The sequence below is a fragment of the Mesocricetus auratus genome, unplaced genomic scaffold (assembly GCF_017639785.1).
Source record: "Mesocricetus auratus isolate SY011 unplaced genomic scaffold, BCM_Maur_2.0 Super-Scaffold_100019, whole genome shotgun sequence".
NCBI classification, from domain to species: domain Eukaryota; kingdom Metazoa; phylum Chordata; class Mammalia; order Rodentia; family Cricetidae; genus Mesocricetus; species Mesocricetus auratus.
The window spans coordinates 23,606,150-23,678,238 of NW_024429200.1; the positions used below are offsets into that span (position 1 = coordinate 23,606,150).

The 72,089-nt window shown below is 41.8% G+C and overlaps 1 protein-coding gene and 1 long non-coding RNA gene across 3 annotated transcripts; one reads left to right on the forward strand and one right to left on the reverse strand.

Moving 5' to 3' along the window:
* Window positions 1-8,823: 8,823 nt before the first annotated feature.
* On the reverse strand, window positions 8,824-48,537 carry Tes (testin LIM domain protein). Of its 2 annotated transcripts, none has more exons than XM_005080937.4 (7): window positions 48,382-48,537; window positions 29,268-29,353; window positions 17,577-17,829; window positions 16,415-16,729; window positions 13,997-14,212; window positions 13,494-13,652; window positions 8,824-10,019 (listed from the first exon to the last, which is right to left on the reverse strand). In XM_005080937.4, the coding sequence occupies exons 1-7, from the start codon at window positions 48,406-48,408 to the stop codon at window positions 9,831-9,833; spliced, it is 1,245 nt and encodes a 414-aa protein (XP_005080994.1). In that variant the 5' UTR covers window positions 48,409-48,537; the 3' UTR covers window positions 8,824-9,830. The 2 variants fall into 2 exon arrangements, with proteins under 2 accessions (XP_005080994.1, XP_040584498.1); XM_040728564.1 differs by lacking the exon at window positions 48,382-48,537 and adding an exon at window positions 40,993-41,011.
* Window positions 48,538-48,650: 113 nt separating this feature from the next.
* Window positions 48,651-52,682, forward strand: LOC110342918. The gene is made up of 2 exons (XR_005869710.1): window positions 48,651-49,083; window positions 49,337-52,682. It is a non-coding gene; the product is annotated as an uncharacterized LOC110342918 (long non-coding RNA).
* Window positions 52,683-72,089: the final 19,407 nt, after the last annotated feature.

Below are 72,089 nucleotides of genomic sequence, written 5' to 3' on the forward strand. Positions count from 1 at the left end.
TGAGGTAACCTAGATACAGAAGGACATAAAAGATATGTATTCACTTATAAATAGATATTAGGTGTGAAGTAAAGGAGACCCAGAGAAGCTAAGTAACAAGGATGGCTCAAGCAGGGGAATCATGAATCTCACAGGGAAGGGAAATAGAACAGATGTTGCTAGTGTATGGGGCGTCGAGAAGTGGAGGTCAGGAATGGGGTGGTGTAGGAATAGGAACAAGAGAGATTAGGTGTTGGGAGGATGGAGGCAGATAGTACTGGGAAAGATACCTGGAATCTGGGGGTATCTCCAGAAGGAGTTAGAAACCTAATGCATTGGAAACTCCCAGGAATCTATGAGGGTGACCTTAACTAAGACTTCTGGCAATAGGGATTATGGAGCCTGAACTGGCTGTCTCCTGTAACCAGGCAAGACTTCCAGGTGAGGGACTGGGAAAGCAACCAAGCCACAGTCTCTTCGACTTACAATTTGTCCTGTCTGTAAGATGTGCTGTAAGATGTGCTGGTACAGAAACTGTGTGAGTGACCAATAGTGATTGCCACAGCTGGAGACTTGCCCTAAGAGGGAGTTCACCCCTGAAGGCGAGGACCCAGTGTTGGGATATCCCAGAGACTTAGATAGGTCTGACAAAAAAAAAGTCAATGAAATGATTAGTACTGATATTCTGCTATACTCATAGATTGGTGCCTAGCCCAGTTGTCATCAGAGAGGCTTTATCCAGCAACTGATGGAAACAGATGCAGAGAGCCACAGTCCAACATTAGGCTAGGCTCATGAAATCCTGCTGAAGAGAGGCAATATGGATGGTAGGAGCCAGAGTGGTCAAGGACACCACAAGAAAACCCAAAAAATCAATTAAATTGGGCTCACAGAGACTGAACCGACAGCCAGGGAGCCTGCCTGGGCCCTCTGCATACATGTTACAGTTGTGTAGCGTGCTCTTCTTGTGAGACTCCTAACAGTGGAAGAAAGGGCTGTCTCTGACTCTATTGCCTGTACAACAGGGAGAAAATGACATGGACAAAAATAAGCAAAATACAATAATGTATGTGTAAGAAAATATCATAATAACAAGAAATGGCACTACTAAAACTTGCAAAGGGTCTTCGGTGATGATGGCCAGTGCTGTTGCAGGGCTCCTTGGTGAATGCAGAATGGAGACCACATCAGAATGAAGTCCCAGATTCTGCAGCAGCTCGGTGCTGTCTGCCAGCTTCCCTTTTCCCTGTCCCCATTTGACACCCAGTAACAGAACTTGGATTGAAAAGGTTTGTGTGTGTGTGTGTGTGTGTGTATGTGTGTGTGTGTGTGAAACGGCAATATATTTGCTAGACAGAACTGCCAGTACTCACTAACTTTCTTAGAATGAAGACGTTGAAAGTCTTATCATTTACAATTAGACAGAAGTAGTTCATTTTAAAATTTGAAATAATGTAAATTGCCGCTTATGACTGCTATCACATGTCGAGTACTGACAAACAACTTTTTCTCTGCTGAGGATTGCCACCAATTGCTAGTGGGTTTGAATACCTGATTTGTATTTCCGTGCTCAAGTGGGGTCATGACATAAAAAAAACTCTTGGTGTAGGTTGAGGTCTTTGTGAGCGTATAATAGCCGTCCCAAACGTGGTGAGTGAAGACGTGTCATGGATTACCTTTCCAAAAGTACCAAGGGTTACAAGGTCATGGAGATATGAGGGATGTAAGCGTTTAGGAATGTAGATGACACTGGGTATGTACTGAGAGGTTGGAAGGGCTAGATTTCTGCATGATGCTCTCAGTAGGGGTGTAGAAAGATTAGATCAGAACAAGAGATCCTAAACTGTGGGTTCATATCATCAGCATGAGCGTCTCCCAGAAACTTGCTAGGATGTGAAGTCTTGGGCCACACACAGGATTTACTGAATCAGAAAGTCTGAGAAATGGGGTTCATGATGCATATTTTATGAATCCTCTGGGTGGTTCTGATGTATACTCCTGTTAGATGGCTCTTATTCTGAAGTCACATGTTTGCTGTCTATTAAAGTGAATTCTTGCCTAAGAATTGTGGTCCCAAATGATGTTGTTGCCTCATCCTACAAACCAACACAATCCCCAAACTTTAGAAACGTGCGTGCAAGCACACCTTTTAGATGAAGACTGAATCTAATAATTACCATAACCACCTCTGTGGACTGAAAATGCAACAGTCGGGCCCTACCCTTCAAGGCGTGGCCTTACCCCTTGTTTGCTGCTGCACAGGGCAAGGGGAGGCCCAGCAGATACTGGGCTGACCAGCTTCCCTACTACCCAGGCTCAGATCCAGAGCCTTGTGTTGGCGCACCCCAGCTCCTACCCACAGTGCTGCTGGAGCACTGTGAAGGGGTCAGCCTTGTGAAACCATAGCCACAGGATCGCCATGACTCAGGACAACAGCAGGGTATCCAAGGGGAGTGTCAGTGAGGGTCTAGCATCGATGCTGTAGCAAAATCCAGAGGCCCTGAACCAGACTAATGATTCATTGCAATGAAAGCTTTTTGGGCCAAAGAGTATCCCGCGTGGTGACGCACCCACGCCACAGCACCCGACGCAACGCCACTAAGACAAATAAATACATGATGGGCTGCAGGAAAAATCGTGGAGCGGAGCGGGACAAGTACAGCGACTGCTGAGACTAGTATGCGAGAAGGCTAAGAGCGACAGAGGAGTGGGTTGATGCCCAGAGGGGCCGGCGAGGTGTAATTTTTTTCTATCTTAATTTTTATTTATATTTATTTTTGTTTTCTTTTTGGGGGGAGGTTCAAGCGTGGAGGCTGGATATGGAAGGGCTGGGAAATGGGTGGTATTGGGGTGCATAATGTGAAATTCCCAAAGAATCAATAAGAAATTATGTTAAAGAAAAAGAATAAATAAAAAAAATGCAAGTCATTTCTCCTCTTCCTGGTTCAGAAAACTACTTTTGTTTTGGTTGACTATAGACCTAGCTCTCCGGTTATAAATCACAACTGAGTTAGTCACAGATACTCCATTTATTTTTGCCTGAGATGGGATAAACAGGAGACTTACTTGTAAGCAGTGAGGCAGCAAGGTAGGCAAGCCTGCTGGGGAATTCTGGGAGCAATTTTTCCCCCGCCGAGAGTGAACAACATTCATTTTCCACGTCTCACCCTTATCGCTTACGCTGGTGTCAGGGGAGTGGGCTAGAGAAGTGACAAATCCTAAGAGGAAGGCGGCGTGGACCGCGGCAGAGTAGACAGATTAACACAAACTTGTCATTAGCTGACAGTCTCGACTACAGATGACTCAGTTGTTTTCAGTCGCCTAAGTCATTCCCGGCTACTCACCTTTCTCTAGGAAACCACTGGGGAGAACGTCAGCAGACCTCTAGGCCTTTTACCCCAGGCATCTAGAGCTTTCGGGCTCCTTTGGAAAGTAGACACACATTCTGCTTTGTGAGTCTCCTTATCAGACCCTCTCCCTTTCTGAACTCGTTCCTCTGCATATTCTGAAATCTAACTGCTCTGACCTGGAGACTCCCTTCTATTCAATACGGCTTCAGTTCATGGCTGAAATGGACTCCTACTTATATGTGAGTGCCTCTGTGTTTTGCATTTAAATTTTACTTTTATAGGACTTTCAAGTAGAGACTACTTTTTCCACCCATGTAGGTGGGTTGACTGCAGTGCCTGTGAGGTAGGTAGGTACATGCCTTCCTCATGCATTCTCTCGTATTTGTACTAATTGTCACAGTTTTTGAAAGTGTGACACAGAGCCCATGGACTTTACCACCTATTTTTTTCTAACCATTCAATTCCATTTTGTTTTGAAATTTTGTTTAAAAATTAATTATTGTTGCTTGCCAGTGGTGGTGCACGCCTTGAATCCCTGCACTAGGGAGGCAGAGACAGGTGTATCTCTGTGAGTCTGAAGCCAGCCTGGTCTACAGAGTGAGTTCCAGGACAACTAGGGTTACACAGAGAAACTCTGTCTTTCAGGAGGGGGATAATTTTGTGTTAAGTAGGAGCTTCAATGTTATGTTCTCAGTGAAAGGGCGAACTAATTAGACAAAACTATTTAAGTATCGTATAAGAACATGAGAGAGAAAAAGATACATCAAGCTAGAATGTTTGTTAGGCTGTGTGATAAAAAAAAAACTCCATATAATAGAGACAGGTGGTTCTTGGCATATATGTGTTCCAGAACATTCCTTCATATTCTTTGATAACATTAGTCCCTGGCTCATTCTTTCTTGCTTTTTTTGTTGTTGTCATTGCTGATGACCTCAACATACTTACAGATATTCAAACAACACTTGTGCCTGTTTTTTTCTGTCTTCCTAAAATCCAGTACTCCTGCCCTCCATCTGATCCAGCTGTAACTGGAGAGGAGAGTCAACGGGTTTTGGCCAGATGTCTGTTTTGAATCCTACACCCAGATTTCTTTTAAACTACACCAGTTCTCAGTCAAATGGTATTTATGGAGAATTGACTCCAACATGTCTACATGCAATAGTGGCTGACTCTAGCAACGGTAACTGCACACAAGGTGCTTTTGTTATTGGTGAAGGTCAAGATATCCTAGGGAAATGCAGCATTGAGGAAAAATCAATAGCAGCCTTTATAAATGTCATTTAAAATGCCATTCAAAACAAGTATAAAGGTTAATGATATTTTGTTTTGATTGTTTCAAAATATATAATTAGATTAAATAGAAGCTACAATGACATGCTCCCCATGAAAGGACAGAACAATTAGCCACAGGCATTTAAGCATCTAGTAAACATATGAAGAAGAAAAAAAAGATTCCATTAATCAAACCAGAATGCCTTTGTCAGGTTGTATGTTAAAACCCCTATCTATATAACTCAGGAAAATGGGCCTTTTTCATATATGTGAGATTCAGTGTAGGCAAGAATTAACATTGAACACTTGAGTCAACAGTGGTTAGGACAGACAGATGGTGACAGATAAGAAATGACTACTAAGTGACTTTTTTTAATGGAGCCAGTGACAGCCATAAGTTTTCTAAAGAGTTAAGGACAAACTCAGAAGACAAGTTCAGATATGCCAGGGCATTTTGAAACAAGGGCTTAAAAACTGTACTTGGGTGGCGGTGTCTCTTTGGTAACCATGGTGAAGTTGGAAGAGCTCAAACACTACGTGTCACAAATTGCTTAAGAATGACTCAATACTGAACCTCTTGCCTTTGGTGAAATTCATCTTGAAACACATGAGCCAATTTGGAAATATATGCTTAGAGACTTCAGTCACTGTGGTTCAGTTAGAGCTTTTTAAGACAAGACAATCTCTAGAGTTAAAAAAGAAAGATAAAAGATAACAATGACATGTAACAATGTGAAGGCCATCATGCTACTAGTGAAACTTGGATGTCTTAAGTGGGATTGAATAACAAAATTCCATCAATTTCTCCAAATCATAATTGTATCCAAGGCTATGTGTATGTGTGGACTCCATGAAGGAGTTCATGCTCAACCACTTTTGGGTGGTCTGAGCCTCTAGGGAGGGTGTTATATGTGTCACTTGAACATCCTACAGAAATTGATGTTGACACTGTCTCAGCATCTTCTTTTGAATTTCCTGGACCTCAAGAAGTTTCTCCCTTTTCTTTCCTCATTGAACCCTCTGCTCTTGAGTTCCCACAGCTGTTTAGGGGACAAGAAAACAAAGGTCACTGTCATGTCTTTTAATAACCAAGATAGTGGCTTCTAAAAGGTCACTGTCATGTCTTTTAATAACCAAGATAGTGGCTTCTGTGGAAAATGAGGACGTCTCTCTGGCCTTGTGCTAAATACCAGCAATGATTCTATGCTGTCTTCTAGTAAGGGTTTTGCTACTGTTAACTACAGTGATGTTGTTGTTAAATTCCTGCCATACCAGAAATAAAACAGTCTGAGTTCTGTGTCTGAGAAATGGACTCACATGAGGTTCTAATGAAAAAATTGTATTATTTTAGTAATACATATGTAATTAGAATAAAAATATTCTATGTTGTTCATATTTGGGAAAAGAAATGCATACAGATATAACTACTTTTTCAACTTCCAGGAAAGGTCTTAGTGTTAGTGTTTGTAGCAAGGTAACTATTAATGTTTTACTGCTCCAACAGTGATCTTAGGTGGCCCCTGTGAAGGGGTCCTTCAACTCTCCAATAGGCCCAAGCATGGCAAATCTGGTAGGCTTTGCCCTTCTCCCCCATCCACTAGTCCTTGCTAAAAACTGTTAGATTACATTCTGAAAGCTAGCCACCAAGGCCTAGTCCCTTATTTGGCTACTTCCTCCACTGAGGCTGACTACCAAGGTCCAGCTATCAAAATATTGAAGTCCATCATTCACAAGTCCCCTTGTGACTACCCTAATGAACGTGTCCAATCAAAATAAACCAACTTATCATAACACAGCTTTCCCCTTTTACCTTCACAAATGGTCATTTGCCTATGGGCCATGTCTGTCTCCTCTCTATGCAGAGGCAGTTCTTCATCCGTTGGGGAAACTATCCCTTCTTTTCAATTGTCCCTTTCTCCTTCTCCCTAATCCTCTGTCTTCTATCTTTGTCTCTGACTCCCTTCCCTTTGCCCCCCCCAGGGCAAATAAATCCCTTTTGTGCTGAGAAATTGATCTGGGGTGTCTTATGTCGATACCAAATACAGGTCCTTTCAGGGGTTGGGATCCACAGGTTGAGAACCACTGTTCTAGAACATTCAGCAGAGGCCCTGACTTGTGAAATTTGTTCACTTCTTGAGTCTTAAGGGTCTTTTCCTATTCAGAGAAAATGGCTATGCAACTGGAAGGGAGCTATATCCTCAGCACTAGAGGAAAAACAAGCCCATAGAATTAGCCTCTCACTTTCTTATAGGATAAAGAATGGCTATTTCTTATAATCACCTAGGAAGAAAGAACAATTGAAAAATAGCCTTTATGGAATTGGCCAGTGGGCATGTCTCTGAGGCATTTTATCATTCCTGTTTTTCTTTTTTCTTTGTGTGTGAGACATTTCCTTATTTGCTAATTGATGTAGTGGGGCCCAGTCCACTGTGGGCAGTGTCATTCCTAGGCAAGTGTGCCTGAGCTGTGTACAAGAGCTAACCCAGCAAGCCAAAGCGAGCAAGCCACTAGGAAGCATTCCTCCAAAGTCTGGTTCAATTTCTGACTCTAGGTTCCGGTCTTTCTTTCCCTCAGTACGAGATTTCAACCTATAACCCAAATGACTCACAGAAGCTGATTTTGGCAATGGTGTTCCATAGCAACAGAGGTAAACTAGGGCACCAACTAGCAAGAACTTCCAGGCACCTTGAGAACCTCTTAGCCAAGGAGTCCATGACCTTGTATTGCAAGGGCAAACTACAACTATTCAGGGTAGAGCCAGACCTAGTGGGTCTATGCCACCCCTACTCATTAGTTCCATGAAAGGTACAGGTGTCATTCTCTCAGTGAATGGCATGCTTAGTGGCAGCCTTATTCTGTCTTAGCTGGAGGCATAGGGTCAGCGAGGGTAGATTTGGGAAGAGTCTGCTATGGTAGTGCTAAGGGGGTACCATTCAACTTTATTCTCACTCTGCCAATGTCTGGGACAAGTATTAAACGTTACAGACAAAATGGACTGCGAAATATCTGTTACTACTGAGACAAGACAAGGCAGAGTTAAGTGTAAAGTGGTAGTTATAGGGTATCGAATGTAGGATTGGATTATTCCTTTCAACACTGTCCTATGTGTTTCAACTCTTTGCATTGTTGGAGATGGCACAATGCAGGGGGAATAGAGCAGACCTGTTAAGTGTTTATGTAAATACTCTGTGTGTACATGTAACACACGGAGCTGTGTTATTCAACAGAAAAACAGCAACTCAAAACAAAACAAAACTCAACAAATAAAGAAAACCCCAAACCAACTGTCTTGAGTAAGTGTCAGGAAAATTAAAACTACTAAGATAGAAATATTTCAGACCTGGGGAGGTGGGGGAGGGAGGCAGAATGTATTTGCCCAGCATGCACAAAAATCCTGAGTTTGGACAAGAGTACAGAGGAAACCAGGTTCAAGGTACACTGCTATATAATCCTAGTATGAGGAGAAAGAGGCAAGAAGATCAGAAGTTCAAGGTCATCTTTGGCTACATAATGATTTTGAGATCATCCTAAGATATATGAGACCCTATCTCAAAACAAAACAAAATGAGTTTCAGACTGAAGAAACACACACACAGTCTGTTAATAATCTAGACTCTAGAAAAAAAACCCTAGGGAATTTTATGAGACCGTATTTATAGCTAGGCATAAGGAATCATCCTTGAAATCTTAACACTTGGGAGGCCAATGCAGGAGAACTGAGAGTCTGAGTCAGGTTAGTGGAGCTACCTAGTGAGAGTTCATCTAATATATATATATATATATATATATATATATATATATGTATATTCATATGTATATATGTATATGTATATGTATATATGTGTGTGTATACATATATACAAAAATATATTATACACAAATTGTATTATACACGAAAAACAAAAAAGAAAAAGTAAATGTTCTCTCAAAATAGCTAAAAATGCAATACTTGATTCTCTTTCTAAAGTTTAACTAAAATAATGACACCTTTAGAAAAGAAAAAAGAAAAAAAAACTCCCGCATGACCCAAGGATTATGATTAGGAACAAGTCCTTATTCAAGGCTTCCTGAAACTCACTCTTTCTCTGCACTGAAAAACCTCTGAATGTTCTGTCATCAGAAGAGACCTTTATTTTTGTCAGGGTTATTTTTACTCTTGGAGACATCGCCCCCTGCTGTACTAGATACTGAACTGCAAAAAGGACGTGGAAAAAGACAATTATTAAAATGAAAGAGACTTTATTTTGGATAACATATATAATAGGCATTCCATTTAATATTTATAGTGCATAGTTATGTATAAAAGCATACAAGGGGAAACATTAGAAACACCCCCGACAGGAGTGGACAGGCAATCAGCAAGCTCAGAGGTAGCGAGAGAGAAAGTTTCCATCAGATAAGACTAAAGATCATGCAAAAACCGATGTCATGGCAGGCAAGTGACATCAGCGCAAGTTATAATTCCCTGGGTATAAAATCTATGCATATTCTTTGGATTTCAAAAAGAAATAAATGAGCAGTCTTGTTTTATGTTCTAGACAAAAAAAATCTCCAAGCGCAATGTTCGCATATTGTTCTGCCACATACATATAAAACAGTCAAGGCCATAAATGGAGGTCACTAGACGACAAGAGAGAATACTGAGAGGTAAAGTAAATACAAGGAAATGCAATAAGAAAAAGGCCCCTTTGTCTCAAGAAGGCGATGCAAAGGCTTAGGCACTGGGACACCCACCAGGCACCACCACGGGTGTCTGCCAGAAGGAACTCATTGAGTATCACCACAGTTCATGAGACAGTCTAAGTGCGGAGTGTCACATCAGGAAACTTCGAATTTCCTTTACGTTTTCCATGTGAGTCAAAGCACAGGAGCCAAAATGTTCATCTTTCCCAGGGCACTAACTTTTGTTACTATAAGGACATATAAGGACATACAGGGCACTAACTTCTAAGTGATACATATTATTTGGCACTAGGGGTATTCCATTATAAAGATTGATTAAATTCAAGCTTCTGACTCAAAGACTTCATGTGTGGAAAGGCTTAAAGCAGTAATTTAAAAATTACAACAGACAAAATCCAGAAGGTAAAAACAAAGAAAAATGTTGGACAAAATCTTCTGGTTTGCTATATATTTTTTTTCCTTTTATTATTTTTTCAAATTGCATTCTATCATGAAATGCAGGCCACTGTGGACAGCTATGGCTGGATCCTGCTCAGTGCTCTCCTCCTAGGACATCATCTTCTTACATTCCACGGAACAGAAAACCATCCCTTCTACAGGCATGAACTTCTGCCCGATAAGACACTTGCTGCAGCAGGAGCACAGGAAGCAGTCTGTGGATGCATGCCAGCTGAAGTTGTTGTAGGTCACTCTCTGCACTTCCGGGTCGATGGCATTGTGGCATCCTTGACACACCTGTTAGGGAATAGAGCAAGTAGAAGAGGGTTAGGAAGCGACCGTGTCAGCCACGCCGGCGCCAGAGGGCAAACTGATGTTAACGTTGAAAATGATATTAAAAAATACACAAATGATAGTGACGTCATCGGGCATCATTTGAGCCAGCAGGGACCTATAAATTCTGAGCAAGGTGACAAACAGCAGGTAAAGGGCAAACAGGAGGAAGATGCTTCTAAGGTGGACCTAGGGTGACATAAACAGGGAGTTCTGACAGCAGATCCAGAAGCACTGCATTTGGTTCCAGTTCACGTTGTTGGATTTTATAGAAATAACTAAAAGGAAACTTATAAGACTATTTTTCCTCACTCCCTGAGGCTCTGAAGTGGTAATATCGTACCTATAACATGGACACATCATACCTGTGACATGGACACCTGATTATTAATGCCACTAATTTCTAGAGAGTAGTAAATTAAAATCATTTTCAAAGTGATTAAGGATTCAATTAAACATACTGACAGTGCTTCAGAATGATGAGTTCTCACTATCAGTGTAACTTCGAGTAATTCTAGCTTGCATTCGGCCAGAAGATCAGTCATTGTTTATCTGCCATCTATGCCATGCACCTTAATACTGTCATCCCCTACACCACTCAGCATGTGTCTTATGCACAAGGTCTCAAGCTGGCCCCAAATTCCCCACACTTCTCCCTCCACCTCACAAGTGCTGTGACAATGGGTGGCACCACCATGCCTGATCTATGCAGGGCCAGGGCTTTGTGAATACTATGCAAGTACTGGACTAACTGAACTCTATTCCCAGGTCACCATTCAGTGCCCTATGTATGTTATACTCAAATATACAAATGATGCAAACACATGCACACATACATAGCACAGCAGTCTTCTTGACATACATATAAAGAGAACGAACAATCTATATTGTAGCAGGAAACTTATTTAAAAAGTTCAAAGCTACATGTGCACCAAGAGCTTTCGAGGGGGTGATGCCCTTTACCACAGAGTGCCTGGCAGTGCATTTCCTGTGTTCACAAAACTCACACAGCTCAAAGAGCTATTTCTTCCATCCGTTTTGCTCCTTTTATTTGAGCACAAGATGTGTGGTAGCTAATTCTATTTGTTGTATAGGCTCTCTGGCAGGTGGGCCCTGTGAGCATCCCAGATGTGGCCATGGGATTCCAGTAAACACATGGGGACAAACTAGGTATCTGGGCCATCTCATGCCTCCTTCCAATGAACATTTAGCTCCAAAATCCCTGTTTACACTGAGGACATTTCTACAGGTCTAAAACTAACTTTTCTCTGTCACTTTTTAAAAATATTAAAATATCTACACAAATTAGCTGAGTTAAATGATCTCCAAAGATTACATCATGAAGCATGTAGCATGCTGTGTGTATAACCACCTTTCTTGTTCGGATGAGATAAAGATACTTTGTTTTAATATTAGGTAAAGCCAATGATTTACTTTACTGACAATGTAACTCTTCTAAAAGAAGCAATAGTGTATTATAAAATTAAATGATTCTGTTTCAAAACTGTTTCTTTTTCAAACATATTTACTGTGTTCACTGATTAGACACAATAATATGAAGGAGTTTCAACAGCTGAAAAAAAGTTTCCTTTGCTTAAACCTTGACTAAGAAAATAATTATGGGTATCTGTGATGTTGCTCAACAGTTGGGAGCAGAGAAAAAAAATCCTTGCCCTCATGGATTTATATTTCATTCTTTAAAAAAAAAAGAAGCTCACACATCCTACAAAAACTGCATATTATGATATCTTTCTTGTGTACAGAAGGCTACCAACATTTTAGGTGATATAATGTATTAGCACATTAGTACATGTTATTTAATAACATGTTTCTAAGAGAAGGAAAGTCCAGGGTTAGCCTCAAACAGATGAGAAGAGAAAAAGAAGTTAGGTATACTAGTATTTCCCAAGTGAAGATACTGAAGATAAAGAGATAAAAAGGTAAGCTCTACTTTCCAGCTACTACACACACACACACACACACACACACACACACACACACACATGCACCAGCACACACACACAGCAACATGGAGAGGCTAGTCAGAGGGAAAGAGGAGGAGTAGGGAACCATAGAAGGAGTTGTGAAAAACTCTGGGGCAGCAGATAGGTATGTATATAAAACAAGTTCTAGGTTAGGATGAGCAAAGGACAGTCAATGTGAGAACTAAAACAGGAAGTGACACACCCTGGGAATGTGTGATTTGGGCTAGATAACTACAATAAGCAGCGTGCTAGTCAAGAGAGGCGTGTGCTGGGGTCACGTCTGCAATTGGGTAAGATCATCTATCGTTGTCCCGAAGACGGCTGTCACACAAGATGACTGTGGGAAGCAGGGGCTGGTTCCTGATGGCACCACCTAAATTTACAAACCAGGAAGCCTGAAGCGGTGCTGTCGTCAGGATCTGAGGCGGACTGGCAAGGGGAAGTGGAGAGAAAATGCTTGAGGCAATGAGTCAAGGCTGAAGATGGGCAGACTTCCAAACTTGCCTTTTTGTCAAAGAACCATACTTTTAGAACGACATATAGATACACTTTTCCCTTACCCAGTAGTTTCCCCTATATACTAGCTTAGGGGGACCTTGAGCTTAAAAGAAAAAAAGAAATAATAGGAGCCTACCGTTCTGATATTCCTGGCTTAAGAGCCCAACTATATATGGTCATCTTTTCACCCTGTATCTACATCACCATCTCTTGGCCAGCAACAGCTGTGTGTAACAGGATGGATGCAATAAAAATTACACTCTCCCGTCAAGCACCTGAATGGCCCACACAATAAATCTAAAAATACAGGCCATTTTTGGTTGCACTAAATCAATTCCATGAGAGTTTAGGAAAAGAGTCACTGAATCATTTCCAGGTAGCAAAACAAGTGAGTAAGTTAGTAATGTACACAGAAACTACTTTTTAAAATTTTTTTCGATGTATTCAATTTAGAATTTTATGTGCATTAGTGTTTTGCCTGGTCTGTGTACTATGTGTGTACCTAGTGTCTGAAGAGGTCAGAGAGGACATCAGAATCCCTGGGACTGGAGGTAAAGATGACCTTGAGCTGCCATGTGGGTGCTTAGAGTCAAACCTGAGTCCTCTGGAAGAGCAGCAAGCTCTTAACTGCGTAACTGTCTTCATTGCTGAGCCACCTCTAAAGCCCCAGAAACCATTTTAAATGGAATCAGATCTGTAGTGGTAAGAATAAATTAATTCCTATTAAGGATTTTTTTTAAGTTAGGAATTTACTGGCAGGCATCCTATATAATCTACATGGCAGGCAGTGCATTTACAGCTCTTGAACTTCCCGGTTTTAAATCGCCCATGAAGGAAACACATGCTTTCTCTACACGCGGTTGGCTCTTGACTTCCCACTTCTAGGAGACCTAAGGGGAGGCGGGAACTGAGGCCACCGCACGGGCTGAGGCAACCGTGTCCCTGGGCTTCTCACCACAGCATGGCTCTTCACATAGCAGGGCTTGCACACAGGCGTGTCATTGACCATCACGTATATTTCTCCTGCCAGGATGCTGTCGCAGTCAAAGCAGCAGAAGTGTTTCAGGTGCCAATTCTGGTTTTCGGCTTGGGTATATTCATTGCTGAATATCAGCTGGCCAGAGGAGAAAATAAAATCCATTAGGCACTGTTTTCCGTCACACCACAGTGACACGAACTCAGGTTCTTCAGACAGGCATTTAAGTCGACAAGAACAAATGCCTTCTTTGGGCTCAACAACTGAAAACGGTAATATTAGGTTTGGGTTTATTATCAAAAATCAATTAATCCTTTGTTTCTGATAGTCTAAGCCATTAGTTTACTCAGGATACCCAAAGTCAAAACTAGCCAGCTTTCCTGCATGGTTAAGTGCTTGGTTAATGCCTGTCGTCTCTCCTGTGACTGAGCCACGCAGGCGCAAAGGGTGAGGCTGCAAACGGATGGCCCTGAAGGGCTTACCTCGTCACACCCAGCACAGCGGGGCTTCTCGCTGTCACAGTAATGTCTGCCGCAGTACAGCTTCCCATTCTTCCAGAAGTAAATCATGTCCACCAGGAGTTCGCCACAGGTGCTGCAGATAAAGCAGGCCGGGTGCCAGAGTTTGTCATAGCCAGCTCTCTCAGCGTAGACAGCTGGGTCTCCTTCCTTCATGATGTCTTTGCAGCAGTAACAGAACTAGGACAAGGAACCCAAACCATACAGTGATCGTTAGAGCACTGTGCAGCACACCCTGCTTCAGGGCTGACCAAGCTTCAAGAGACGCCGTTTCTACAGAAATGACCATACAGAACGGACACTTCCATGGGATGGAACTGCTCAGCTTGGTCTACGGCCCATACTACCCTGAACGCGCCCAATCTTGTCTGATCTCGGAAGCTAAGCAGGGTCAGGTCCGGTTAGTACTTGGATGGGAATTGCTCAGCTTCTTTCTTTCTCGACCAACGTCTTTCGCCCTGTGTATAACACAGCACTGTTTCCTGCATGGAAGTCACTCAAGGAAAAGAATAGTAGTTTTCACCTCAATTTTATGTTAGTTCCCTCAGAAACGATTATCTGAGAACTGTTAGTAAACGTTTTTGAGGATTAAACTGTATTAGTTGATGTGATAATCGTATCCCTGAGAAATATATTATAGTCAGCTCAGGCCTGACTCTTTGTTCATCAGTATCATGATTCTCCTTTACCTTCAAGTTATTACAAAACAAAACAAACAAACAAACAAACAAAAATCTCTCTGAGAGAGACAGCTGCATACATGCATCAAGTCTGAATCTTAGGTATGGTATCGCAAGCAAAACTAGATTAACCTAAGCATAATTTATTCTTATTTCTGTGTAAAGATAAGCTCTCTGATTGGATATGAGGCCTGCTCCATAAGAGGGAACCCATATTCGTTACTAGAAACTCAGTCAAAACCCATGGCTCAGGAGATCTTGGGGAAGAACTTACTACTGTTGTTCAGCTGCACTGGCAGAGCCACAAATGGCCTGACAGATGTTCATGTTTATGACCATAAACAAAGGCTATCCTCAGCCTCAATCAGGTGAATGCAGAGCCTCAGGCTGCCCAGGAAGCTGAGGGTGCATGATGGCGAGTGTTCAGCTCAAAAGAGACATTATAGCACTTGGGGGGGGGAGGGGTAGAAAGACTATAAGAACTGGAAGACAGAGAGAGAAGGGCTGTGGAATGTTGTCTTCTGGGCACGACAAAGCCATTGCAATCAAGTATCATAGCAGCAGAGGTTGTCTGCACTAGGCATGCACAAGACTGGACCAGTCAACAGTCAATCATGCATTGGGGAGGGCCTCACAGGGGGCATGTCCCTCCTTACTGAACTATTGTCACAGATGGATTCTGAAAACGGGCACCCACTGGTGGGCCCACTAGGCTCCAATGCATAGTTCCAATCCCATGGCCTTGGTTAAACTCAGAGGATCATAAAACAGAAATACATGAACCTAAGAAAGGAACATGGGGGCTTAACAGAAATGGGAGGAGGATGAGAGAGATGGGAGCTACCAGAATGTATTAAACATATGTGAAATTGTGAAAGGGAAAACTGAGTCAAACAAGACAGGAACAAAAGCTTCATTAATGCGGGGATTAATAAAAAGTCAACAAGCGTTGATAGATGCTCCCTTACTGTGATCTACATATATCACGATAAGGTACAAAGACTCAATAAATTCTTTGCTAAAGTCAGTTAAAGAAGATGTTAGTGATATTATCACCATTTAGTGTTACATTGATGACATTAGCCAGTGTTAGTCAATGGAATAAACTAGAGAAACATTAGATATGTAAAATATAACCAATTAATACAAAGATTATGTTTATAAACAGATGCTGGGGCTAGAGAGATGGTTCAGCTGTTAAGAGCACTGACTGCTCCTTCAGAGAACCTGGGTTCAATTCCCAGCACCCATATGGTAACTCGCAACTATCTATATCTCCAGCTCCTGAGCATACCTCTTCTGGTCCCCATGGGCATTGTGTGCATGTAGTACGCACACACATATGTGCAGGCAAAAATCATTCATACACATAAAAATAACTAAATAAAGCATTCAAAAATATTTAATGGCGGATGCTAGATTGGTATGTTATACTCAAGTAAGAGAGCAAAAGCTAGGGCCAACTACCGTGAACTACAGAAACTCAAAATTATTCTTCCTAAGAATCAGAAAATTTGGCTTCAGATAGATAGCCCAAACATAATAACTCTCTCAAGTACATCTAAACTGAATTCTCACTCATTCCCTTTCCCTCACCTACTCCTTTTAGAAACAGAAGAGTGAATCCCTCCCAACAACAAAAAGTTCTGAGAAAGGAAAGGATAACACAAACACAACACAAGCCAACAGTGTGACTACTCACATATTGGGTCTTCTTGGGCTCGGGAACCGCAGCTGCCAGGGTGTTTCTGTCCCCAGCGGGGCTGTACATCTTGTCACCTTGAGCATTCATCTCCGAGGGAAGCTTCACATCACCCACTCCCAGAGCCTCACCCTTATACTTCTTCACAAACTGCTCCATCTCCTTCACCTCTTTGGGTGACAACTCGTGGCACTTAGAAGGGTCCTGGTCATGGGCAGGCAGCTGCTTCGCCAGCTGCTTCTTCCGGTACTGTGCCCCCTCCGAGCCTGCCACTGGCTGCTTCTCCTTCGGCAGCATCTGCATGTACTGCCGGGCCTGAGCACGGGGAGACCAGTGTTAAACGGGATTATTCAACCTTTTATAACACACACCAGAAACAAGTTTACTCAAGAAGAAAGGAGCTTCATCCCTTTACTATAAATATCTAGAGATAGTAAAAGCATTAAAAAAAAAAACAGGTTTCTATGAACATAAGGAACACATTTTTTTTCTCCAGGAAATTAACCCCCTACATCCAGTTTTTAAGAATATTTAGATTTACTACTCTTAATTTGTGCTAAATCAACAGATGTGTGGCGATAAGGAAGATTTGGGGTAGATCATTATGAGTACATGTGGATCAGTGGCTTTTTCTTCATATACAAACATCATTTGTAAGATTTACTGTAAAGACCTAACTGATGTTCCAATGCTTCATCTAGCTGTCATAATAATGGAAGGCGTGCAAAATCACATTTTTTTGCCTTTTATAGTAAAAGAAATATAGCGTTGGAACATTTTTGTTCAGTTCTAAATAAAGTCAGAAATTCTATTATTTACTCTTTCTCATCACAGAAAAAGTCTTGAGAGTATACTAGAAAATTGGGCAGATTGATATAAAACACCCAGTTGTTTTCTTCTGGTTTTCATATAATTACTAAAAATGTTAGAAAAATTCCTTTAAAAATAAGGTAAATTAGATAGGCAAACATGTCTATGAGTCATCCAGACACGTATTTTAAAACATAGTAATAGGAACCTAAGGTCAATATAATGGGAACTCAGGGGAAACAAGAGATGCGTGGTGGTGGGCTGTATTACAAAAGGAACTACCATAAATAAACAGTCTAGTAACAATAACAACAAAAAGCCTCCTTCGTCCCCCTACTCTCCAGTAACTTACCAATGCCTGGTTATGGACCGGGGGAGCCCACTCATAGGTAACGGTGTTGATGGAGACATTCTTCTTGGCAGCAACTGGATTGGTCAGTATCATGACATTGCGTTTATACATGGGAATCCCATCTGACTTCAGCTTGGCAATCAGGGTGGTGTACTTGGTGTCTTCAAAGAGTCTCCCCACTTTCCGATCCTCCTCACTGCTCAGGAGGACATCGTGTTCTTCTTGCCCGCATTTGCAGTTACGGCATATTTTCCTGTCATTGGGAGAAAAGCGCAAGATGACTGACGACACCTCATTAGTGATAACTACGCACGCGCAATCATTTATGGTTCATCAAATACTTTAAAAGGTATTATGCATAACAATATAAAAAAGCAAATACTTTCTTTCATGGGGAGGGATGAGTCCTCATAAACTTAAGAAAGAAAGGCACATGGAAACACACCCTTACTTTGTAAGACTTTGAAATATTAGGTTATAAATAAAAAGGTGCAAGCTCAAGATGGCTTGTCTGAGGATGACCCCCATGTGCTGTTTGTTTCTCACAACTCACTCACTCACCAAAATGAATACATAAGTAAAAGTTGTCCAAACTATTACAGCAAGAGATTCCAGATTCCCATCCTCTCCCTGTAAGCGGCCTGAGATGACCTGTGATGGTTCGCTACTCTCTTGATCCCCAAAACTCTAAAAATCATACAAATCAAGAAGCTCAAATCTTCAGGCTCACTTTAAGAACACCCTTGAAACTGCCCAGGCCATCAAGGGTATGAATATCTGAGAAGCCACCAAGTATCTGAAAGATGTCGCCTTATGGAAGCAGTACGTGCCATTCCACGGATTATGATAGAGTTGCTAGGTGTGCCCAGGCCAAGCAGTGGAGCGGGACACAGAGTCAGTAGCCAAAAAGAGTGCTGAATGCAGAGAGTAATGCTGAAAGTAGGGGTTTAGACATAGATTCTCTAGTCATTGAACACATCCAGTAAACAAAGCACCTAAAATGCCCCGACGAATATACAGAGCTTGTGGCTGGATTAACCCACACATGAGCTCCCCTGCCACACTGAGATGATCCTCAGAGAAAAGGAACAAGTTGTTCCAAAGCCAGAAGAGGAAGGTGCAAAGAAGAAAATGATATCCCAGATGCAACTGAAGAAACAAAAAGTCATAGCACAGGAATAAATTCAGGGTTTAAATAAATAAATGCAGGGAGAGAGAGAGAGAGAGAGAGAGAGAGAGATCCCACATTCCATTCATTACATGTTAACATTCCCCAAGTTTTTTTTTTGAGTAGGACATTCATGCACCTTACCCCATAAAAGACCATAATCCTACATTTAGGATGGCCTTTCTCGGTTTCCTTCCCTGCTCTAGTTTCAACTCCCTTTCCTCTCTATTCCTCTCCCCCTCCTTTCCATTTTCATATTTTCTTTCCCAATTCCTTTCTTTTATCTCTTCAAACACTTGTCCATCAACTGTCCTGTATTCTATTATGTATAAGAGAAAAACGGCCTGGTACTGTTTTTCTGGCCAGCCAAGGCTCCACATTGACACCATGACGTCAAAAGAAGACAAATGAATCAGTGATCCTCTGTCCTCATGATGGCTGTTAGAGTTTAAGAACGCAACCCTGTTCTACCAATGTAAGCATCAGATATTCACTTATGCAACCTACTTGCATGTCCATGTGTCAAGCACATGCTTGAGAACAGAACCCAATGAAATCCACAGATTTAGCCTTTTGTTTTGTTTGTTTGTTTTTGTCTTTTTTTTAAGACAGGGTTTCTCTGTGTAACAGCCCTTGTTGTCCTGGAACTCACTCTATAGACCATGCTCTCCTTGAACTGACAGAGATCCATCTGCCTCTGCCTCCCCAGTGCTGTAATTAAAGGCGTGTGCCACCACTGCCTGACTTGACTTATAAAATCCAATTTCTGGTGAGATGATGACACAGACACGTAGACATATTTTCATTGTTTTTGTGCTAGCAATGGAAGAACTGGCTACCATAACAGTAAAAATTTTACTTCAACCTGGTAAGGAAAGGATTCCAGAAGAAAATGATGCTTAACTTTAGACCCGAAAGCTGTATAAACCGTAAGTGTGGGGGTGTGCAAGTGTGCATTTGTGGTTGGGGGCGGGGAAGAAATGACTCCCAACACACGAATAGAAGCAGAAGCATTTGCAGTGGCCCGAAGTTAGGGAAAGAGGTCCCACACACGGATAGAAAGAGAAGCATTTGCAGTGGCCCGAAGTTAGGGAAAGAGGTCCCAACACACGAATAGAAAGAGAAGCATTTGCAGTGGCCCGAAGTTAGGGAAAGAGGTCCCAACACACGAATAGAAAGAGAAGCATTTGCAGTGGCCCGAAGTTAGGGAAAGAGGTCCCAACACACGAATAGAAAGAGAAGCATTTGCAGTGGCCCGAAGTTAGGGAAAGAGGTCCCAACACACGAATAGAAAGAGAAGCATTTGCAGTGGCCCGAAGTTAGGGAAAGAGGTCCCACACACGAATAGAAAGAGAAGCATTTGCAGTGGCCCGAAGTTAGGGAAAGAGATATTCATTTAGGTCCCATACCAGGTAAGGCTGTTTGTGAGTGAGTGAGAAATTGACGAGGCTGGAGAGCAGGACAGGCATGAGACACCTTCAGGCACATCAAGCAGAGTTTGGTCTTCATTAGAATAGCATTTATGCGTCATTGAATCATAGAAAGCTAGCAACATGAACAGATCTGCTCTTTCAAATATCACACAACCTACCATGCAGAGATTAGATACCTGAGGACTACATTGTTCCTTGTGCATTGAGTTAGAGGTGTGGTTTTTAATAACAGCAGCACTGTGACTACCTTTAATGTAATTCACGCATTTGGTGGTCTTTGCAGTGGCCCAGGCAAGATATGCTGCAGCTGGAGGTAGGGTGTTAGACAGCAGAGTCCAAACAGAGAGATTTCAGATCTTCTTACAAGCAAATCTAACTAAGCTTTGTGGTTGATTTAGGCTTAGTGATATATGCTCAAAAAAAAAAAAAAAAGGATTTTGGTAATGAAAAAGATGGTAAGATGAATGTATAATTCATCAAGATTTAAAATATAAAAGAGAAATATATTTGAAATAAGGGGTCAGAAAATTTAAAAAGCCAAATGTCTTCAAAACTGAACTATGGTGGTATTTGGATTGCCTGTGATATGAGATAATGATATTAACAATCAAGTGTTAACTATTCTGGTCAAACAAAACCAAACAAAAACCCTCAGATCTTGAGATTCAAGGAGCAATACGTAATGTGAAAATCAACCACCTTCCCCTCCTGGGGAAAGCATGGCATGAAAGGCCGAGGACCAGGGGGTGTGTGGCAAAGGACCAACTTGGCAAAGGTGACAGAGGAGGTAAGTGGGCAGGAGAATTGTGTGGTATTAAAGTTTTAAGCTCTGATGAAAATACAGGGCAATGGAGTTGAGCATTTCAAAAAGCATTCTGCAACCTTACATGGTGCAGGAGGTCACTACAGCCACATATTGGCATTAGAAACTGTTAAATGCGTGCTAGATTACACAGATCACTAACAAAACATACCAGTAGATGCTCATACCAGAAAGGACGAAAGGTCCATTACTGGAGGACGCATTCCACCCAGGAATCATGGGGAAAGGTCAAATAACTCTAAGTCACAAGGCATAAAAATAAGAGTGAGAGGGGAAGCATGACATGAATGTCCACTTTTCATTAGGAGAAGCAGCAACGTCTCTCTTGGTCGGCACTGGTTTTTGGATCTCGTCATTAGACTCAGGAGCCGATGCTGCCCCTTTCCCGTCATAATGTGAAGTCCATGAGAGGGATGTGGAGAGCTGGGAAGGGGAATGTGGTTTGGGATGAGAATCACAGCTGGTTTCCACTCTCTTAATAACATCATTCTGGTTTTTTGTTTTGTAATAATTCATAGCATGAATATCAAAAAAAACCCCAACAACAACCAAAAACAACTAAGGAGAAAAAAGCAGAACACCCACCCCCAATCCACCAAACATTGAGCAATTTTTATAGTTAATATACTAATTATGAGATTTGAAGTTGGAATTCATACTGTCCTGTAGGTACTCTTCAGGGCAGTGAGAAGAAAATCAATGAAACACAAGCAATGAGCATTCATCAGAAAGCAAGCAAGTATTCTGAAGTTACGCCCTGATGCTATGTCTGGTCACAGATAGGTGCAAAGCATTAACAGGAAAAATATTCTAACAGGTTTTCTGATTTAAAATTAACATTTTCTACCAGTACCAGGAAAAACAAAGCACTAAACATCAAATAGATGTCTTTGCCAAATAACAAATTCTTAAATAATTATATGTTCTTGTGTCTCCAGCTTTCTTAAAATTCTTTTTTTAGTACATAACCTGGAGACACTAGGTATGCCATGGAGAGAAGAGAACCAGAGAGGGAGGAGACAGGGAGGGGAGAGGGAAAGGAGAAAAAGATGGGACAGTTAGGGGGACAAACAGGCACATCGCTTTTCTTGTACACATACTGGTCAGGAAACTTTATTTGGTAAAAACCTGTGGAGAATTAATGTGTTTTATTACAGCTATAAAAGCTCCTTTCTTCCATCTGGTTATCTCATACCCCCATCTAGTGGAAAGGATCAGACCCTTCTGCAGTGTGGTCTTTATTTGCCTGTGGTTACCTAAGGAAATTATCTGCGTGGTGCTTTGGTCGAGATTGTAACGATAACTTTTGGAGATGGAATGAGGTATGGGGGAATTTAGTTCTCAAGACAGGCAAATGGACCTTTATCAGGCCGGGAAACTCTGGCGTGCATCCTAGCAATCAGCAAACTGACTGTTTATAGGAACAGACATATAAGGCGACTCCAACCTTGGGTTTGGTGACCGAGGTTTCCAATGGTAAATACGTGTACCATAAAATAAGGAATCTGGGGTTTCTTTTAATGACCAATAAAAGACCCAATAAGGGAAATGATTCTTGATGGTTTGTAAACAAGAGTTTTGGCAAACTATAGGTACAGTTACTTTTACTAAGAAAGTACTAAGGTTCATTGATCAATGACACAAGACCTACCTCTACAGTAGTTTTAGTACATGGCTTGACCATCTCTTGGAGGATTCATTTTTTAATGAAGCCTCTTTTTCCTATCAACCCCTTTACCTACCCATCATACCTTTTTCAAGCAAATCATATCAGGTTAAACAACAAGCTGACAGCTATGGTGAACAAGAAAAGAAATAAGAAAGCGTTGCGTTATCCCGGTGCCCAGTTTTTAAGCAGAGAGAACCCATTACTGGGTAACGAACAGTTTTACATTGGGACTGCTGTTGAGTTCTTCTGTACTTCTGCTCCCACAGGGATCGTCTCAGGACCGATCACTTGGTAAAATGTGATCCAGAAAGGGCAGGTTGAACACTTTCTCTGCTGGACGGCGTCGCTGCAGCAGCTGGAGTGAGCATATCCTCTCAGCTCTCCAGACCACAGCTCCACAAGGGACAAGCCACCACTCGAGCAAGCCACCTACAAGACTTGCACAGGTGCCAGGATCTGGACACTGTGGAGATCTTTGTTGCACTAGTTAAAAATTCTCCTTAAATCATTTCATAATGATTCTTACAATTCAGCCTACAGAGTCAGATGCATGGGGAAACAGCTGGTGGAATTCAGAATTAAGCTGAGTCAAAAGTCTTCTTTTACTTTAAAAAGAGAGAGAGAGAGAGAAGTACACTTTGAAATTATAAGGTCTGTGGGGGAGCTGTTGTTTGAAATGAAAGGTTATTTTTAAAATTAGTGCCTAACACACACATACACACACACACACACACACACACACACACACACACACACACACATAGAGCCAACCCAGGCTCTAGACTTGATTTCTATGGGATAATTTAAGAGCTCTTTTCTTAAATCCAAGGAAGAGAGAATGGAATTTCTGAAGCCTTAACAAAGCAAAAGACAGACATTTACAGTTTCAAGCTGAAAGCATCAAGACACTCCGATTTACCCTCTGGAGAGAGCAATGGTTTTTGAATCACGATTCATAAAAAATGATTGTTTTTTCATTGCAAGTAGTAGAACCTGGAGAGCTCTGGCACATTGCCAGCTGTTCTGGTGATGTAAGACAAGGCTGCGCCCCGACCACAAACCATAACTTAAAGGGTTGGAAGCTGCCCTTTTCTAACAGGGATCCACATATATGGGCAGGAGTGTGGGCCTCTGGTACAGAATTCAACCTAAGGGCTACTCCATTTATGGTGGGGAAATCTTCAGTTTTCTGCCAGCTTTGAGTCAATTTAACACACGTAAGGCAAAAGTGTAACTCTGTTGCTTTTATGATGCCTGAGTGATTATGGTTGTAATGATCTTACTATATACTCAGTATGAAAAAAACTGGCTATAAATGTTTTAAAATCTTAGCACTGTGCCAGACATTTCATAAATACTTATATCTGCATTTTGCTGAAAGTTTGTCCCATAAATAGTTCCTGTTGGAGAGACAGCAGGCTTATTAATCTCTAGTTTTCCTCTAGTCTTGGAATCTCTAGCACACTGAAGCAGGGAAGAGTTCTCAGCTAAAGGACATCATTGTTCAGAAGAACGTTTGTGCCACCAAAATCACACTTCAGAGCAGACAGCCTGGAGGGGCTCAAAGTTGTCTGGTTGTGAAAGTGAACAAGTGTTCCGGTTTCTAATGTGGCATGAAGAAAAGATGGTTAGGAGAACATTGCCAAGCTTTGCTTTCTGTAAGCCATCAAATTGATAAAGTATTTATTTACTCTCCCAAGCATGCTTGCTCATATAAAAAAAAATGGGTGTGAGGAACATTAGTAAGAATCAGGGCATAAAACACTGTGATAGGCAGAATCTAAGGCCTCCCTAAGACTTGCACTCCTGGTTTAATCCCATAAATATGGTTTTTATTTAGTAAGTGGGGGAGAGGTGTCCAGGCAGACCTACTCTAATCACTCAAGTCCTAAAAGAGGGATGGAAACAGAAGTCAGAGAGATTAGAGGCGCAGAAAGATTCTCAGTACTGTTGACTTGAAGGCGGAGGTGACTGTATGTCAGGGTGTGTGTGTGGCTTCCAAACGGACACCAACCTCATGTGAAAGGCAAAAAGGAAACAGGGACCTCAGTTGTCCAACAACAATGAAAATCAAATTCTACAAACAGCAGGAAAGAGAAATTAGATTAAAAAAAACAAAACCAAAAAACACACCAACACTTTGATATCGGCCTTCTGAGATGCCAAGAACAGAATCGGCTTTGCTGTCCGCTCTCCCTCCCCAGCTCTGTAAGGACAGAGGCCCAGTTAACTCACAGGTGGTGCTTTTACTCCCTCAGTTTGTAGTAAGCAGTTATACAGAAAAGAAACCCACCACACATGTGTCATATAGAATTGGTTCACAAATTATATGTATTAAAAACCCACTGGCACAAGCAAGTCATTATAACATTTTTTCAGGTTTTGCTATTTAAATGAGGCTTGACAAGCAGAGCTGAAAGTTCCCCTATAAACTTCTATAGGCACAGAGATGTATTTTGAGTTTCCTATAACTTTCATGACACATTCTCAACTTCCACTCGCCTCTCTCTGAACCCGTGCTCCACCCGTGGCACTCTGCTGTGCCAAGAGGCTGACTGTGTAAGGTGGGCTCCCTGTCCTCAGCAACGAGGCCAAGGGAGGCACTAGCCAGAGGCTTGCACGTGAAGCACAGTGAAGCCTGAATCCTCCTCAGTGTTCAGGAGAAATGATCTCGAAGGAGACCCCCTCCAATTCATATGCTAAACTCCCACAACAGAAGGACAGTTAAAGGGGGCGATTAAGGATCAATGAGGTCATACAGAAAGGGTCCTAATCTGATGGGATTGGAGGCCATATATAATACATGGATAACCCTATCGTGTGTGTGTGTGTGTGTGTGTGTGTGTGTGTGTGTGTGAGATGAGTGCATAGTGAGAAAGTGACTGCCTACAAACTCAGAAAGCAGACCCTTGACAGACTTTACAGCTTTCACAGAGGCTGGAGAAATACATTTGTACTTACTCCAAGAGATCTATTTTTGTTATAGCAGCTGGAGCTAACTAATACAGTGGGCAACAGTGATATAGCATGATCTAAGAGTTTCCGTTTCTAGTGCAGGGAGGTAGTATCTTTCCAAGCATGGACATATGTGGTAAGAAATTCTGAGAATCTGGGGAAACAACATGGAACAAGTAGTTGGGAATACATGATGCTTAGAAGGAGAGCGAGAAAGGCTGGATAAACAAGTAGAGGCCATATGCTGAGGTCTGCCAACAAAGGCCAAGGCCAAAGAACATGAAGAAAGGAATAGAGGGATAGGTCCAGTGTGTACACAGGATACAGAGGGCTCCTCCTCCTCCTCTTCCTCCTCCTCCTCCTCTTCCTCTTCTTCTTCTTCATCTCCTTCTCCTTGAGTTTTTCTTTTTCGTTTCTTTTTTTCTTTTGCATAGCATTGTTTTCACTAATTTATTTTTCACATTCCAATCCCAGTTGCCCTTCCCTCCTTTCCTCTCACTCCCTCCACTCCCCGCCTTCTCCTATCTGCGCCACAGGGAGGGTAATGTCTCCCAAAGGAAGTCTACTAAGTCTGTCCCATCATCTAGTTAAGACAGGACCAAGGCATCTCTCCACCTCCACACCCCTGGGTCTAGGCTGGGCATGGTATCTCTCCATATAGAATCGACTCCCCTAAGTCAGTTTGTGCATTAGTGTTAGGTCTTAGACCCACTGCCAATGGCCTCATATATTGTCCCAGCCACACCACTGTCACCTATATTCAGGGAGTCTAGTTCAGTCTTATGCAGGTTCCCCATTTGTCAGACCTGAGTCAGTGATCTCTCACTAGCTCAGGTCAGCTGATTCTGTGGGTTTCCCCATAATGGTCTTGACTCCTTTGTTCATATTATCGTTCCTCCCTCACTTCAATTGTACTCCAGGAGCTTGGATTTCTGCATCTGCTTCCATCTGTTTCTGGAAGAGGGTTCAAGCTTCTCTGTGTAAGGTTCTTAAGCAATTAAGAAGTCCACAATAGTACCTATCATACCAGTCTATGGCTGGGGGGAGGGCACTGCACTGGTAAAGGGATGCAGACTTTGAATCCTAAATGTCAAGGTTGACTGTGAACATGGAGGTGATTAAGTGGCTTGGGACTCTGGTCTGCAGATGGCATCTTTGTTTGCACTTAGGACCACTGGTCTAGAAGTTACTATGTTACTATGAGTATACCAAAAGGGGGCTAGAGAGATGGCTCAGCAGTTAAGAGCAGTTGCTGCTTTTCCAGAGGGCAAAAGTTCAGTTCCTAGCTTCCACGTGGATGCTAACCATTGTCTGGAACCTCAGTTCCATAGATCTTACACCTCTTCTGGCTTCTGAAGAGACCAGCCACCCATGTGGCATGGAGATACTCATGCAGCAAAACACCCATACTCATAAAACAAACAGATAAATAAACAAATCTTCAAAAATGCCTTTTAAAAATACTGAAAACTAGCTGCACCCAGAGGTCAATGTCATGTGCTCTGGTCTCCCAGTTATGGAAGTTGGGGAATGATGAGGGATCCTCTGATGTGTCTGGACCCCCGCCAGCAGAATGACATTATTACTGAAATATCATCTGGAGGGACCATGCAAGCACCAGCTGGGTTGGAGGCCACCCTCGAATATTTATGATGCTTGGACTCTAAGACTCTGGCCAGTTTGTCAAAGCGGCCTGAGTGATAAAACTAAAGAAAGAACAGGTTTTCGTGCCATGAAGGTTTGCTCTTGCCTGGCCAATTATTTAAACGGTTTGAAAATAATGAGATGATAGTGACCTGTAGGAGAGAAATAATGCAGAGCACGAAGTTACTCTAAATGAACATGATTTACATAAACAGAAATACCTCTTGGGAATGAGTTTTAAAAATCTCAGGAGCAGTTTATGGAATTGCATTAAGTGAAAGCATTATTTTAAGCATGAAAACACTTGTGTCCAGCAGGGGGCGATGTGCCCCTCTACAAAGTCAACTGCAGACAAAGAAAAGTGAAATGGTCACCCGGGTGTCTTTAGGTTCCTTCCTCATCCCTGGGTTCAATAAGCAAGAAGTGAAAAACAAACCAACACCTGTTTTTCTTCCCCAAACAATACAACGTAGCAACTAGTCACAGAGTTTACCATGTATTAGATACTGAAAGAAGTCTGAAGAAGTGTATGGCTAGAACCCAGGCAAACACCAGAGTTTTACGATGAGACCAGAACATATGTGATTCTGGCTCTTTAGAAGTACCAGGAGTTAGCTTCTAACACTGAGATATTATTTTCTGTTCAGTATATTATCTCCGTATTTCTCTACAGGCATGATCGCTATTTAACTCTGGAATTTACAAGCTCAATGGAAAAGTCTAAGCTCTCTGAAAAATAAACAACAAAAAATAAAGAACCGAACCATTACTTTTGGAAATACTGAAGTTTCTGTTGCTATCACTTGTTAAGATATTTTTGTCTATTACCTACGGCTTATTAAATATGCAAGCTTTTAAAGGAGACAAATATGCCGAATTTTATTATGTCTCTCTTCAGTTTACACTGTATGCACAAAGCCATAACAGATACTCAATCTTTTTTTTATTATTTTATTCTAGTGTTCTACAGTAATATGAAGTATGGAAGTAGTCACCAAATGAAGTTCAGAGTGGACTGGGTCTACAGCTCAGTGGAAGAATGTTTGCCTTGCATATATGAGGCTGTGGGCTCAATCTTCAGTATTTAAAAAGAAAAAAACTGCCACAGGACAACCATTATCTACCCTATAACTGATTTCTATTTTTCTTGACAATATTATGCAGACTCTGACTCCTAGCAGGTATGTAGAAGAACTTTGATATTCTTTGAAAGAGCAGGTTTCCATTTTTAGATTTACAGGCTACAAAACAAGATCTACTGGAAGTAACAGTTTTAATCCATTACTTCCGTCCTTCAGATACGTGCACATCATTCAAAAAATGGCAACAAATTACTTCTTTCAAAAGTTTCAGGTTCCTGAAAGTTTCTCCCTAACAAATTTATCCCCCCAGAGAAAGTTTTATTTATTTACTTATTTACTTACTTTTTTTTTTAAATTTTTTTCTTGAGACAGGGTTTCTCTGTGCAACAGCTCTGGCTGTCCTGAACTCACTTTTGTAGACCAGGCTGGCCTCGAATTCACTCAGATCTGCCTGCCTCTGCCTCCTGAGTGCTGGAATTAAAGGCATGCGCACCCCCCTGCATGTGACTCAGCTTAGCATCACTTCCTGACAAGGAGGACTTAAAGGCACAGCCAATGCACACTGGGTACCCTGCAAAGGTACCCAGTAGTTAACCTAGTAGTTAAAGGTACCTAGTAGTTAGCCATTCGGAGCTAACTACTAGTGACAAGTTAGTCCACAGGTGGGGATTCCACAAACCCCTCTGCCACTCAGAAAGGGCATATTCAGCATTGCGAGGAGGCAGGCAAGAAATCTGAAAGCAAATAAATCAAGCAACTCTACGTACAGTTGTTATTGTCCAACCTACACTTTATGATATGAACGTAGAACAGAAGCCCTGCCATTACGCGGCTGGTCGAGAGAGTGCAAGCACTCTGTCCACAGGGCACTGCACAAGAGGTTAAACGCTAACGATACTACCGCGTCGAGAACTCACCTCCAGAAGTGTAGTTCAAACCCTTCACAGTTCTCTTTGCATTTTAGACAGGGGGCTCCAAATCCCTGCTCGTGACCTAAGCCCATCTGTTAAGGGAGAGAAAAAAAAAGAAAGGTAGTCTTTTATTATGAATTCTAAAAAATTTTAAAAATTCAATAAACCACACTTTTAATTCCACTTGACACTCTTGTTGATATAACCCTCAAACAAATCTTTTATGAGCTGCACATTGTTTAGCCAACGGAGGCACCAGGTATGTAAATGGAAGCCGCAAGCCCACACATAGCATACTTTATATTCTCGTTGCTTTTATCACGAAAGGCAAAGAAGCAAGTACAGCTTTACGGAAGACTACAAATACTGAAAGTCACAAAACTCATTAATTTATATGTTTTCCCACTGTGTGCGCAGGATACCTCAAGTACAGGGAGAAGGCAAAGGGCAGAGACTGGAAAGAAACAAATGTGTGAAAGAGTTTAGGACTAACAATTAAAATATTGTTTATATGATAAAAATACAATCAAAGCAGCTACAGATATTTATTGAATACCCGAGACAGTATTCTATTATTCTTACTATTTAATAAAAATCTTGCAGAACCTTATAAAACACTTACAAAGCAGGCATCACTGTACTTCTTTTCTTTCTTTCTTTCTCTCTTTTCTTTCTTCCTTCCTTTCTGTCTGTCTGTCTTTCTTTCTTTTTCTTTCTATTTTTGGTTTTTAGTGAGAGGGTTTCTTTGTGTAGCCTTGGCTGTCCCGGAACTTGCTCTGTAGACCAGACTGGGCTCGACCTCACAGAGATCCACCTGCCTCTGCCTCTGAGTGCTGGCCTGAAAGGTGTGGTCACCACTGCCTGACTTACTCTTTGTTTTACAAAGATGATTTCATTGGAAGATGAAAACTCTTCAGAATTTGCTCAGGATCAAAATGTCAACACATTCTAGAACTTACCTGGAGGCCTCCTCCCTGAGGACTAGCTGCCATAGCACCCAAAGGTGTTATGAAGGCTGCCAACGTTGGGGAGCAATCAACAGGCTTATCCCACCATAAATCTAGATTTTGCAATGACAGTCTGTTGAGATATCCATGATGGTGCAATAGCAGTACGCTTATTTCAGGAATAATGAACAGCTGTCTACTTGGACTTAAGACCTGCCCAATGGGTAGAGATTTATGCCTGGTACTGTAAACCAAACAACTATCTACAGCTAAGAGATCATAGATGCTAGAGGAAAGCCTATTACTGCCATGTTCCCTAAACCAGTATAATATCTAACTGTAGTCTAAATGTATAACCTTATGCTCATAGACAATGGTGTCTCTCACCCCTCATCAAAGAAGTATCTTTTTGTATGAGATGGAAACTGTTATGGAAGTCTACAACTGTAGAGAACAATTGACCATGGAGTACCCAAATCCAATGAAACATCTATAATATAGCTCAGGGAACATGGGAGGGGTGAGGAGGGATTGTAAAAGTCAGAGGGCCAGATGCTTGCTGCAGGATAGTACCATCTTGATACGAAAAAAAAAGCTGCATTCATGACATCTCAACATTATGGTTGCCCAAATGACATGCTAAACAAGAGATCCTTGAAATCATGAGACACAAAGATACATGTGCTACATGCAGTAGTAATAATGAAGGAACTGAACTAGACTGACACTAACTTTTTTTCCTTACATACATACTTTCATTTTTTCTCTCGCTCCCTGGTCAGGATTCCCTGAAACCCAACACTCAGAATTCTCACCTTTCTCTTCCCTTCTCTTTGCCCACAGCACTGACCACTCCAAGTGGGCAGAGTCCTCCTTTTCACAAGAGATGATCATTTCTTTCTTTCTTTCTTTCTTTCTTTCTTTCTTTTTAATTATTTTATATTTTGGTTTTTCAAAGCATGGTTTCTCTATGTATCTCTGGAGTCTGTCCTGGAACTAGCTCTTGTAGACCAGGTTGGTCTTGAACTCACAGAGATCTGCCTGCCTCTGCCTCCCGAGTGCTAGCATTAAAGGCAATTCGCCACTCACTCCTGGCGATGATCATTATTTTTGGACACCCATGTCTTACAGGCTTGTTTCTGCCCAGCTCTTTGTTCTTGAGAACTCTTGATAAAGAATTTTTAGGAAGATGCTATCTAATGATACTCAGGACACAGGGCTATGTAGGATAAGATGGAAGAGAGGAAAAGGGGGTCTAAGAGTTAATTCCTTGTCTGCTAAGGCAAACTGACCACTTAGACAATGAAAGCCAGATCCTTGGAGTCACAGGAACATTAAACTTTGCACGATTATATTTAACAGTGATGTAAGAGCTTCACCAGTTAATATGAAAACTGTATTATTGTAAAAGTTAGAGAACTAACAAAACAGAGAACTGTGAAAACGAAGAAAGACCGTTGAAGAAGAGTTAAGAAAACTGTGATCTGGTTCTACAGTGTCGTCAGCTATGTTCAAGGATTTTTGAAATCATTTTTCTCCTCTGGGTTTTGTCTGGGTCATGAAAAGATTGAATCATATTGACTCCAACCTTTTTTTAATCTAAAATTATGATTGTAAATCACATGTTGGGTAACTTTGTCTTCTCTTAGCCACGTCAACCTGCCAAGTCTAGATTGGTAAATATAAAACGACCACTTGGGGAAGGAGTGTATGATCAGCTCATGCAGGCTGCAGTCATTTGGAACTCAGTCTGTAAAGTACCTATAGGACACAAGCAACACCAGTTGTGAGTGACACTGAGCAGTTCTGCCAAGCCGAGCATTGTTATTTCACCAGCAATGCGTGATGGCATGCCCTGCAGAATCGACAGCTGGTGCCTAAAAACACATGTCTGTCATAAGGCCACAAGTTCTGAAGCTGTCTACTTCGTATAATTTTAGCAACACATTCTGGCCATTGTCAATAGAAGGATATGACAGATTAATTTTTCTCCTTTATGTCCAAGAAAACAGGTCCTCTGGATTGACTATATTCGGAGAAATCATAGCTGGGCTTTGAGATTACCCGTCAAGGTCCTCTAAAAGAATAAGTCACTCTATAGTAGTTCTATTGAAATACTTGTCAAGAATAAGACGTTTTAAGTAGCCATAACTGTAACCTCTAGCATACATTTCCACGACCTGAGTCTCCCAGGCCCTGCTTCCCTCTGTTTATTTTAGAGTTAGAAATGGAAATGGCATCAATTTCTCCATAATCATAATGTCAAGAAACCAGATACGCTGGCAACATTTCAGGTGACCCTCCTGATCCAGAGCAGAGGGATCGCATGTCAGATACTTGAAAGAGAAGAACGGGGAGGGAAGAGGAAGGGTATAAAACATCTGGTACTCAAACATGGTCTGGGTTGATCTGGAGACAACGTGGATCTGGAAGATATTATACAATGTTCAGGGTGAGATCATGTGAGTTGTGCTGCCTTACAACCAAATTTCCCTGTGGAGCAAGTGCTACGAAGATTGTTTAATCGCCTTTGAATGAAGCATCCTGAGGAAAATGATACGAAACGCACATATTCCATGTTCTCTTCTGTGTGTGCACATATTTACTCATGTTTCAGATACATTGGTACACATACATGCAATTTATTCACAAACATCTATATAGGTGTATGATTTATATTGAAGTCACAGACAAATGAATAACATTTCTAAACAATGCTTCTCATAGGAACAGAGCAGTTTCTATGAAGCCCCACGCCCTTCCAATAATCAGTAAGTCTTGGCTCATCTCTGACACAGGGTCTTAAACTGCTGGAACTGTTCAGATCATTGCCTATTTCTTAATCTCTACCATATGTTTGTATATATATATATATATATATGCATATATACACACATATACATATATATAAACATATATACACACATATACATATACATATATACATATACATGCATACACACACACACACACACACATATATATATATATATATATATATCCAAAAGAAGGGAAAAGGTGTGAGCTACATCAAATGCTGACCTAAAACAGAAGGAGAAACACCCTTCAACATTTATATACTTTGCCAACTTTCTCAGGTAAGAAAACAGATGAATTCTCCCTAGTAAAACGTCTAGGTTTACCTTTTTTTTTTTTTTAATTTAGAAGATCGAAACTTCCTTCTCTCACCCATTTCAAAGCAGACGAGAGAAAGACTAAAGAGAAGGTTGTGACCATTGCCTCATCAGCTCACTGAGGGCCTCAGGTCTTCTCCATCCTTTGCGGGTATTGTTTTTTGTGTGCTGAGCCCGAAACATGACAGGCTTCTCCCTCATCTGCAGCCAGGGTCCATGTGCAAACTCTCCTCATGGCCATGCAGGGCCCTCCCCTCTGTATGTCACCCGCTGCTGCAAAACTTATTTCACCATACGGTGCTCCTCTTGCCAGATACTTTTTTTTTTGGTTCTATTTTACATTCTAACTACAGTGCTCCCCTCCCACCCCTCCCTGCCTCCTCCCCCCTCCCCCCACTTCCCCCTAACCACTCCCAGTCCACTCCTCCTCACGGGGCTCTGCTCCACGCTATTGTGCCAGCCAGGTACTTTTAATGAGATAATGAATTCCTCTTTTCTCCAGTGTCAGAGGACTTACTTTAAAACCCTCCACTGCCGGATTTCTCCCAATCCCCCTCCTGCAGCTGTGTTCCCAGGAGCATCGCCCCCTTGCCTAGGTCTCCATACCTTTTCTACATCTATCCAAATCTCTCTCTACCCAGTCTACAGGCTCAATGTTAATGTCGGTGACTCCGATAAGCTTTCTTTAACTAGTCCCTGTTTTATTCTCCCTGATCCCTACAGGTCTTGGTAGAAATGTCACTATTTAGTGCTTCACCGTATTGTGACTGTTGACACATAAATTCTCCACTGAGTGGGAGCTACTCACCATGAGCTGGAAATTCTAGCAACGATAGAAGGTTTTACTTATTTAAATGCTTTAATCAAGTGTTCTTTAGCATAGTATACTGTTCAGGGAATTTTGATAACACTGCGACACTCTGAGAGTGTTACATGATTGTTACCTTGAGCTAGGGGAGGAGTTATTGGGTAGCTGACCAAAACTGGGTCTTAGAGAAGTCAGCAAGGTCACAGAGAAGACACACAGGAAGGAAAGGGCAGGGACTGGGTGGAATTCAGTGAGTCTTCTTGGTTTGCGGACAGTGAAGAGATACACATCTTGCTGGGTTTCTGGCCAAAAAGCAGGGTCAACTGATTGCTTCTCAATTTCTCTGACCTAGCAGGATTCACCCCCACATCTGACTTCCGAGTGTTTGTTGGTGAATCGAACAAAAGAGACTTAGTTTAATCCTGCATAGTGCAGCCCTGACTGGAAGACCCTCCAGGCCTTGGCCTGAATGACTGATGGGGCCTTGACTGTGGGGTCTGTGGGGCCTCAGATGATAATTAAAGTATCAGTAGATTCATGCGTAGTTGCTAAGTCAAAAGAAAAACATCAGTCTCTTACCCCCATCAACAAATTCCCACCATTTTCACAAGAATGGCCCTGGTAGGGATTGTGGCAGTAATAGCAACAGCTCCTGCTTATTGAGTACTCATACTGCCAGGCATGGTTCTGTTCCCCATGAATCAACTTGTTTGGAACAGTCTTAAAGAGCATGTTAGGTCCTATTGATGCCCACATTTCCATCCAAATGAGAAAGTGATTTGTGATGAAGGAGGCATATTATAAATACGGGTACAAGGAGTGATTACTGGCACCTTGCTTTCATTTTCATTTATTAATTTTTGTTTTCTAACAAATATCTTTAGTCATATGCCTGCACTAAAACAGAATTTTGCTTCTCTCTTACAAATAATTTCCTTCTTGATATACTGGTTTTTCACTCTGTCAGGACCAGGAAAATCTTCTCAAAGTCAAGACAGAAGATAACTTTTTAAAAAAAATTCTCAAAACCCTATTCTTCATCTCAAACATTTACGAGCATATGTAATTGTACATATACATACATCCATAGTTATAAATGTTTATAAAATATTATATAAAATACCAGGCTTGATTGCTAGGAAATTACAGTGATATATTTATGGGAAAATCTCCACAATTCTGTAACACATGAGGATTTTCTTTAAAAAAAAATCTAGGAAATGTTTTGTATAAGGATCTGTGTAATCTTTTTACAGAAATCCATCTAGGGGAAAAATGGACACAGGACCTCGGTCTGACTCAAATTAGGGAGTATTTACAGCCAATCATTCTTATATGTATAGTGTTAATTGAGCATTCAAAAGCCATTGTAGACACAGAACATTATTAAGGACAATGTAATTTAGGTTTCGTTTATTCCGGGAGAACAATTAATAGGAAAATTGTCATCTACCTCCGTAATTTACGCAGGTTCCTTAGAAACACTTTTAGTGACTACTGTCAAATTGCATTTGCCACGACCTCCAACGGCTTTCCTCTGTGAGTTAAATGACACTAGGAAAAGCCTCCCCCACCACCACCTCAGATCTGTTACTTCGAGACATTCCAACACATGCTGTAAGGATGTCACAGTCAATAGGTTATGATTGCTGCTGAAATCACTTCTTAATTAAGACTGATTCCATGGCAAGACTCTAGAGTGGCATGTGCTTAACCTGTCCTCAAATCCTCCTGTTCATTAGCTCTAAAAGGGATCTTTAGAATCTGTGTCCCAAAGGTATCTGTGGGAGTTCCTTAAAAGAGGGTGGATTGCTGCAGACGTTCCTAATTTCATCTTGTGTCAGTCACTACAGTCACAACGGGCTCCAAAGAGGGGTCACTCAGACAGAAGTACACTAAGGAACACTATGACGACACGGTACCCCGGAATTGGAATGGTGCCACCATTCCTGACATGTGTGAGGTGTGTAGCATAATGTTACAGGAGTACTCCATGTAACACATTAGGAGGGGCAGGGGAAGGCGACCGCACAGTCCAGTGGCTTGCTGACCCTTGTTCCCCATCTGTGTAGTTAGAGAATATGTAGGAACAAGGGAAGCTCAGGCATGTTTCTACCAAAGGAAAGGCTTGTGGTCTGAGAGAACTGTAGAGGAGGCCGCCCAAGGGGGCTACCTAAGGAAGCTGAGAAATTCAAGATAACTTGGGAGTAAGGCCCAAAGGAGAAGGCACAGGGAATAGAGGCAAAGACTGACATGCAGAAGGAAAATAAGCTCTCACGGAACAGTCAGTGAACTCAAGTACCAGGAGAAGAGCGAACTGAAGAAGGGTTTCTATTGGCGGTCCTCATGTTTGCTACCTCACTTACAAACCAGACTTTCCACATCGTCCCTTACTCTGGAAAACAAATCAAAACTGAATGTGTGCATATGGTGTGCCATAACTAATTTGGACCTGTGGGGTTGTAGAAGCCAAGCTCTGAGTTTCTCCCTAATGCAAGAGGAAAAAGAATGAGAGAGAAGGCTTTGGCTCACCATATACTATGTTCTTAATTTACAGACTATTGCGGGAGGGCTTCCCCACTGAAGAAGGCACACAGGCAGCATTGACCTTTGCTCAATGGTTCAAGAACATTAGGACATTTCAAAGCATGCCTATACTTTCGGTTTATAACTATAATCAAATTGCAATTGCATGTTAACTCAGTTTCCCTTTATCTTGGTGGAACAAAGAAACTAAGGTGACGTGATTAACTGGCCCATTCCCAAGTCACCAATGACATTACAGAAGCTATGGTCACTCATCTGACTCTTGCCTATGCATTGAATACTACAGACTGCAAAGGTAATTCACAATGAGAAAAGCCACCTCCAAGACTCTTGGTATCTCTCACTACAGGATGGTGATGAGCAGCTGGGTGGTGGTGGTGCATGCCCTCAATCCCAGCACTCCAGAAGCAGAGGCAGGTGGATCTCTGTGAGTTTGAGGCCAGCCTGGTCTATGGAGCTAGTTCAAGACAGCCAGGACTATTACACAGAGAAACCCTGTCTCAGAAAACCAAAAACCAAAACAGCAAAACAAAAAAGGAAAAGACTCCATCCCAGCAATAGGCAGGTGCCATGATTTGGTATCTAAAATCCTAAGAATCCATCCACCCCATAAGGACAGATGCTTACTCTGTCCTTTCTGATCATGCTAGTCTGTTAATGCTTCAACCTTGTATGAGCTGGGGTAAGCTAACTGCACCAGCAGCCAGCCATGCTTCTGTTCTCCTCAGGACCAGTGGTGCTGGGTAGCTTCTGTTGAGACCTCCCATCTGTCTCTCGTGGTCTCTCATCTTCCTCCAGGCTGGGCTGGGCTACTTCCCAGATTGGAGCAGGACTCCAAGGAAGCAGGCAGAGACAGGCAAGGTCTCTTGAAGTCCAGGCCTGGAACTGACACTAGCACATCAGTTCACCCTACTGGGACAAGTAACTCACATAACCGTACTGACTGAAGGGAGGATGGGCAGGTTGCAATTTAACGGGAGGAACTGCAAAGAGCTATGGAGTTGTAATTAACCAAAGGGTTTGTAGATTCTGATTTCAAAGACATGCTGATTCCCTATCCTGACACTTGACACTGTGGAATCAGAGGTTCATTTTGAGAACTTGACACAGCTTTGGAAAGGAAAACAAATCCAATGATGTGACATATCCCAGGTTACCAAACTTTAACGGTGTCTTTCTTTGTGTTCAGGAAAGCACCCCCTCACAATAATTTGCTGACAACAAGTCATCACCAAATGCTTGATGATCCCATCGGGTGCTTATTAAGTGGCGTGAATATCTCTGTATGGTTTTCTTCCCTCTAGGTTGGAATTTTTGGTGATGATGGTGGTGATGATGTATTTGTTTTCTATGTGTAGGCTCCAGATATGGCGCTTTAAATGTTAGCGTCTCTCATGCTGGCACTCACGGTAACCTAGAGAGGTGAGGATGACGATAGGGTAGGGTTTAGAGGGTTAAGTACCTTGACAGCTATATAGAGAGAGGGAATTAGCACCAAGGACTGACTCCAAGATACACTACAAACACTGATCCAATTCTGGCTCTCTAGACCTGTGCTTATTAGCACTAAGAGCCGTCTAAACAGCCTTATCAGAGAATTTATTGGAGACTGTCAGCAGTTCAGAGTAATCAAAATGAAAGAAGTAAAAATCAAACAAACACCTGTTTGGATTAAGGGGCAAGCATCAAAGCTGGGGTTCAAACACACAAAAAGTGGGAGCACCAAGCTCTGCAGTGCTTCCTTTAAATCCCCATGGTACAGAGAAGAGTATGGCAGGGGCCAATATTCTCTGACTGAATTCATCTGGTCCACAAACGTCACAAGAAATAACAATTCTACTGCCTTGTCCGTGATGTCTTGAATGATGTGGCGTTGGGGTAAATATGCCTTGCCTCCCTTCCCTTACCCTGGGCCTATTTCTCTTTGGACAACTTTGTATCCTATGAGCACTGACATATTCTAACACTTCCAGCATAGCCGGAATATTTCTGTAGCATCCTTTGAATTTGCTGTAGTATTTGAAAGGTCAGACTTTGTACCTCCCTTATAAACCTCAGGCATCTGGTCATTTTTCACAGAAATTAAGTTCTCCATTTCCTCAGGCAATGTAGAAGTAACATAGCCTGACTGAGAGGAATTTGAAGAGATCTATGTCTCAAAGCTAGCAGAAAAGTAGCCAGATTAAAAACAGACCCTCTAAAAATCAAGTAAGCCACAATGCAAAGTTCTTCATTCTTCCACAGATTTTTAGAAGGCCTAACGACTACCTGCCCTCTATTATTCCAATGCTTGCTTCAAGTACTTGATGATTTGAGTCAGATAGATCAGAAGGTGCCAATCTTCTTTAATGCTATTTAGCCAGAAGTTAAGGCTTTATTAGATAAAGTTGACTGAAAAAGAAGATTAATTTTGTGTAAGATCATTGTTATGTATGTTCCCGTGTTGTGAGTAAGACTGTTAGGCAGTTCCATTGCTCAATGGCTACTTGACTGACAGCTGTCAGATGCTCTCCATACCTCTGGCCTCAGTGAGGGTAGATACAGAACTGAGTGAGTAACCCAGGTGAGATAGAGGTGAAGGCTAGCTAGGGAACTGTGGCTGTGCTTTCCATCATTCCAGAGCCCATCTGGACTGCTTGCTAACGTTCCAGAAAGTTCGCAGGAGCAGGGCAGCCACAGCTTCATCCCCACCATATTCGGGGGACACTGGAGCCACTCAACTCCCATTCAGACCCATGGGAAGTTTCTTGGACTACCATCATGACAGGTGTGGCTGTTTTAACAGCTAGACATGGCATGATGGAAGACATCTGTGACTCTAGTACATGGAAAGTTGAGGCAAGAGGCTATTTGCATCCCTATTATAGTAGCGCTCTTCAAAATGTGGCAGCTGTCAAGCAATGACTCACCAGTCCATTCTGAGACATATAAGGAAGTAAACATGAGGTCATGATTGGTAACATAAAACGTTCAAGGCCAGCTTGGGCTACATAAGACTCTATCTCAAATTAAAAAAATCAGCATAGTGATTCATAGCTGTAATCCTAGAATTTGAAAGGCTAAAGTCAGTGGACCTCCACAAGTTCAAGTCTAGTTTGGGCTAGAATGAGACCCTATCTCATAAAAAGTAGACGCAGATACAAGCGCACACCCTCATGACTTCCCTCAAAGACTAAACTGATAACACAGAGAAATCAAACCTATCAAGGCGAACATACTTGTTATTCCAAACACATGGAGCATTACAACTCTCATGGCTGCCTCTCCAACTGCACCTATGCTTCAGGAGACTTCGATTATGTCACCAGAGCTTCAGGTGACACTGTTCAGAATCCTGGGGTATCTCCCGTAAATTCCCCCTCTGACCGGGAGGAGAACCTAGCCCATCCATGACGGTGTGTGTGTACAATTGCCTCACTCTTTTTCCGTCCCTTGCAGCAGACCAGGAGCAATTCAGGAGAACCCTTGTACATTACCCACTGATGCTGCAGCCCTGACTCCAATAAAGCCACAGTAAGAGTATTCGGTGGCCTACTCGTAGCCTTTCCTACAGGTAGAATGTACTGCTTTGGCAACTCAACAAGCTTCTGGCCCCAGGTGTACCCAGCAACAATTTAAGAGCAGCTCAAGAGTTACAGACAATCAGAGAGAAAATACGCAAAGAACTGGGCCTAAGACGAGCCACAGAGAGTGGTGACTGTGAAGGTGGGGGGTTGTAGAGAGCCGAAAGTTACGGGTCCTAGCAGCTGGGAAAGTTCTAGAAGGTCCCTGAAGATACTACTTTGGCTGCTGAGGAGCTGTTAGGCTCCTTACTAGCTGTTTGCTGGCTGTCATTGCTGGACCCCTGGCAGAGCTCTCACACTAAAGAGTGAGGCTGACGGTCTAACGTCCCAGGGTCAGAGATGCTGACCCTAAGTCTCACTTTGCCTATTCATCGCTGCAGAGCAAACGAACCCTTAGTTGACTTGGAGGTGTAACAAGGACAAAAGCTTGGTGGTGGGGTGACGCCAACCCACAGCTGGGAGTCCAGCCAACACCAGCTAGCCGACAATGTGGAGTGTCCTCCTCTTACAGGCAGATTGAAACAGTTTATCAAATATGAATCAAAGTTAGAACAACGGGACAGAGAGCCACAGCATTGGGTCAGGCTGCTCCAGTAGCTCAGCTTCCTGTTGCCTCCACTAAAACCGGACCTGGGGAAAATTACAAACTGCTGACGCGTCCATGCTCTTGGCTTAGCTTTAGAAGGGTCAAAGAGAAGCTGCAAAGGGTGTGAACTCCAAGCAAGGATGTACCTACTGACTTGTCACTACCCAGCACTTTGGCTGCTGCGTCCTCCTTAGTCTTCCTGTGCAACGCCTTCTTTGCCTGATGAAATTTTGTTTATCTACAGGAAGTGTTTCCTCAATAGAAGTCTATCCAACTAAAGATAATGACTTTCGCCCAGGGGCTCCATAACGGTTGTTTGCATCATCGCTATTACTGCAGTGCTCTTCAAAAATGTGGCCGCTGGCAAACCACGCCTCAGCTGTCCAGTCGGAGACATGTAAAGAAGTGTGTGAGCAACAGGAGCCAGTAGGCCTTTGACAGCTTAAAAAACAAAACAAAAACAACAGTTCAGTGTCTTTCACTTTAGTAACTCATTTTTGCTGTTTTTACAAAGTTAGCCCATGATAGATTCTCTTTCAATTTGTTCCTTACCAGATGAAAGAAACAATATTATTATATTCATTCCAGCCTAGCCAGCACTGTAGTAAATTTAGATCTTTGTCTTGCCTCCCTCTCATTCCAGACCTGTTCCCCCCCCCCCTTTTTTTTCCTTTCCATTGCTGACATCCTAGTATTCTAGAGCACGTAAGTTCAACGAGTGATATGGGTAGAAACCAGTTTGGAGTCTATCATCTTAAATGTAAACCACTTTAAATATCCTCTATGTAAAACAAAGCATAACTTTTTGCAGAGTCCCAGTCACTTTTATTGCAGGCCAGAACCTCATAAAAGAAAAAAACAAAACAAAACATTCTCCCATTGTGACTCATTCTATCAGGCTGTCACAATGATATGTCCATATAAAACCAAAAGTCTACCTTAATGTCTGCACGGCCATTTTGCAATGCAACATAATAGCGCTTTCGCATCAGACACAGCAAGGAAAGTTCCTGTAGATTGGGCTTATTAGCAGCCACCCCACCAAAGCACTGGAAGCTTCCTGCCCAGTTTTCTGTGCTCAACTCTGCTCAGCAAGCCACTGTTCAGATAAGAAACTTTGCAATAAACTCCGGGAAACTCCTTTTTATAGTTGTTTTTTTAAGGTAGTGGGGATGTTACTATGATAAACACAAGCTCAGCCACTCCTGGTTTGAGGATGAGTCAGTGCTTTAGCGACAATGTATCCCTCCAGTAGCAGCATTATGTCACTGAGCAGGCAGATCTCTGCAGTCTCCCACCCGGCTGGTTTCAGGCCAGACACTCTCCACCCTTAAGCCCTGCCCCAGCCCAGTTCAACCCCATTCTCAGCAGACTAGGGGAGGATCAGAGAAAGTGGACATGGTAAACTAGCCCTTTCACTTTGGGGACCAAATGAATGCAGTGAGAGCTAGAACACTGTGATCTCATGTACCTTTTTATCTCTCCAGGCAATTATTTAAATAGGGAGTTAGGTGGGTGTGAAAATCAGAAAATAAAAAAATGCATCTACAACTGATCAGACTATAACTGTTTTATGGGAGAGTTAAAGGCTATAGGTGGGTGGTTGGAAAAAAATCTTTACCTTTCAACCTCTAACATAGGGCTTGAATGCATATTTATTTCAAGACCAGCAACACTGTTTTTCTTTAAAATCTTGCAAATTCTGTTTTGCAACCTGTTTTAAATTTGATAAATATTGTTTCTCTATTTTTGTGTTTTTGGAGGTTTCCTTAATCACAACCCATATAATTTCTGTGGACATTTCACCATATTATAAAAATGAGTTTCCTATATGCCTTGAACATATGAGTCGTCAAGCACTATTCTAATTCTTAGAGAAAGAACACAGAGTAGCACTAAGAAAGCCCTACTAAGTAACCCTTTCCCAAACAGGGATGGCCATCTATATTAATTCCATTCTGAATATCTCCATAACAAGTTCAAAAACCTGCTCAGCATTCTGGTGTTTCTCACTGCTTTTTAACAAAAGATTCTGTAAGCAGGAGGGAAATGAACATTTATAGCTTCCTCAGCATAAGGAGGTATTTTTTGTTTGTTTGTTTGTTTTCTGCTCTGCTGTTAACCATCTGGTCTACTACACCAGTGGAACTTGGAGCATTTGCCATAAGAAAATGTGTTTCCTAACCACAGAGTATGGACACTTCTACCACATATGAAGCTAGCTCAGAAGACAGAGCACGTCTAGAGCTCACCAGGACCCCTGCAGATCCAGAAGCTGTGGCTGACATCCTATCCCATAACAGGCTTGCTGCTGCTCAGAGTCATGGTGATTACAGACAAGAGAGCATGACTCTTAGCTCCCAACACAAACTGAGAAGTTGGGAGAATTCTAGAAGATATGATGAGGTATGCTATTAGAGTTTCTTTACTTGTAAAAGTCTTCCAGAAATTCCTTTTCATGAGCCTTTTAGTTCTGTAGACTTTTATCTGGCAACTAATGGGTATGCATCCAACATGACTTTAGCATACAACCTGAAAACCAGTCGGTTAGTTGGTAATTTTATTGGTATGGAAATCACTTCTTCAAATATAATTTATTTTTTGTTTTTTTCCGAGAGACAGGGTTTCTTTGTATAGGCCTGGCTGTCCTGGAACTGGCTCTGAAGACTAGGCTGACCTCAAACCCAGAGTTCCTCCTGCCCTCTGCCTCCCAATTGCTGGGATTAAAGGCATGTGCCACCATTGCCCAGACAAATATAGTTTCCTTAAATAAGCAAGTAAGATTGTCCAAATGAATCATACTTTACTTGTATGATATAGGTACTTTCAATATGGTGAATAAGCTGGGTGATAGAAGACTCAAAAGGTAGGTGGAATGATAAAAGGAACATGAATTCTAAGATGATGGCTCAAGTTCATAGCAAGGTTCTTCATTTTCAGACTAAGTAATCTGAATTGAGGTTTCTCAGTCTTCAAAATGGGACTATGGCCCCCATAGGATGTTTTGAACAACAATCAGAGTAGTCAAGTTTTATAAAATCTAAATTTATTTCTCAAGCTTAAAATCTAGGTGAAAAGGTAAAGCTACAAATGCATTTGCAAGCTACAGACTGACTATTTTTAAGAGTTACAGAAACACGCCTTGGGAATTTAGAGTCAACGATTTTCTGTGTAGGTAGGAAAATGGGAGGGGGGTTCCTAGGAGAGGTGGATTAGTTACAATAAGACAGACCTTGGAGAATGCATAAGATTTAGTATTGAACTTGGAATACGAACATTGCATAAACAATGTTATTCAGTAGGGTATGCATCGTTGTGACTATGAGCGTTCACTGTCTGCTTAACGGGATCTAAAATCACTTGGGAGATTGGCCTCTTAGCATGCCATCAGGTGATCATCTTTGTTTGGTCCATTAAGGTAGGAAGGTAGCACCATTTCCCTACGCTTGTATTTAGACTGCATATACGGAAAAGAGGAGCTGAGCAGCAATGTGTATCATAGCTCTCTGTGTCCCGACTGTGGATTTGCTATAACCAACTCCATCAAGCCCCACATACATTGACTCTTCCCCCATGATACACTGTACTCTTGAGCTATGAGTACAGTGGAATGGAATGTGGGAGGCCCCGAAGCTAATTACCTCACCTTGGGCTAGTTCTAGTCCTCTCCAACAGTCATTCCCAGCCCATCTGAGTCTGAACTAACAATAGACCTAAACCATTAGGAATCAATTAACTTAGCAGATGACTAGCTTCTACCAACTCAAAAGCTAAGCATGTCATCAGACAGCATCTTGCATCTTGGGCCTAGAAAAAAACCTCTCAACATGATGTCATCAGACAGCATCTTGCATCTTGGGCCTACAGAAAACCTCCCCCATCTTGATATGATTGCATCTCTGATGTATTTTAAACTTGCCTTCACTTATGACTTTCTTTGTACTATAAAGATATAAAATGTCGTGAAACTGCTTCCATGTTGGAACATGGAATATAGGGTAACGTCTATCTGTATTCCTGAGTCATGGTCACTCACAATGGCTCCAGAATAAACTCACTCTTTCTCATTTTCTTTCTCTTTGTTTTTTTCTTTCTCATCCTTTCTTGCCCCTCCCTCCCTCCCTCCCTTCCTTCCTTTCTCTTGCTCTCTCTTCCTTTTGAGAGTTGTAGTTTTTTTTTTCTCAACAGTTTCCTATACCAAGAAAGACTTCATGCAGAGAAGCTAACTAGATTTCAGGACCCAGATTCCCACACACTTGCTTTCTTCACTTAACTAGGGGCTACCTGTGAGAAAAGGCTAATTCTCATTTCCAATGCAAAAATCTCTGTGGTTCTGAAGCTTTTCCAGCTCCTGTCACTTGGACTTACTATCTACTTTTGGATAACAACTAAAGCTTTTTAAACAAACCTGAATGCAGACAGGGACTTTTTTTTGTTGTTTGTGGTCTTCCATATCTAATATGTATTTTATTTTTTTTAAAGTAAAGTTAAAGAAACAAAAAGTTTCAAGAAAAGTATGTGAGATATTATGATAGATTTTAAAAATGAGGTTTACAAAATGCAGTAAAATTAAACCCAGGCAAACAATTCTAGGTGGTATACCGGAAGTTGCTGGAGTCTTTCTCTTTGGTATATTTTGAAGAATAAAAGTTGATTTTTCTCCAAGAGAGAGCAAGTCCAAAGGAAAACAGCTGGTGATGGGCCATAATTTACCATGAAAATGAGGCTGTTTCTACCTCTCAGAGCCATTGTTTACTTTTGCAATCAGACACAGATTTTTACTTACACAGAGTAAAAGGGATGCAAGACGCAGGGATGGACTTGGTCCAGCTGAGGGCTTCAGAGGGCAGGGTGTGAACATAAAAGTCAAATTCTCATCTAAAATATTGTTAAAACAAAACTCTGTGTAGACAAACCAGCTTCCTCAACCTAGCAACAGCTCACTTGCTTCAAACAAAACAAAATACAGCAAAACAGCAATTATGAAACCCAGAGAGCCTGGGATAGTGATGTCTAATGAACTGCTAATCAACCCAAGGGCAGGTTCATGGAGAAATCGCTCATTTTATAAACCAAAACTCTTAAACTAGTATAACTCACCTAGGTCACTGAAAGGTAAAGACTTTTCTCTTTAATTTTTTTTACAGGAAATGTTAATGGGAAATAACCTTTTCCATCTGCCTGGGGAAAATTCCTTTTGGAGTCAACAATGAAATGCAAGGGGCTTTGGAAAGGAAAAAAATACCACACTTCTAAGCTACAAGTTGGTTTTTATTTAAATGTTTGTATATTTCCGTTTCCAAACTGCCTTTGTTTTGAAGGTACATTCAAATTATGGCTTTTCTTGTGTAACCTAGGACGATGGGACAGTTATCTAGATGTGACAATGAGGTGAGAAGCCTTGAAGATGAGTCAGAGAATCTTACACTATTTCTTTAGATGTGCTAGAAAGCAACTTCTAAATAAAACAATTCCTAAACACATGTTTCTTTTGAGATTTCTTAAAGTGTAAAATGGACTCCCAGAATCTCAAAGTGTTTTTCACTAGCAATCTTTTATCTAATCCATTCAAAAATTAGGTTAGGACATGGCTGGCAGTCAAATGGGACACTGTTGGGGTGTCTTTATCATCTACTGACAGAGGCCCTCTGAGCATCTCCCAGAGTGACAGCATCATAAAACAGGATTTATTGATGTTATTGCATTTTCTTTAAATCTTTCTTCTTGACATGGAATGGGAAGGAGTAAGCTCCCAGAGATGGCTAAGGCACTTGGTTGGAAAGACATCCTTTTAAAGGAAAAGGGAGGATGGAGGAGGGCAGCTATGCCACATTTCAAACGAATTATTTATTATACCCCAGACGTCAGGAAAGTGCTTATGAATATCTGCATTTTTCTACTCCCTTGCAAGCAGAAATACTTGTTAACTTTGGACTTTTCCTGTGAGAATTATTGTCTCAAAGAGGTTTTTTTTAAATAGAATACTTTAAAAGCTAGTATTTTTGTTCACAGCAAAACTGAGCAGGAGCACACTTCTGCAGTGGTCTCTGTGTCCACATGTGCAGGCCACCTCCTCCTCCTCAGCCTTGTGCTTCAGAAATGGCCACTTAGGAGACACACTGGCATGTCACTATTGCCCAAGTTCAGACTCCACATTAGGGTTCACTTCTAGTTTCTTATGTCCTGTGGGGTCTGGCAAACATATACCAGGGCAGCATTACACACAGCAGAGTCACTAGCCTAGGAAGCCTCTGATTTGCCTGCTCATCCCTTCCTCCTCTCAAGGAATTCCCACTTTTACAGACTAGTTTTCAAATCAGTATTTCTAACCAAAAACACACCCCATTTGAGACAAATGTAGTTCTTACATTAAAACTCAAAGAGTTCAGTGTTCACCAGCAGAATACTTCACAGTTCATCAAATGTTTTCTAAGTAGGAAGCATGGCTAACCAGCAAAAATGTTAAGAGAGTAACTACCAGACAGGAAGAGACAAAAACATATTTCATATTCTTGACTTCCCCTCTGGGTGCTGATTTTAATCAGTAGGGACTAAGGAAGTGTTTCCTAGGTCCAAAATTTTCATTGGCCAACCGCTTCCTACCCTCATACTTCATATTTGCATACAATCTTAAGATTTCAATTCTGGGCACAAAATAGAAATTCCCCTTTATAAGATGAACCGGCAACTGTAAGGTACGAAGGGGAGAAAGTTTTCCCAACTTTTCTTTCATACTCTGCATAGCTTCCTTCCCTATTTGATAAATGACCACTAACTTAAATGTACTTCCAAGTACACAGGCGCAATTCCCAGGAACAAGACCTTTAAGGTCGAATGTTACACTAGAACGTGACGTCAGCGTTCTTTTGAGTCATAGTCTGGTCCCCACCCCCATTCTCCCAGGCGACCTGAGAGACCCCCCCTCCCCCGCCCATAATCCCGGAGCTCCTCAGGTAGGGCTATTAGCCTGGATACCAGCAACAGTCATGAGGGTGTTCCCCAGCACCGTGCAAGGACCGCTGTCTGCGGCTGGCCGCCAAACGTGTCGAGAACCGACTCCGCAAGAAGGAGACCGTATTTTGGCACCCAGGCCATCAGTGAAGCACACGCACTCCCCCCGATCCCCAAAGTCATCACTTCAGAAGTTATCAGCAGGCGCGGGTGTGAAGGAAGTGTCACTAGTCAGCAGCCACTTTAGAGAGCCCCGGGGCAGCCGGGCTTGCGGGGGAGGAGGAGGTCGGGGCTGTCAAAGCCACCTCGCGGAGCCACTTCGGCTCTCCAGACAGGAAGCGGTGTCAGACTCCAGCGCCCAGACCTCACCCTGGGGCTCTGGGGGAGGCGTGGCGGAAAGGTTTGCCGGAGTTTCAGGCGCAGCGACAGCGGGTGTCAGGGTCCCGCTCCACGGCGACAGCCACTCATGGGTTCGGGTCCGCGGAGAAGCCGTCCCCTCCCCGCGCCTACCGTCTGCGACCCCGGGAACACGGGGCCAGCAGCTCCCCGCGCTCAGGTGAAGCGACCGCGCCCGCGCCACTCACCTTCTTCATTTTGGTTTCCAGGTCCATGCTGGGCGTCGGAGGGGCTCGGTCCCGCGTCCGCGATCTCCGCTGCGGGGACTCACTCGGGCGCCGACGCCGCAGCCACTCCACCCACCCCCGCGCCCTCGAACTTCCGCAGCCCGGTTCGGCTGCGGCTGGGACCTGGAACAAAGAGGCCCTCGTAGCCAATGGCAGCGGGGCAGCGCCGGGAAGCCGCCAATCAGCGCGCGCCGCACGCACCTTCGAGGCCGGGGCACGGCGCTAGCAAGGTGAGGGGCGGGGCCGCGAGGGGGCGGGGCCCCGCGGAGTTGCCCGGTGTCCGCGGACTCAGTTTCTCCAAAGCCTAGCCCCAGGGTGGGTGTGGCAGGCATGCGTCCTGCTGAAGACCAGGCCCAGACCTTTCCATTTGCGTAAGTTGTGTTTGTGTGTCGCCGGAAGTTTTGATTCAGGTCAAGAGGAGTGGTCCTCCCAATACCAACTTCTTGGCTGATTTTGAGAGCAAAGAGGAGCCATGGAGCTCCTTAGGCAATCCAGGGATGAACCTCAAGCCTGATTTCACTGTTGAATTCTGGAGATGTCCGCATCCCCAAGTGCTCCAGAGTCCGGAACACGGCCAAAGAATCTTCTCTGACGTCTTTCATGCTGACGAAGACTGCTATATTGTTTTGTGAGCAACTGAGGCTCACACGAACTTCTGCAGAAGTAAGTGGAGTATTTGTTCGGGAAAACAGAAACTTGCCTTTTGTGACTGCTAAGTGTAAAAGGGCGAGTTCTTGGCTCTTGCTTCCAGTGTTTCCAACACCAGCCTCACACAAGCCTGGGCCACCAGAACCCAGTCCGTTTCATACCATAATTTAAGAGCAATTGCAATGAAGACCCTCAACTCAGAGAGACGAGGTGGGAATGGCGGAGGGGGCGTCCGTCTAGGGATTCATTCACTTCCCACATTTTGCAGGGAACGAACTGAAGGCGCCAAAGCAGAGGTACCTGCCAAATGCCTTAGCATGTTGAAAACAGAGCTCCTGCTTCAGTCACAGAAACTTCTCCAGGATATGGAGGGAAAGAAGCGTTTGCATTTAGGCAAATAAGCGTTTGCTTCCGGGAAAAAAATTTTATTATGTGCTTGTGTGAGCACGTGCACTTGTGAGTGCAGATTCAGTCCAGAAGAAGGGTAGGGTCTCCTGGGGTTGGAATTACAGGCAGTTGTGAGCTTCCTGCCTTGGGCTTTGGGAACTGAAACCAGGTCCTCTGCAAGAGCAGCAAGAGCCCCTAACAACTGACCATCTCTCCAAGCAAATTCCTTCAGTTTCCACTCACAGTTGTAAGTGTTAATGGCTAGGTGTCAGACAACTCCCTAATCTGGCATCTACATTACACATGTGTATTTGTCTCTCTAAATATATATTCAATAGCAAATATAAAATCCCCACAGCATGCAGGTACTTGGGTCCAGATGTCATTTCATTTTACCTCTGGAAATTTGGCAATTAAAACACTTCAAAATTGACTTTAGCTAACACCTTGTACACCTTGCTTTTCTTGATAACTTGTTAATAATCGTGCTTAGCAGAGCACTGGGTTAGTAGAAGTAGGTTTCCATATGCAATCAATGGAATGACTAAAAATAGACTGTGATCATTTTTTTTCATTGTATTCAATCAAAGTAAGGCATTCTAAATCATTCTCCCAAACCACCTGGTAGATGTGGTCTGCAAAGTCTGCCTCTTGTAAGTGCTAATGCACTCTGGTGGGGTCTAGCATTGATAACATTTCTGCTTTTCCAGAAAGCTTAACAGATGTCCAGTAAATCAGTTTAAAATAAGGCATTAAGCAAATGTTATGACATAAACTTGGACCCCTTTTTGTGTGAAATAGCCAAGATGACACCAAGAAAAACAATATGGAAGTGTTAGTTTTTCGTTTTGTTTTTAACCATCAAAATTTGTCTTTCTTCTTTTTCTTGCAAGCCCTTGAAGTATTGCTTTGGGTGGGTAGCATTAGCAAGGAGGGCACTGGAATTCACTCCTAACCGAGCTTTTCCGTCCGGCTGACTCCAGACCATTGTAAATCATTTGCAGATGATTTATAGAAAATAAAATGAGGTAGGTCAATGTTAGGGGAGTCCATAATCAATTCTTTTAAGCGTTAAAGAGCAGAGATGTCAAGGAGCTAGAACCGGAGGGTTTGATGCTTGGATGAAGTTGGTTGCAAGAGGGCAAGCATCTCTAGTATGATCGTACCGTGGAAGTCAGGAAAAAAAGATGTATGGGACAGGGCAGGGTTTTGTGTACCTGTGCATTCGTCACTGCAGAGATGGACAGCTGAAAGGTGTGGAAATTGTGACGTCAAAGTGAAGCACCAAACAGGAAGTTAAGAGTTAAAGCCTGTGCTGGGACAGTGACTTAGGTAAGCTAGCAGCCTACCTGGGTTAATTAAAGGCCATGGGTGGAGACAACAGCAGCTAAAGGGAAAGTTAGATAGAAGATATGGAAGACAACCAGTAAGCCAGGACCAGCACAGAAAGGAGATGAATAGGTAGGCAAAGAACAGACAGAGGTGAACGAGTCAAATCCATACGACTCATAAAGGAAACTCAGGGAGGGTTAGCTAGAATGTGAAATTATGGAGAAGGATAGAGTGTGACGGGCACTTAACAACACTCATGGGTAGCTTCTGGGAAGTGTGTTGTTGGTGAATTGTGGGGCAGATGTTATTTAACCCTAGCTCCCTTTGTGCCTACTGAAGTCCTGTGGTTAATGTTTGACTTGGCTCCACCACAAAACTCATGGAACATCAGCCAAACACATGACCTCTGGCAGAGGAGATATCAGTCAAATAGAGAGGTCAGTATACTGGGATTTGAAAGTCTGTGCTTAAAAAAATAAACAGATATTTTAGATTTTACACACACACATACACACAAACAGAGAGAGAGAGAGACAGAGAGACAGACAGACACACACACACAAAGAGAGGGGAGTGTGTTCTATATGTAAGGCAAATGTAGTATTTTTCCACTTAAACTTAGTGGGTTATCTCATTTCAGCCTCTGGTGAGGTATCAGCTCATTAAAGATAACTGACTTTTCCTCTCCAAGAAGTTTATCAAATCCAATAGTTCCTCAGCTAGTGGTGGAATGCTCCTCCCCACTGTCCCATGCTAGGATTTTGTTTGGCTGGAGCTTATGTTGTAATTAAACCTCTTTTTGATTGCAAGTAACAGAAATCCGGGTGAGCTAGTTTGTTAACTAAATAACAAGATGGTATTATATTATCAGGAGACGTGTTTGTTACAAAACTCAACAGCTAAATATGTCTGGCAGTAAGCAGATGCAGACACTATGTGACCTCAGGAATCAAAAGCACTGCTCTTCTCCAGGGGCATATGGACTCTCATCTCTGCTTTTCCTGCATCAGCTTTGCTTCGTTTACTACTAAAGCTGTCCTCTGTACATCCCGACATCTAAGAAGGCAGCCTCGGCTCACAGATGGATATCATCTCAGTTTAAACAAAAAACCCAGAATGGGTTTCCAAACCAGGCAACAGAAAGACTCTTGTTATCTCAACTTGGACCTCTGATCCAATCAGCTTGGTCCAATGCTAGTGGAGAGGACTCCGCTGGACACACAAATTGAAGCTCAAACTAAAAGATAGGACAGACCTCACAGAAAGGAATGGTTGAGAATTTCCCGAACACCTCCAAACGCGAAGCAGTGGAAGGGAAAGTTAATAAAATCATCCCAGCTACATTCTACAGGAACTGGTATAAGACTCAAATGAGGCAGCAGTGACGTCGGAGAGTTGGACAGATCTGCCAGTGATGTTAAAGAGGAGGTTATTTTGGACTTAGGGGGACAAGAAATCTGTTAGGACTCCTTTTCACATCTTAGGACTGTGCTGTGTTGCAGATATAGTGATCAAACACCTTCCTTCTGTATAAAACAGAGGAAGACAAGGAAGCAAGATTGAGAAAGCCAAGAAGTTCAATTTTATATGTACCAAATTTGCAAGGCCAGTGGTATCTGGGTCTAGTAACCAACAGAAAGGTGTGGAGTTACAGATGCAGATGATGCGTGCACAGGTCTACATGCACAAAAATATATGCCTATGGGGCTGGAAAGATGGACCGGTGATTGAGAGCACTTGCTGCTCTTCAGGGGACCTGAGTTTGGTTCCAGCACCTTCTCACAGCTACTCTGCCCACGTGTACATATAATCATACACATATTAAACACACTGTAAATACAATAAAGAATGGTTAGAAAGTTGTTGGAATTAAATGAGGTGAGATTTCAAGATAATGATGACTACATCTTTTTCCTCAATTGTTAACATGGACTGCATACGCCTCCACATTGAAGTTAATCATTGCTTGACATTTGTCACAGGAATGTCTCTGTGAGCCTGCTATGGCTATTATTGCTCATTAGCAGCTTGGATACATTCCAGGCTGTCCTATAGGAGACATACTTCAATAGAAAACAGGTTCCAATATATCTCAGAACAGTCATGTTGAATGCTTTTTAAACTGCCTAAACACTGGAGCTTGACTAGCCAGTAATGGATGAACCACATAGTAAATAGATTTAGCACAGCTATGAAACTATGGTAGTTGGGGATTTTTGTAACAGTTACATCATAGAAACAAGGGGAACATGGAATTGTTTATCCAATAGTTTCACAACCATGAAAAAAAAAAGTAACACTCACAGAGAAGAGTCACAAAAGAACTATATAAAATGTCAGGAGTGATTTGTCTTTGGTGGGTGAGTCAACGGTCTTTCTTCCTTTAAAAACATATCCCATGATGTATATGATATATTCCTTAATGGAAAAACCTTATGTCAATAACACATGATCTAAAGGATTTGAGGAAGACAAGCCAGTAACAGTGTAATATTTACTGTATTTGAAAATGTACACTGATGAACCCAGTGTAAAAACTGATCAGCTAGTTACCAAAAGTCCAAGGGCGACATGTAGTAAAATCAGGTAAGAAATTATTTCATAAACAGCAAAACTCAAGAGATGAGGCCAAGACATCAAGAGGCATTGGCATGTATAAACAGTTCTGCTGTGGGGAAGGGAAGAAATAATGGAATAGTGGCTGGTAGACAGGGTAGCTGGGATGTTCTCTGGTCTTATGTCATGAAGAATTTCAGGACAGTTTTTTTTTTTGCTTCTTTGTTTTTTGTTGTTTTTCTTTTGTTTTTCTAGGCAGCTGAAATTTCAAGGGGTTGAGGGCATCTAGCCCTTGCACTATCTCCAAACTAATAACTAGGACTCAGGACTCCCTCCCTCCCTTCCTCCCTCTCTTCCTCTATCCCTCATCTCCCTCCCTCTCTCCATCCCTCATCTCTCTCCCTCATCTCCCTCTCTCCCCTATCTACCTCTCTCTCTCTCCCTCCTTAGTAAAGATCCATAATAGAAAACTGCTTCCTGAGAGGTCAACAGTGAGCACTAGGAAACAGACAATGAATAAAATAGTATCCGGTTTGGTGGGCACTAACTGCATGTAGCTACTTAAATTCTAATTGAAATATCTAAAGAGTGTTTACAAATTTACATTTTACCTTCTTGGTAGCAGTAGCCATACTTCCATGTGCTCATTTAGGAAGGGAAGCCCCACCCCCAAACATTGCTGAGTTTCTCAACACTTCATAAAAACTAAGACTAGGCTCTGTGAAGTTGGCAAACTTTTTCTAAACCTTGTCTGATTGCAAACAAAAAAAAATAAGTAATGCGTGAAAATTAGCTGCAGTAAATTCTGAAGGCAAAATCCATACAAATTCATCAAAAGGAAAGTACATCAGGAAAACATTGCTACAGATTATGAGGGCACAACAACATAATGAGCTGTTATTTTAATTAAAAACAGCTTTTACATTTGCTTATGTGGGGATGGAGTGGGCATGAGTTCACAGCATAAGGTGGAGGTCATAGGACAACCTGTTGGAATCAGTCTCTCCTTCCATCTCATAGGTGCCGGGGATTGAGCTCTATCTGGTCTTGGTGCTTGGCAGTGTCTTTTCCTGTCAGTGATCTATTATTATAAACAAGATCAAAGAAATGAAAAGCTTGATATATGTAAAGAATTTTAATTACAAAACCGTAGGCATAATGTTGTGGAAAATTATTTTAACTAGGCAAAGATGTGTTACATTTGTTTATGCTGCCTTTGTTAACAATATAAAAGAGAATGCAGGAGAAAAGAAAGGAACATGCCAGGGACCAGAAGCCAGTCAGCTGCTAGCCAGCCATGGAGAAGCAGTGAAAGCAAGATATACAGGAGGAAAGAAAGTAGTTCCAAGGCAAAAGGTAGATATAGAGAAATAGGTTAGATTATGTTTTAAGAACTAGCAAAAAGTGAGCATAAGATAAGGCCTAGCATGCATAACAAGAAGTCTCCGTGTCTTGATTCCTGAGCTGGTTGGCAACCCCAAAAAGAAAGAAGTGATAGAACTCAGGAAAAATTTTAAAGATAAATGATCCTAGGTAAGTGGAGAATAATGTGAAAACAAGAACGAAAAATCATATATCTCAGAACTGTGGAAAGTACACTGAAGTCAGAGTACTCAAATGTGAGGTGGGTGCTGAACCTCTGAGCAATTTCTCAACACCTTTTGTACTGTTTTAAGACAGGGTCTTGCTCAGGCTGGCCTCCAACTCACTCAGTAGCCCAGAAAGGCCTTGAATTTGCTGTTCTGCTTCTGCCTGCCTCCCAAGAGGATGGAGTTACTGGAGTTACAGACTTGTGCCGCCAAGCCCTGGTCAAAAAAAATGTATACAAAAATAAATTTTTTTGTAAGGATAGAGCATTCGAGAGAAAGTAACAGATACTGAAAAAAAGACAATGAGGTAAGAATGGAAGGTGTTGGAAATGATCAGAATTGCAGGAGAAAAAAGTCAAACCAAAAGAACAAATACCCCAAACATAAATCAAGAAAACTTTACTAAATAATAATGCTAATAATAAAATGATTTAAAACTAGATGTTGGGATAGTATAATAAATACTGAAAATACTGACTCAGAAAAACCAGCACAAAGAAACATTCGGGAGGAGAGGGTGTATCTTTGAACAGTGGGGAAAATAAATTATTTGAGTCTCTGGATAGTTTGGAAAAAATAGCATTTGATTTATAGGAGAATGGAAACTGTCATTCTGTTCTGTTCCACAGTAACCCCTGAGACCGGAATAAAATAAGATATTCAAACAAAATACTGGAACTCTCTTTCTCTCTCTCTCTCTCTCTCTCTCTCTCTCTCTCTCTCTCTCTCTCTCTCTCTCTCTCTACACACACACACACACACACACACACACACACACACACACCAAGAGAGAAAGAAAGAAATAAAAAATGTTACTGTCATCCAAGAACTTGGGAAATTTTTGCAAGCAGTGCTAAAGAATCTGTACAGAATGAGCTTCCAACAGCCAAGTTTTGGGGGGAGATGATGGCATAAAACTGATTTCCAAGACCTACTGACAAGAAGTGAAGAGTAGACTAACCCCTTATTACCTGAAAATATAGATGGTCTACACAGCAAGTGGGAATACAGTATATAGAATTTTAAAAGAAATTTTAGTACCCATGTTAATGATAGTATTAGCATCAATCTGTTATATGCACAACAAAATTCAGAATGTAGATACGGGATCATATAATTTTATCACTTACTGCAACTTTAAGAAATGGAATTCCATGGATGGTGTTGGTGCATGTCTTTAATCCCAGCGTTCAAGAGCAGAGGCAGAGGCAGGCAGATCTCTGAGTTCTAAGTTCAAGGCCAGCCTGGTCTACAGAGTGAGTGAGTTTGAGGACAGCCAGGGCTACACAGAGAAACCCTGTCTTGAAAAAAACAAACAACAAATACAAACAAACCAACAAAAAATAAAAAAAGAAAGAGAAATGGGATTCTATGTGCTTCAATCCCCAGACCTAAAGAGGCTAAGTAACAAGGAGGGCTCAGGAGAGGACTTATGGATCACCCTGTACAGGAGAAACAGTAAGGGCTGAGGGAAGACTGTGGGGGATAGGAACGGGGGGGGGGGGGGGAGGAGTCAGGTGGTATTGGGAGAGAGAGAGACAGAGAGTGAGAGAGAGAGAGAGAGAGAGAGAGAGAGAGAGAGAGAGAGAGAGAGAGAGAGAGAGAGAGAGAGAGAGAGAGAGAGAGCTAGGAGAAATGACTGGAATTAGAGTGCATTTGAGGGTGGTGTCAAAACCTAGTGTACTGGAAACTCCCTGGAATCTATGACAGTGACCCTATTGAAGACTCCTAGTAGTGGGGGACATGGAACCTGAACCAGCCACCTCCTGTGACCAGGTAAGATTTCCATGGAGGAATTGGGACACCAACTCAGCTTCAAAACCTTCAACCTACAATTTGTCCTGCCTTCAAATTGCTGTGATAATGGTGGCACAGAACTTGTGGCAGTGGCTAACCAGTGACTGGTCCAACTTAAGGCTCAGCCCAGGGGAGGGAGTCCACATCTGACACCACCTGGATTGCCAAGTACCAGAGGCTGGATGGCCCAAAGACCTAGGATAGAACTAAACCAGACTGGGGGTGTCGGGTCAATGAAGTGATTCCTAATGATACCAGCACGGTTGTCTTCAGAGAGGCTTCATCCAGAACTAATGGAAATAGATGCAGAGACCCTCAGCCAATCCTTAGGTGGTGCCTAGGGAATCCTGCAGAGAGGTCAAGGAAAGATTGTAGGCACCATAGGGGTCAAGGACACCACAAGAAAACACAGAATTAACTAACCAGGGCTCATAGGGCTCATAGAAACTGAACCTTCAATCAGGAAGCCTGCATGGGTCTAACCTAGGTTCTCTGCATGTATGCTGTGGTTGGTTAGCTTGCCCCTCTTGTGGGATTACTAACAGTGGGAGCAGAGGCTGTCTCTGACTCTTTTATCTGCTTTTGGGACCCTTTTCCTCCAACTGGGTTTGCCTATTCCCAGTCTTATTATAATTTGATATGCCATGTTGGATTGATATCCCTAGGAGACACACCCTTTTCTGAAAGGAAAGGAGGAGGAGTGGATCTGGGGAGACTAGGATGAAAGGAGGAAGGGGAAACTACAGCTGTGATATATGATAGAAGAATAAATGAAAAAGAAAAAGAAAGAAATGGGATTCTATGTATGGATTTAAAAAGAAAGTAAATCAATATCCTAAAATAGTTTAACTTTTGACTGTTATTATCTAACTTGTCTGATGTATACTAGTTGTATTCCCACAAAGGGCTTACAAACAATAACTTACTGATAATAAATATCCCCGGGGCACAGACCATGAATTTGAAATAAAATTTTTCAGTAAATGAAACCTAGAGCTTCTTAGAAAAATAACTGACCCCAGCAGAAAATATCCAGGATAAGCTAAGAATATTTCATAGAAGACAGAGCTGTGCAAACATTCTGGGGTCATTTCAAAAGAAGTCAGAATGGGGAGGCTGTAGGGATGGCTCAGCAGTTAAGAATGCTTGCTCAACAATCATAAGGAGCAGAGTTCAGATCATAGCCCTCAGCTAACAAGTCCAGGGTCACCATAACTCCTTTCATAGCTCCAGGTCTCAGGAGAGTGGAGACAGGAGGATTCCAGGGGCATGTGGCTTCCATCCAAGCTGAAATTGGGATCCCTGTGTTCAACATGAAACCCTGTCTCAAAGCAATACTCAGAGGGATAGAGAATAACACAGACACTCTCTTCTGGCCTCTTTGTGTGGGTACAGTGTTCTTACCTGCATGTAAAAATATACTCATCCAAACATACACACAGAATATAAATATACTAAAAACAATGTCAGAAGCCAGCTTGAAGTGTCTTCCACAGGCCAAAAGGGGTCAGTTTGACCTTTAATAATGATATTAATTATAGCAGTTTGAAATTCACCAAATATTTTTCAATCCATGAATTCATAATATATAGATATATTAATAATGTTGGTCTTTTATGCATATATGTATGTATATATACATAATCTATATATAAATCTAGATGAACCACCTTTAGAGAATGCTAGGGAACCCAATAATCTTTTAAAGAAACAAGTAAAGATTTTTTTTTTGTTTGGTTTTTCGAGACAGGGTTTCTCTGTGGCTTTGGAGGCTGTCCTGGAACTCGCTTGGTAGTCCAGGCTGGTCTCGAACTCATAGAGATCTGCCTGCCTCTGCCTCCCGAGTGCTGGGATTAAAGGCGTGCGCCACCAACGCCCGGCTACAAGTAAAGATTTTGATTGAGGATTTATCCAGCCTTTCTGAAAACTTCAATATTCTATAAAACCAAATATTAAAAGGCTCTTGGAAGATTCTGAACTAATACAGAAGGGATAGAATACCATCATTCCATAACATGCAGTGAGTAAGATGCATCATTTCTTACTGCTACCATCACAAAAGATTAACATGTTATGTGCCAAACACCCTCCCTAGGGTCTCCAGCAGGATAACACCTAAATCTGCTCTAGTCTTCTTTTACAGCTTGGGTACAAGAAAATATTGTCCTCAATAATGAATGTCAAAATAGCAGGATCTTGACTGGGGGAAATTCTAACAAACAGATTAACCAGGGTTCCAATGGAAAAATTACAAAGTGGAAAAAAGATGTGGGGGGGAGAACACATAGAGTAAGAAACTTAAGACACCATGACAAGGCAACTCTTATGAAGGAAAAATATTTACTTGGAGTGGCTTACATTTTCAGAGGTTCAGTCCATTATTATCATGGTGGGACATGGTAGTGTATAGGCAGACATGGTACCAGCTGCATCTTGATAAGCAGGCAAGAAGAGTGGACTTTCTCACTGGGCATATATGAACATATATGAGACCTCAAGCCCACCTCCAGGGTGACACACTCATTCCAACAAGGCCACACCTACTCCAACAAGACCATACCTTCTAATATTACCACTCCCTTTGGGGGCCATTTTCTTTCCAACTACCATTCCCTAGCCCACAAAGACTTACAGCCATATCATAAGGCAAAAAAAAAATTCCTTTAGTCCAACTTCAAAAATATTCATAATCTGTAACAGTCTCAAACTTAATTAAAAGTCTAAATAAAGTTCAAAGTCTGAGAGTCATAAAATCTTTTTAACAGTAAGTAGTCTCCTATAAAATCAACCCCCCCAAAAAAACAGATCACATAATTCCAACATACATTACCATTACAAAATATAGGGAAGGGAGCATAGTGAGGAAATACTGAACCAAAGAAAGACCAAAAAACCAGCTCGGCAAACTCCAAACTCTGTATCTCCATGCCTGATGTCAAAACACTATTCAGATCTCCAACACCTTTCAGCTTTGTTGACTACAACACACTTCTTTCTCCTGGGCTGGTCCCACTCCCTCTCAACAGCTTTCCTTGGCAGGTGTCCCATGGCTCTGGCGTCTCCAACATCCTGAGGTCTCCAAGGAAATCTAGGCTTCAACTCACAGCTTCACACAATGGCCTCTCTAGGCCTCCATTCAGGGACATCCCAGACACATGCCTGGCCTCAGCAGCTTTCCTTAGTCATAGAGGAAGTGTCCATAATGCCTTTCGTTTATACTTGACTCTAAAGCCAGAACAATGTGGCTGAAGCTGACAAGTTCTGCTGCCTAATGGGGCTGGAACATGGCCCCTTCATTAAATTATATCTTCACCAGCTTTCTGTCCTTCACTGCCTAAGCTTGGCTGTCCTGAAACTGGATATGTAGATCAGGCTGACCTCAAGCTCAGAGATCAGCCAACCTCTGCCTTCCAAGTGCTGGGATTAAAGCAATTTACCACCACACCCATCTCTAAGATTTACTTTAATTCCTTTCACAAATTGGAAATTTAGTTAGGTGGGATTTTGCCCTCAGTTCTCTACTCCCTTTAATCCTTTTCTTAATCTGTTTATCTCCTTGAATACAGGACTGAGCTCCATTCCACTTCTTGGCACTCCTTTTCTCCTCAAATATTTTTCTATACTCAGCTTGCTCCTTTTCATTATATATCTTTATTAGAGTTAACACTAGTAATCACAAAATAGAGTCTATACTTGGCAGTTGTGAGATTTCCTTTGCCAAGGGAATTCGAAACTCTTCATGTTAGCCTCAGGCAAACTTCTTGGGTAAGGGCAAAACCAGCCACATTCACGACCAAAATATCAGAAGAACAATTTCTAGGCAACATACTAAAATTCTTCTCCTTTGAACCTCTTGAGCCAGCTCCCAACAGTTCAAATCATTGTCAGCACCATTGTCTTCCATGCTCCTACTAGTATGACCCATTAAGTAGTGCTTAAAGCATTCCATTGCTTTCCTTACCCAAAGTACCAAAGTCCCAATTCCTCCAAACAAAAACATGGTTGGGCCTATCACAGAAATAACCCGGTAGTCCTTGGTACCAAATTCTATCCTAGGATTTCTGTTGCTATGAAGAGACAACATGAGCACTGCAGCTCTTACAAAGGAAAAACATTTAATTGGGGTGACTTACATTTTCAGAGGTTCAGTCCATTATCATCATGGTAGGACATGGCAGTGTGCAGATAACTATGGTGCTGGCTACTTTTTGATATGCAAGCAACAGGAAGTCATCTGTCTCGCTTGGTAAGAATATATGAGACGTCAAATCCCACCTCCAGAATGACACACTTCCTCCAACAAGACCACACCTACTCCAAAATGCCACACTGCCTAATAGTGCCAATCCATTTGGGGGCCATTTTCTTTCAAATAACCACTCAGCATTTCACTTGTTGGTAAGGGGCAACACTAAGATTTGGTCATACTATGTAGGAACATACATTTCAGCTGTTAAACTCATGGAAACACATGCCTACCATTAGCATAAAAATGAGGGTGGCAATTATTTATGAAGACAAGGGTTGATGATGGATGGGATGGAGTATAAAGATAGGATTCCTTTAGTACCTGCCAAACTCCTCAGAATGAGAGGTCAAGAATGGTTAGTGGAAACCTTTGAAACAAAAGATAATAACTAGTGCCAATTATGTCTATTCTCTGATGTACATTTGCTCTATGGGTACATTTCTAAAATGTCTCTCTGCCTTTTCAAAATGTATAAATCTTATAACCACATAAAACTCCTGCATCCAGCTCTAAACCCAAGCTCCCTGGATGACCCAAATTCATTTGTTTTATGTGTGACTCTTTTCTGTCTAATGTCACATGTCTTTAATACTAGCACTTGGGAGGCAGAGACATGTGAATCTCTGAGTTCAGAGCCATCCTAGTCTATAAAGAGTATTCCAAGACAATCTAGCTACACAGGGAAACACTATCTGAACAACCAAAAACAAACCAACAAACAAGAAACCAAAACTAACCAAACAAAAACATTACACTTATTTTTATTGTGCGAGTGGTCATTTTGGGTGGGGGAGGGTGTAGGTGTGTGTGCTACTGTGTGCTTCTGGAGGACAAAGGCCAGTTTCCAGGAAGAATATGTTCTCTCTCTGAGGTTGAACTCAGGTAATCATCAGGTTTGGTGGCAAACAGCTTTACCCAGTAAGCCATCTCTCCATCCCCTAATAATTCACTAAATGATTAAATATATAACCAATGCTCAAATAATATAGAATGGATTGTGCTGGTTTGTCGTAGGAATGCCAGAACATATGACTACAAATTGGGTAGCTTAAAACAATGGAAATGCATTTTCTCACTGTTTTGCAAACTGGAAACACAAACATCAAAGTGTTAAAAGGACCATCCCCTCTCTGAAGATTCCAGGAAGGAACTGTCCCTCAGTCTTCCTGGTTTACAGTATCTGCTGGCAATCCCCACCATTCTCTGGCTTCCCTCCAGGGTTCCCCTCCACCATCACATGCTCATCTTCTCTTTGTGTATGCTTATGGTCAAATCTCTTGCCTCACTTTAAAAAGGACACAAGTCATTGGCCTCAGGGCACACCCACATCTGTATGACCTCATCCTAAGTATATCTGAGAAGACTATTTCCAGATAAGGTCACACACTAAGGTTCTGAATGGTTATGAACTTCGGAGGTTACTGTTTGACCTATTGCAAATGAACTGGCTGCTGTTGGGTAGAACAATAAGCAGGCCAGACTAAATAAAGCTCAATATAAAAAAAAAAAGCAGAAATGGTTAGTTCTGTTTCACATTGTCCTACAGCAAAGTTACACAGGGAGAGTTTGAACATCAGAACTAACAAGCTCCAGTGGAGATGCTTCCTTGGTCTAGATGCAATGAGTGTTCACTCCAGAGGTCATGTGGGGGTTGATTGGTTCCTTGTTTCTCATGGGTTGTCCTCTATGAAAATCTTCCACACAGGAATCATTTGAGATTTTCTTTATGAAAAGCAGTTCATTTGGAGGATGAAATATGTGGGATGCTAGAGGAAAATGATTCATCTCCTTCTTTGGGATGATTTGAAGCATTCAGTAACAATCTGGTCACTTTTTATTTCAGGGAAAACTTTAATCAGTATGCTTTGAAACAGTTGACATGTACCGTAGAAGACTACCCTGTGTGTAGTAGAATGTGTAACTGCATCTCAGAAGTCAACTTATCAGACACCAGTAGCATCATATCCTAGTTATGACAACTAAAATTGTCCGATTCTGCCAAATGCCTTCTGGGAAGCAAAATCATTTCCAGCTGAGAATCACTGTTGTCTAGGATCCCACAATCTTTTGTCTACTTGGTATCATCAGTTGCCTTCACACAGTAGATTAAAACAACCAAAAATCATCTGCCTTGTTCACAGTTCTTTAGTAAGAAAGGAAAGGATGTTTTGTCTGTGGGCAACACTATAGCTCTATTGAAATGCTGGCCAAGGGCACTGCTTGACTGGCAAGTTGATGCTGGAATGACTTGCTCTCCCTGTGAGGTTCCTAGGAGTTGCCGGCCTTTCTTCACAGTGGTGGCTGGGTTTCAAAAGAAAACATCCCAAATAAGTGAAGTGGAATTCATGATACACTAATGATCTGCCCCCACACACACACCATATTGCCTCATGTATTGTTTATTGTTTGAGATAATCCTAAGGGTCTGCCCATGTTCAAGGGGAAAAGACAAAGTCCCTCACCCTAGTTTGATGAGTGTCAAGGAGAAAAGTGTGAGGAATGGGAGAAATGTGACCTTTCGCCTCCTCAACTGTAAACACTGGAACTAACATTTTTACCTGAATGTCAAATACTGCATCATTTCTGTCCTAAGTTCCTTAAATTTCTGCATCTTGGGTTCTAATATGTAACATCTAAGTCAAGCCTATGTGTAGGTAATCCTCAAGTGTGGTTAGTTAGCTGGGGCCTTCAGAATACAATCAATTCTTGATTGGAAAGACTCTGAAGTAAAAGGGAAAGCCACCTCTCCTTTACATACACACACACATTCTATGAGACAGTTCTAGAATCTGCTTGCAAAAGTGAGAGCAGTAGTCATTGCTCTGTAGCAATTCTGAAATCCAGCAATCAATGTGCTGCTTTCTTTCTTTTTTCTTTAAATCACTCCAAAGCCAGTGGCATAAAACAGCCATGTGAGAATGCTTAGAAATGATGAGCACCAGGAGTTAGGACTGAGCACAATACAAAGTAATGTTGTCTGATATGTGGAGTTTCAGCCTGAAGCCCTAAAGACTGGTAATGTCTCAGTCATCTAACTGGGAGTCAAAACCAACTAGTGATGGCTTTACACATCTGCTTGATGCCAGCTGTTGATCAGGACCAAGAATCTCTGTAAACGTTCTTTTTTCATGAACCAATTGAACCTTGTCTCAGTATGATATCTGGTTTATAAGAGTACATATTCCAGAGACCTAGGTGGGCGTTTGTGTCATTTTCATGAACTAGATTTGTGTGCCATGGAAGGTTAACTTACAGACCTTAGGAATTTAAAACCCTCTATATCTCAAATCAAAGATAACCTCTTGACCAGTTTCTAGAGGACAACCTCTAAACCCTCAAAGTACCCACCATGACAAGAGCCTGTTCCACACCTGTTACGTGAAGCTTTTTCTTTTGCTAGCCACTTTGGTTTATCCCCCGCCAGTCGCCTGGGCTCTGCCGCGCCAGCCTGGTTCTAGGTCCGCATGAGTCCCAAATAAACACACAGGAGACTATATTAATTATGAAGCTGTTGGCCTTGTTTGTCTCTTACTGGCTAGCTCTGCCTTAAGTAATTACCCCATAATTGTTAATCTAAGTATGTTTCTTACCGGAGAATAGTTCCCAGCGTCCTACCCCCATGGCGTCACATGTTGACTCTCCTGTGTTTCTCCTACCCAGAATCCTCCTGGATTCCTAGCCCCACCTATCTAGATTCCTATTGGCCAGACAGTGCTTTATTAGCATAAGACTTCCCCAACACACACCAGATAATATATACTAACAATGTCAAAAACAGGATATCAGTTTGATGCCTTGGGTGATGAAGGGCTGAGTCAGTTTGGCCATGTATGTATAAATGTATGAATGGAAATCCTGAACAGAAAAGCCTCAGTGAGTGTCCTGGTTGGCAGTATATTGTCATAATGGTGACATATCATGGCTGGGAGAATTGCATGTTGTGTACATAGCTCTACCGGGCAGATGGTGGGCTGCTCATGGCTGTTCTCTCTCTGACTCCAACATGGACCTTCTTGGCTAATTTTTATGTGTCCTTTACTGTAAGAACTGCAGCATGACTGTAAAAGCATTTCTGAATGCTGTTGGTCTGACTACTGAATCATTTTTGGATCTCACAGACTTCATGGGAATCTCAGACAAAAGAAAAACCAGCATCTGTTCAGGGGTTTTAGAAGAATGACTTAAAGCCTAGTTGAGAAAGTCTACTCCCCCCATTGGCTGGACAAGAATTAACTGGAGGTGCTTTCACATACCGCTAGTTGATGATGGGTATTGTGTGTTCTTTCTGCATGAGATGGTTTACACATTTGGATATCATGGCAGCTGGGTTCTAATACATGCCTAGAAAGCAAGGTGAAAGTTCTGTACTGACTTCATCTTCATCAAGCTCCACTTAGAATCAAAGAGCACAGACCACACTATGCAGTAGGAGAAGCATCAGCATCATTAGGTAAAAAGGCATGCTGGGAGATATTTTATTCTATGTGTGTGAAGTAGAATTTTTGTATTACTAGACTCAATCACACAGGAGTAAGTTTGTGTCTCTATCCACCTTCACTGTGAGTATTTTTAAAACTGAAGTCGCTGTCACAGACTGAAGTAATGAAGGCTTTACCATGTCCATTGGCTGAGCTATTGCTGTGTTTTTGAATTGAGGACTTTTTGAAAAGTGACTGGGCAGAATTTGGTGACTCATACTCCTCTGACTTTTGAAGAGGCACTTCAAACCACATATTGCACTAGTATAGGACAATATTCGGTCTTTGCAATTTAGCAGGATGCATGCCTCTAAACCCTCCATTAACTTGAATTTCTGGCCACAGGTGGAAAGGGCTTCTCTTCATGAAACTGTTGATCATCTGAATGACTTTTCTTTTTAATGAGTATGCTTGTAATCATAGTTCTTCTTGATCTTGGAACCTGTGACGGCTGTTAGGAAGTCACCAGCATATTTATACCCTGACACTAGGTATAGAATGCTCATAAATCACAGCTTTGATACACAGTCTACGTTCTAAAGGAAGATGGTAATGAGATTTAACTCAATCTTTCAACAGGTTACTATCTCATGGAAGTGGCCTGCCCCTTCCACATGTTAAGGTCTCTACTTTGCAAAACTCTAATTTGTGATGTTGGTCTCATGATTTCACTGCATGTGTCAGGGGCACAACTAGAACTATCTAAGCCAGCTGAGTAAGGTTTTGTTGGCTGAATGTAACAATGAAAGCAGCAGCTGTAGACACCAGAGGAGACTTGAACACCAATAGAACTAACTCACAGCTTCTTTCCATCCCTACCTCCTAATTGTTGTGCTTCAGTGTTCTCCTAGACCAGACCCCCAGTGTCACAGGAGAAATGGCTATGGACAGTTCTAGGTCTCATCTTCCCCAAGCAGATAGAAGAAATGCAGTTACACATTCTAGTCTGAAACACCTGGGTCATGACCTGAGAGACACCACAGTTTCTCAGCAAGCTGAGAGGCCACTGGTACCATGAGTTACTTCTATCCTTTATAACTAGGAAGCAAATGGTAGCTCAAAATCCTCCTTTTTTATTCTAAGAATAAAATCCTTTTGTTTATTTTGATTGAGAAGACTGCATACTACTGCACCAAAATATACTAAGATTTATTTTTAATATGAACCCAGAGCAAGAAATAATTCCTTTTAAATTGCTGGGTTAGATTTAAAGCAATGTTTAAAAAATAAAGCTAAAAAGAATAATGTCTATTTCTCTTAAAAGTTAATATTAAATATTAATAATAATGGCCAGTATATGTTCCTCTTTTTAGTAAACAATATGAGAAATAGAATTATAAAATAAAAGTATGAGACATACTTTGGGGATTACTGAGGCAATTGGCTAGGAATCCCTGTGTGTCCTGGAAGTTCTCATTATTTTTAAAACAAATATTTCCTTGTGGGCAAGTGGAGTAAGTGCTTAGTAATATTTGTGGAATTACTGTCTACAGTTATGTGTTCCCTGGGCAGAATAATATCTTTTATAAATAAGTAATGAGGAACTTTTGAAAGTTTTATTCAGTAATCAAAGTAGCTATGGAAATACTTTGAGCAAAAAAATACAAATTTAAATAAATTTCACCAAGTCTTACATCCTCTACACCGTTGTAGAAACTTATTTTCTGAAGAAAATAATTACAGTTCTTCCTGTAGGAAAACAGTAACTACAGTGAATCTGCATACGAAAATAAAATTTGGCTTGAATGTTGTACATGCATGTTGCATGATGTTGCTTCAAGACTCAAAACTCATGAATATTTCAATCCTATATTAATTGTAGCAGAATCCCTTGCCTTAATTGTGTTTACCACTTATAGCCAAATAGTAATTTTACTTTGTAACAGAAGGTTCTTCTATGAAATTATCATGTAGTAAATTTTCTTACTTTAAAAAGATGTCATTTTAAGCACTGTCTTTCCTGAGAGCAGAGGATGTTATGGTTAAAAGAAAATACTTTTAAGATTACCTCAGTGTGAACAAAAACTGCTAATTTATTTCACATGAGTTCCATCAGTCCTAAAAGGGGACACCTCCAGCTTATTGGTGACTATTTTAGTGTAGCTCTTAATGTGAGAGTTGGGTAAGAGAGAAAATCAGTTATAGTTCAGAAGGAGATGTGGATTCCATCCACTTAAAACTCAGGCTTTTAATCCCTGAAACCTTTCTGGGAATGCACTTTGAAAGGCATAACATTTGCCTCTACCATACAAGGATGTAGAAACTTGCAAGGCTCTGTCATTTAAACATATGAATTAGTAAATATAATGATGTGAAAGATATGCCAAATAAGGCCAATGTGAAAAGTAAATTGCATAACAAATTTCTAATCACATTTCATGTTTTGATTTATTACAGAAATTGTATCACTGTTCATATATACCTGATGCTCCAAAATATCAAAGGCAAGTGAATTAATTGATTTGGCTGTTTTTTTTTTAATGGGGAGGGGTTGTTAAGGTTTGGTGTCTCTGTAACCTTAAAAGTTAAAACACATTGAAGATAGTAAGAAATACGTGTACAATTTATTTTATCCTCTTGGTTCTACTTTTGGTGGATTAATAAAAAACAAATAATCTCATGTTGCATTTCTTGGCCCATAGCAAGATGCTAATTACATTAAAATTAATTTTATGTACATATCATTTCATTTTCTACGGAGATATTATTGGTTTCCCAGTGATATGTCATGAAGCCCAAAGATGTTGCATTGTCTTCTTTCTGAGATGACACAGAGGGAAAGAATAAATATGTTTATCACAGTAACAAAAAGCGAACTAGGGCACATATATACTGCAGAGCACCCAATCAGCTCTATTTAGAAAATGATGCAGTTTGATCCTTTCCCTATAACATACGACAACATAAGCTTATCAATTTAAGTGAAATCATTTAAGAACTAGATTAAGGAAAAAATAAAGAGCATCTCTTTTTAAAATTAAATTGGGAAAGTTCTAAATTACTTTAAAAATGCAGGGACTATTTTCAAGTTGATAAAAACTGATTACATTTTTTAAAAACTACTAATAAAACTACTCTGAGCAGGGCTGGAGAGATGCCTCAGAGGTTAAGAGCACTGATTGCTCTTCCAGAGGTCCTGAGTTCAATTCCCAGTAACCACATGGTGGCTCACAACCATCTGGTGCCCTCTTCTGGCATGCCGACATACATGGAAACAGGATGTTATATTCATAATAAATATATCTTAAAAAAAAAAACTAGCCGGGCGTTGGTGGCGCACGCCTTTAATCCCAGCACTCGGGAGGCAGAGGCAGGCAGATCTCCGTGAGTTCGAGGCCAGCCTGGTCTACAAAGTGAGTTCTAGGACAGCCTCCAAAGCCACAGAGAAACCCTGTCTCGAAAAACCAAAAAAACAAACAAACAAACAAACAAACAAAAAACAAAAAAAAACAAAAAACTACTCTGAGCAAAGTCAAAAGTAGGTAATTCTTCAGAAGTAAGAAGCTAGAAATTCGCAGGTAAATGGATAGCACTGGAAGAAACCATCCTGAGTGAGGTAACCCAGTCACAAAAAGACAAACATAGTATGTACTCACTCATATATGGACTTTAGACATGGATCAAGATATTGCCAGTCTGCACTTCCACTGACAGAGTCTGGGAAACAGGAAAGAACTTAAGAGACATGCATGTTCCCCAAGAGAAGAGGAATGAGGCAAGATCCTCTGAACAGATGGGGAACACGGTGAGGGGTGGGGGGGAGTGGGAGCTGGGAAGAGAGAGGGAGAAGAGGAAGAGAGAGTGGGTCATGGGGGAACAGGAAGGTTGAGTGGGGGGGTACAATAGGGGGGAAGAGGGAATCATAGCTTAGAAGACAGATCAGGTACCAGTGTGACCTCTAGTAATCTAAAGGGATGACACCAATTGGCAAGCTAAGCAATAGTGGAGAGACCACCTCGAATGCACATTCCTGATAATGAACTTGATGTTTATAACCATCCTGGAGCCTTCATCCAGTGACTGATGGAAGCAGAGGCAAACACCCACAGTTAAACACTGAACTGAACCCAAGGAACCCAGTCACAGAGACAGAGGAGCGACGAGCAAATTGGCAAAGAATGGGTTCACAAAACCAGCAGAGACAGCTGATCTGAACAGAGGAGAGCTCTTGGACCTCAGACCGACAGCTGAGAGGCCAGCATGGGTCTGATCCAGACCCCCCGAATGTGAAAGTCAGTGAGGAGGCCTGGGCAACCTATGGGGCCCTGAGCAGTGGATCAGGGTTTATCCCTGGAATACAAACAGACATTGTGTGTCCATAACAAAAAGAGGGATGCTCTCTCAGCCTGGACTCTTAGGGGAGTGCCTGGACCCTACCCTGAGTGAAATGACAGACTCTAGGTATCACCTATGTGGAAGGAATTGGCAGTAGGGTGGGAGGCTGGGGGGGGATGGTGGGGGGGTGCGGGAGGAGGGGAGGGAGAGGGAACTGGGATTGACATGTAAAACAAGCTATTTAAAATTAAAATAATAAAAAAATCTTAAAAAAAAGAAGCTAGAAAAAAATCTTTAAAGGTATCATTACCCCAAGGGAAAATTGTGCGAAGACATGGGAGGCTGGTTTGTAATAAAACCATGACTTCATTTACAACAGAAGCAGTACAAATTAAAATTTGGTGAGTTTTCACATTTCTCATGCATGAGATTAGTAAAACTCAAAGTCTAGTGAAGCTGAGGGGAAAGAGCCGCTCATCTAGCCATCATCAGAGTAGTACAAAATAGCAGATTCTTGATGAAGGACAAATTGGAAGTGCTTATTGAAATTACAAATAGATTTCCCTTCTGACTCAGTGTTCTTATACAAAGAGTTTATCTTACAGAAATCCATACCCATATAAATAATGGCATCCACCACCCCCTGCAATCTTCTGTTCATAATAGGGAACAGCCAAGTGACCCTTAGTAGGGCACTGGACATAGAAATTCGGTTTATATCATAGGATATTACGCAATTATAAAAACAGCCGGGACCTGGTAAATGGCTCAGTAGATTTCTATCACTCTTGGAAAAGAAAATAGGTGTGGTAATCCTGGCAACTGGGAGGTGAAAACAGAAGATCCCTGGAATAAGAACAGTTAGTTAGATAAGGGAGTAATGAGTAATAGACGAATAGGTTAATGAAGCTTGATTATAGAGGGACTTAGAGTTTATCTGAAAAGTCAATAACTGTGTCTTAGGGTTTCTATTGCTGTGAAGAGATACTATGATCAATAAAGGAAAACATTTAATTGGGTTTGGCTTTAGTCTGTTGTGGAATATTTGTTTAACTAAGCAAGGATATGTCACATTTCTTTATGCTTCAAAGGTTTAACTATGTAAACATGTGTTGCATTTACATTAATTAAATAAAATTAACTTTGGCTCAGAGAGGTGGGGTTAGCAACTAGTTGACAGGCAGTAGCAGGGAGGAACATAGTGTGGGGTATTTTAGTTGGAACTGTATGAAAGGAGGGAGGCTTCTGGGGAAACCAGCAATGAGAGTTAGCCAATCGGCTACTCTATCTTGCTGAGCTTGCAGGTCTTCACTCCAGCCTTTGAAGCTCAAGCTTTATTAGAACAATAGAGATTTAAAGCTATCTTTAGCATCAGCAAGAGAGCCATTGTCTGGGGGAACAAAACTCCCCCCAAGCTATGGCCTGAGCAGATGGGCTGCTAGTAGTTTAAAGCAAAGTCATTGTAATGAAGGTAAAACAGCATTTTGGTCCTCCAATGTGTAGCATGATCATTCAGCTGGAAGGGTCATACCAGCCAGCTCTGCAGCAATTAGATTTGAGAACATTTAAGGAAGAAGTTATTTCATATGATATGCATTCACCCTTCATAAAACAGATGTTAAATTCATGGGCAAGACATTCATACCACAAGGACATCTGTTCAACTATGTTCACAGCAGCTTTATTTGTAATAGTCAGAACCTGGAAGCAACCTTAGATGCCCCAAGCAAAGAATGGGGGCGAAAATGTGGTACATTTACACAATGGAGTACTACTCAGTGGAAAAACAAAACAAAACAATGAAATCCTGCAGGCAAATGGAGGGAACTAGAAGAAACCATCCTGAGTGAGGTAACTCAGATATAGAAAGACAAACATGGTACGTACTCACTCAGAAGTGGATATTAGACATAGAACAAAGGATAACCAGCCTACAATCCACAACCACAGAGAAGCTAGGAAACAAGGAGGACCCTAAGAGAGACAGACACATGGTCCCCTGGAGAAGGGGAAAGGGACAAGAGCTCCTGAGGAAATTGGGAGCATGGGGGTGAGGGAGGGAGGAAGGGAGGAGAAAGAGGAAGTGAGAAGGGGGGGAGAACATGAGGGATCAAATAGATCAAGTTGGGGGAATAATAGTGAAGGCAAGCAAGAAAAGAGATAACCTTATTAGAGGGAACCATTATAGGTTTAAAGAGAAATCTGGCACTAGGGAAATGTCTAGGGATCCACAAGGATGACCCCCAACTAAGAATCTAAGCAATACCTTAAATGTCCTTCCCCTATAATGAGATTGATGACTATCTTTAAATGCTGTCCTAAAACCTATCTTTAAATGCAGAAGCAGAGATTCACAGT

Bases quoted from the DNA above. Each gene is read 5' to 3' on its own strand.
- Tes (XM_005080937.4), bottom strand. From the start codon at position 48,408: ATGGACCTGGAAACCAAAATGAAGAAG. The intron at 29,354-48,381 runs GTGAGTGGCGCG...CTCCCTTAACAG, and splicing joins TGGAAACCAAAATGAAGAAG to ATGGGCTTAGGTCACGAGCA. The intron at 10,020-13,493 runs GTGAGAAGCCCA...ATTCCCTAACAG, and splicing joins ATGTGAAGAGCCATGCTGTG to GTGTGTCAAGGATGCCACAA.